The following is a 72,089-nucleotide window of genomic DNA, read 5'->3' as shown; positions in this document are numbered from 1 at the left end:
TTTCTTTAGCATTCTTATTGCTGAGGAAAGTAGGGATATTTTTGGCTTCTCTCTTGGAGGCCGAAGCTTCCGGTTCAAACGTGTACCTCAAGGCTATTGTGAGAGTCCCTCCATTTACAGTCAGGCTTTGAAATCTCAGCTTGATGCATTCATTTTGCCCCCAGGTGCCACTCTTATTCAGTATGTGGATGATTTGTTAGTTGCTGCTGATTCAGAGGATATTTGTAGGGATGTGCCTGTTTAACTGTTGCGTCACTTGTCTGACCTGCATCACAAGGTGTCCCCCTCTATGTTGCAATATTGCCGCCAAGAGGTTACCTATTTAGGTCATCTCTTGTCGAAGGAGGGAAGACGATTGACCCCAGAACGAATTCAAGCAATTGCGTAAATGTCTGTGCCATCCACACAAAGAGAGGTGCATGCCTTTCTGAGCATTACCTCCCATTGTAGACAGTGCATTCCAATTCTTTCTTTGTTGGCTACACCCCTGTTGGCACTCACGTTGAAAGATACACCCCAACCTCTTCCTTGGACTGACGAATTTCAAAAGAGTTTTTATAACTTACGTACTGCTTTGTGTTCCGCCCCTGTGTTAGGTACTCCAGATTACAGTAAGCCTTTCACACTCTACGTTCATGAAAGAGAAGGTTGCGCGTTGTCAGTTTTAACGCAACAATTTGGAGACAAACAACGGCCATGTGCCTATTTTTCGGCTACGTTGGATCCAGTAGCCAAGGCATTGCCTAGTTGTCTCAGAGCTACAGCAGCGGCAGCGATCTCCATTCGCCAATCTGCTAGATTGGTACTAGAAAACACGCTTGTGGTTATGGTACCACATGCAGTAGATACTCTTTTGAATAGAACGAAAACACAACACCTCACGAGTGCTCGCTTGTCTGGATACGAGCTGACGCTCTTGGCTAGCCACATACACATCAAGCGGTGTAATACTTTGAATCCAGAAACATTGTTGCCCATTCCGGACGAGAAAGGCATTCAATAACAGCATGATTGTTTTCTTCGAACAGAGGAGGAAACAAAAGGCAGAATAGATTTAAAAGACACACCACTTGTGGACCCGAATGGGATCCAATGGGTGGATGGGTCTTGTTTCAAACTTCCAAATGGCGAGACAACTGCAGCTTACGCTGTTACCACCTTGTATACGGTAGTGGAGACAGCACGTATTGCACAGAATTCAGCTCAAGCAGCTGAACTAATTGCCCTGACGAGAGCATGTGTGTTGGCTAAGGGAAAGGGAGTGAATGTTTACACTGATAGCCAATACGCCTTTGATGTGGCTCATAGCTTTGGTCGCTTGTGGGAGGAAAGAGAATTCTTTACTTCCCATGGGACTAAGATACAGCATGGTCAGTTGGTGGCTGACCCTCTTGAGTCACTTGCTTTGCCTACACAAATAGCGATAGTCAAGTGTAGTGCTCATAAGAAGATTACTGATGATGTGGGTTGCGGGAATGCTTTTGCAGATGAGGTAGCGAAAGAAACAGCGAGAGATGCTACTAGTCGCATGTGTGTTGCAAGCCCTGCGATATGGGTCAGAGAGGGAGGAATGTGTGAGAACACAATAGAAAATGTGAGAACGATTCAAGAAGATGCGACTGAGAAAGAATTGAGTAAGTGGAGAGAAAGTACGGGAATGTTGGACGCGACAGGGTGTTGGACAGAATTGTCAGAGCATCAGCGTTGGCTGTTACCAGACGCCTACGTACTACCTGTAGTTACTATGGCGCATGGTCCAGCCCACATCAGTGCAAAAGGCATATGTAAACTTCTGGCTCCAGTATGGCAGAATGAAGAAATTCCTAAATGTGCGGAGAATGTGGTGAAGCATTGTATTGTTTGTTTAATGCATAATCCAGGAAAAGGAACCCCAACTCCAGCAGGTCATTTTGCTCCCCCTCCATACCCTTTTGAGGTAATACAAATTGATTACATTCATATGGATCGTTGTAATAACCTTAAGTATGTTCTGGTGGTGGTTTGCGCCTTTTCCAGATGGATAGAGGCCTACCCCCTAAAGGATAATACTGTTTTGTCTACTGCCAAAGTCCTTTTGAAAGAGTTTTTCCCGAGGTTTGGTTTGCCGCGCATTGTCTGGAGTGACAATGGAAGTGAATTTGTGGGCCAAATTATGCAGAAAGTGTGTACGGGTCTTAGTTTTAGGCATAAATTCCATGCGGCAAACCACCCTCAATCAGCAGGTTTGGTAGAGTGCTATAATGGCACTCTCAAGCTTAAATTGGCGACGATTCAGACCAGCATGGGTCTTGCTTGGCCTGACCCCTTGCCTTTGGCACTTTTATCCACGATTACTACTATACATTCTCGTGGGACTTAGTACATACAAGGTCGTTTTTGGGCGCCCAGCCAATGTCTGGGGAGTCCCTCGACCTGAAAAGTATTCTGACATCCCATACCCAATGTTGATTGACTACTTGCATGACCTCACCACTAAATTACGTGTTCTTCATCAACAGGCTCAAAACGCTCTGCCGGAGGCCTTTGCAGATCCAGGTCACTTCATCCAACCCGGTGACTGGGTCTGCCTGAAGAATTTCCAGCGGAAAAAGAATCTGGGACCTCGTTGGGGCCCGCCTCTGCAAGTTTTGTTTGCAACAAGTACAGCAGTAAAGGTCGTGGGGAAGAAGAACTGGGTCCATGGCGTGCATTGTAAGAGGGAACCTTTGCCTTTGCCTTTTGATCAGTGGGTTCGTAAGGGCATGAGCGACAGTGAAGGCGAAAGGGTCCCTCGATTTGTACCTTTTAGTAGTGCACGCCTGGACCACACGAACTCTGAGAAAGAAGACAACGACGTGTTGCAAGAGGCTGTACCATCACATCTGCGACTAAACACAGCGAATCCAGACATTCTGTTTCAAGAACAAACGATTCCAAATAAGACTCGGTACAATTTAAGATCCAGACTAGCAAAACATAATTGAATTTTTCTTTTTCCTTTTCTGGTTACGTTTTTATGAGAGACTTTTTTTTCCACTATCCATCAAGTTGCAGGGTCATGGTAGGAGTCTTAAGCTGTGACCTGAGTAGTGACAGTAGGTCTGCAGGACTTGCAGTGTCATAGGATGGCTAACAAACACAGCTAAGGGATCTAGGAAGATTGCCGTGAGCAACGCTTTAGAGTATGGATACTAAAGTGGAAAGCAATGATCAGAATGTAAAAATTAAAAGTAAATGTAAGAAATTATCGGTTAGTCCATGTGGCATAACTTTATGTATATTAATATGTTTATGTATTTTATTGGCGTGTGTAAGTTGGGTTGTTTATACTATGCAGCAAGCACCTGTTCGGACTTTTCTTTCCTTATCTTTCCCTACCACTGCCTCCCCATATCGGTTTCATACACTCCCAGAACATGAACAAATTAGGAGGACGGAATATTTCAATAATTCATTTATTCAGTTATTACATCAGCATCAATTGATAATGAACACTACTGATTGTTGGGTCTGTGGGCTCATGCCCCATAATACGGAGAGAGGGATGCCATATTTAGTCCTTCCGTTTTCCTATGAAGGTTCCGCTTGGGCCTATTTGGCCATGTTTTCTAACGTATATCAGAACCAACTTCGACATCCTCTTGGTAGTCCATATGGTGGTGGAGCAGATTTTAGTCATAGTTCTTTGATAAAGGGAATAGTGACCATGACTAGAATTGCTTAGATTAGTAAGATTCCCGTGGATGAGAAAAGAGCATATGATGGCTGGAATGTAACCCGGTATGTTACTAGCCTCACAATTAAGGCTAGACGAAGGAGATCCTCACCAATTTGGACTGTACCTCATCGAGGTAATTTCTGTTTACAGATTAATGGCCAGAATGTTAAGAATCAATAGGAGAAGAGTGTCTGTTCCCATACTTATGTCTATTCACCTCAGATTTCCTCACCGTTAGTGCCATCACAAGGCACCTATTTTTTTTGCTATGATAGAGCCTATACGTGGCTTCCTACCTACTTTTCAGGAACTTGCTGTCTTCTTCCTCCAACATATACTGCTCCTTCAGATCATCATAGAAAGAGATATGGCCGAGGGGTTATTGATTCGAGAGACACAGCAGGACAAGAAGGAGGTGATTTTATTAAAGGGTTGCTTCCTTTCTGGGGCCCAATGGCCAATAGCAGAGACATCAGACAGCTAATTTGTGTTGTTGAGGCTAACATAAATGTAACTTCTGGAGCCTTGAGTAATCTAACAGCCGAACTTCAGGCGGATCGCCTTATGACTTTGCAGAACCAAATGGTTCTAGACATTGTCCTTGCAGATCGTGGAGGAGTATGTAAATTGATCGGGTCTAGTTGCTGCATTTACATTCCTGATAATGCCCCTACAGTATACCAAGCCATCTCTAAGTTGCATATCATCACCGAGTCTATACACCAGGACACAGGAGATTGGTCTGTGATGGGATGGTTTTGGGGACTACTGTCCACTTTGGGATGGAAGATACTAACTTTCCTTGGAATGGTTTTGGCCATCATTTACTCTTGTTGTCTCTGTGTACAGTGTGGACCTGCCATCTGTAGTCTTTGTGCTACTGTGTGTGTCCCAAGGCCTGTGTCACAGAAAACAGAGAACATTAGAATGATGTTGCAGCAACAGCTCGATGACCTCATGGCCATAGACATCGACTCAGACTAACTTGAGTCCTTTGTGTTTTGCCTGAGTAATGGCAAAAGGAGGGTCTGAGGTTCTTCGATTTCTGACTTTGTCCCATATTCAGCCGCCATTTTGTGTTGCCCTCACTCAGGCAGCACGGCGAACGGAGTGTTTTTGCTTTTCTCAGCTGCTGCGTGTCCTTTTGGTTAAAGTGTAACCCCCCTGCCCTTGTTTACGAAACCTATGTCAGGGTCTGGCCGAGTTAGTTAATCCATGTCTGGGTTGATTGATCCCTGTCTCGACTGACTATTTGCCTTCTCCTATTCTTTCCCTACATTATCTTATCCGACTGGCCTTCGCTATTCTCTCCTTGTATTCTCTTGTTACACAACTATCCTTTGAGCCACACAAATACGTCCTGCCATCTGCAAATTGAATTGTCCGTACTATAACTGATTAGTTTGTTGGGAGGGGTAACAAACAGGGTCTGAGAGAGGGGCGTATTTGAGATACCTGATAGCTTGTTTTCCAACTTTTCCAATTGGTTCGTTTTGTATGTGTAAGGAGTAAACTTTGTGAATATGTTTGTTATAAAAGATTGTGTGCCACGAATTGAAGTGGCAGTCTCCTCAGAACCCACCTTGCGTGTAACTTCTGGGATAACTGTGCTTGGCTGCAGCCAATAAACCTGACTTTCTCCGCCCAACAGAGTGTCTCGTGTCTCTGTTCAACAAGGCAGGTGAACTCGGGGATTTAAGGCGTGCCCTGCGCCGCCAGGCCCATAAGGCCCAGTTATCCATCATGGCAGTAACGACATTTGATGGACAGAATGCAGAACAATGTCATACATTCACCCCAGTACAGAGATCTGGGCCTAAATCCATCGTCCTTTGTCTTCATCTCTGTATCGAGTCGCTTCTAGATTCCTACTACTTCTTAATAGACCAGCCCCTAACTACAACTTTAAATGCCTCCCATTCCACTGACAGTACATCATGAAAGGGTACTGTCGGATCAATTTGTAAACAAACCTTCTTACTGCTATATGGATGTACAACTGATAGGTCCTCCCTTAGGGTCAAAGTACCAATAAAACATATATGCACATAGGCAAAAAGTTGTATAAATGAATACATTTATCCTGTCTCAAAACAATCCATTACCCATAGACGTCATAGAGAGTGAGAGGACTGGTACTCCATTTGAAGTGAATATATAGTGTGTGTGTAAAGAGTGTTTGTGCTATTTAAAAATAATACTATACAAATGATTTAAACAGCAGCGGTCTGTGCAGGTAACAGCAGTGAGGCGGTGGGGTCACGTGGGGGGGGGGTTTGAGGGACGATGCCCAGGGAAAATTAATGATTTATTACATTTTCTTTCTGCATAGTACCTCGAATGCCCCCACCCCCACCTCCCACGTGGCCCACCGCTGTTACCTGCACCAACCGCGGCTGGATTTAAACATTATTCAGTACACTGTCCATATCATGATTTCAGAAGTGGTTTCGACTGTATGTTTATAAATGCGAAAACCTATAACTGCCAGTCCCAATGGTACAGCATAAATATAGTCATTGACATCTCGACCCCAAACATTCAGAGGTGTGCCTGACCACATTCACTTGAGTATTCATCAGGACAACAATGGAAAATGAGCCATCAGGGGGCATCCTCTACAGACCAGTGAGACACTCCATAAACTGTGGTTCCAAGAGGTAATCACCAGGCAAAATGGCCTTCTACAAAATAAGACTTCAGCCCACAATTTTCTCCCAAAAGTGGTGCAATTCCCCAAGGTAGTTGCTTCATGCATCTGTATCTTGTCTGTATCTAAGCGATACAGACAAGGATTAGCCCTTTCTGATGCGAGTGCGAAGTATTCCTCTGACTTTTATTGGTTTTGGACCCGGAACTGGGTTGGGTGAATGTGACATACAATATTCAAAAGAAAATGCATCCCCTCTGTATTGCCCCATAAGAGAATTCTGTGGCCCAATAGGGTTTGCCCTAGCAACTCTGTGTATTGCATGGCAGGGGCAAGGACCTTTGAACATAGGATACGGTCAGTCTCATACGCTAATCGTGCACTGGCAAGTAGTAAGAGCACTTGCTCTGCAGTAGGTGACCATGCCTCTATGCATCTACGAGTCTCAAGTTTGTTAGTGTTAATGCACTGGCCAGTGATGGATGTGTGCAATCCAGACCCACATTGAGCATGCAGTTTCAATCACCTGCCAATATTGTAGAGAACTGTGGCCAGTATCTTAAATAAGTTGGAGATAAACGTTAGTTGAACCAGATTGGGGCCCAGGTCTAGTACAATGTCCACCCCTCACAGCTTATCTTTGATAGTGTGAAAATGGCCCTTACTGTTTTTGTGGACTTCTTTAGCAGTGAATGTGACCCCAGGTCTTATCCATATAAGTGGGCCTAACGCGATGGGTGAGAACCTTGCTGTGTACACTTGCCCACTTCACCTATCATGTTTTTTCAAATTCATGCACCTCCAGGAGGAAGCCAATTTGGACCCCTCTGCATTTCAAATATGCCTGTATTTTAAATCTCTTATTTTTAGAGCACATTCAAGGTACATGCCAAGTAGGGAATGTGTATTTTTGGAGTCTATCCATTTAATTTAGTTTGCCTCTGCCACCAATGTATGTGCTCTCACCTGTGGCCTCCCGGAGACACACTCCCAGCCATCACCCACCACATAGTCACTCATTCTTTCCTGCATGTCGCTATTCAAGTGCAAAGTCTCATTAATATATAGTTGACTTTTTAAACTCCCATTCCCAGCACAGGTTACCAAGGGACCTCTGTCCACCAAACTTTAGACTTGGTATGTGAAATATAATGTCTTCCGCAGAATTTGAGTGGAAGAGACTGGGAGTGTGACGTGCTACCATTCACTTTGTCTGCTGGCCAGCCTGGCCTCAGAACCCTGTCCCTCTTGTGTGTTGGTCCAGCCAATCGCACACCTCTCATTGCTCTATGGAAAATAGCGTTATACAGTGTAACATGAACTTTATTTTTCCCGGAATATCAGCATGTACCAGACTCCCAGATCTCGCAAATGTCTCTTGAGCTCTACAAAATATGCTATCTTTTGTTGAACTGCTGCCAAATAGTCTGGGAAAAGGGACAGTGGGTGGTTTTCAAACCTGAAGTGTTCAGTGCTCCTGGTCTACTGTAGAATGACATCTTAACAGCTGTAGCAAAGCAGGGGGGCCATCACTGGTCTGGTCTGGAGGGTAAACTCGGGGGGGGGGGGTGGACTCTCGAATGCAAAGTACTTAAAAGGTGCCTAAGGGGTCACCTTAGTGATCAACCATTTCTCAAGATATGCTACCATGTCAGTCAACTACGCTCATGGAAAACACCTGACCCAGATGTTGTTGCAAGTCCTCCGCTCTGATTTTGAAGAATCTTACTCTCTTGATAGGATCAATGACTTGTTTTTGGAAGGCATCAGTGGTGGGGTGATTTTCATCAAATACATCTTCAGTCTCTTCAACCTTATGCGCTAGCTTGCGTTTTCACTCAGCAAGCTCATGTCTACCACCACCTTTTCAATCTTAGCTTCTGGGGTTTCCCTATTAGCAGTGTTAGCTTTCAGGATCTTTTCCATCTCACTAGCAGGAGAAGATATCTGTTCCTTGCCTGTCCATCCCTGTGGTGTTCCACCAATACATTGTTGAATTTCTGCATTTTCGGTATGCTGTCCCATATTGGCTGTCTGCTCCCTATTTGCACTCTCCATGTCTCATCAGCGTTTGGTGATAATCTCTGCTGCACTCCTGGGCGGGCCAGGGAGGGCGGTCATTTGTTGTTTATTGTGTAACTATTTTTCCCTACTTTTGCTGCAGTTGCTAGGGTCACCTCGCTCCAGTGCCCACTGGCCACAGTGCTTTTCACAATATCACTGGTGGTAGTTTTATTACTAATTTGAGGGATGTCTTAGGTCAGTTACACATTCATACGGTCAGGCTTTAGTTGCCTCGTGCCAGGCACTTAATGTAAAGCAATTGGTCTCAGTTGCTACCCATCAAGTGTGTCAGGCATTAGATACTGCTTTTTTTCAACCTCCATTCATCGTGGGAAAGCCGACTACACTTGTGTCGTCAGATGATTTCTAGGTTCCAATCCTGTGAGACTATAGTGCTGGAGAGAGCAATTTTGATATACAGAAGCAGGGGGCTGAGGGTACTAGAGGATAGGGTAAAATGAAACCTGATTTCTCTAACTTCTAAGAGAATACTCTCCCACATTTCAAAGGCAATACTATCCAGGATGCTGAGAGATTCAACGCTTGGGTACATTATGGCAGTAATAATCTGGCCCCGATCAGAAGTTGCCATTTGAAAAGAAGAGCAAAAACAACAGTTGATGGACAGAATGCAGAACAATGTCATACATTCACCCCAGTACAGAAATCTGGGCCTAAATCCATCGTTTTTTTGCAATCCACACCACCCCAGTTCAGACATGGCCATATGCAAATTAGCCTTGACCCTGTGCCTCATGGGAACAGTCCAGCCTGAACTGCCAAGCCATGTCTTCCCTGGACCAAAATCAAGCATTCTAGGACCGTTTTTTGGCTATTAGCCGTCATCAGCCAGGATAGCTTGACTCTAGTGGTGTGGAGAGCACGGGACTCACGTCTGAGCATACCCGTCCCACTCGGGGTTACAAATGCAAAAACGACAGTTGATGGACAGAATGCATAACAATGTCATACATTCACCCCAGTGCAGAGATCTGGGCCTAAATCCATCGGTTTTTTTGCACTCCACACACCACCCCTGTTCAGACATGGCCATATGCAAATCAGCCTTGACCCTGTGCCTCATGGGAACAGTCCAGCCCGAACTACCAAGCCAGGTCTTCCCTGAACTAGAAACGAGCATCCTAGGACAGGTTTCGGGTTTTTCGTGCTCTCCTTTGAAAAGAAGAGGCTTATTACTCAGCAACATGGGGCCTCATTTATGAGAAATGACGCATCGCTGCGTGAAAGCAGCGATGGGTCACTTCTCAGTGCGCACTCCTTGCGACATTCCTGATGCATCATATTTAATGTATGACGCATCATGTCGCAAGGAGTTACAGATACGTCAGTATTTCTGACGTATCTTTAAGCACAAAAGTGACGCATTGCTGGAGTGTGTAACAAAAGTGACGCAACTCCAGCAATGCGATCTTTCACATGGGGCAAGCTCCATGTGAAGGGCCTATGTCAGTCTTACCCCTGCTGTGAGCCAGGCGCAAGATTTTGACACAACACCGTCCTAAAAGTGACGCAGTGAAATCTCATAGATTTCACTGCGTCCCTTCTACGACACTTTCTTGCGTCGATACGCCCCCCTTGCATACATTATACCTGGCGCAGGTATAATGTGGCGCAGGGGTTTACAAAGTGTTGCATCTACCTAGATGCGTCACTTTGTAAACATGGCGCAACAAGGCGCGTTTTTTTACGTCACTGGTGCATCACAAACAGTGATGCACCAGCAGTGTAAAAGTGACACACAGCCTCATAAATGAGGCCCCTGGTTTGTAACACAGCTACCAATATTCAAGAAGCCTGTCAAGCAGTTGGAGTGTGAATAACACTCACGTTATTATCTGACTGAAAAGGAACATTATAGTTTAGCTCTGAAAGATTACCATAGGGAAATTAAGAAGACGTAGTGTACTTTCTATACGGCCAAACTAGTAGGGCTGAGAGATCCCCTAAGGAGATCTTTAAAATCACCAAACATTTAATGAACTCTCAGGCTAGTACTCCAAGCATAACAGCCTTGGAGGACATTTTTCAAACATTAGTCACTTTTTTCAAAGATAAAATTATTAAGATCCGCACTGGGCTGCTGCAGGATTCAAAGTAAAGCCTGCTGCCCTATAAGTTAGAGTCAGTTTGGACACATTTTGTCCATTCTCCACCATACAAATCGAACGAGTTCTTAGACAGTGCAAATCAGGCTCTCCTAGTGCCCCTCTTCTTCCCTGACCTCCTCAGCTGAAGCTATTCTGCCTTTTCCCACTAAGCTTTTTAATAAATAGTTCTGTTGACCGCATGGTGGTGCCTTCTAGATGGAAAGGAGCAACAGTACTTCCCATTAGTAAAAAAAACATTGCTCTGTTCCCTTAATCTTACCAAATTTTCTCTGCAAAATGTCTGTAATGCACTCTCACCCATCACCGACATCAAAAATAAATGAAAGGAAAACAGCATTAAAACAATCTGTTTAAGAATTATTCAAGGTAATCAGGGCAAGACAATCTGCTGCAGATCAGTGTTGGTTTTATCAAGGGGTTCCCTGAAAGGCTGGGTCACTGGGCCACAGCCCACTTTGCCCATGAGTTGAAACATCTCTGTGCATCGGGCTGCGCTTCGGGACTGTTAGACCTGACATCATTGGCTTGAGTCTCTCCTCCATTTTTTCTGTTTGCCTCCACTGTTTTACGATGTTTTGCTGGTATATGCTTTGGGCGCTGTGCCACTGCTGATCAGTGCCACAGCGCAAGTGCTCCCTATGTTAAATTGATGTATCGATTGTATCCATGTTTGGCTTATTTGGTTTACTATCAGTCCCTAGTCTAGTGCACCAGGAGTGCCGAGGCTTGTAAATACAAATGCCGCTCGTGGGCTTGCAGCACGTGTTGTGCCACCCACAAGAGCGGCCTCGTAAAAGAATGTCTCCGGGTCGGTCATTGAGAGACCCACGTGCAGCCTAGTGCTGTCACGCGGGCTGCGCAGGTATACCTACTTGCCAGCCCCTCAAACCTTCCCTTCACGTTATGTTTTTCACCCCTATGGTAGGCCCACAGGCAGGGTGCATTGTAAGTATAAGGTAGGACACGCCTGACCAAGTTGGCATGGCCTAATAGTGAATTACAGCCATCTTCGTTCTTCACTATTGCGAGGTAGCCTGCTCTCCATTAGTTAGAATGGGCCACCGGGATTATTAATGCTATGATCCTAGCTGGCTCGGGGAGCATGGTGCAATGTCGAGTTTGGTATCCCTGAACTCGGGGTTTAATTACGCATCCGTTGGTGTGGATGGTTTTTGGACTCTGGGTTTGAAAATAGCACTTTTAGAAAGTGTCTATTTTCTTGTCTAACCATATCTGGTTTCTGCTGGTCTTGCGTGTGTGTGACAGGAGCTGGGTGGCTCCACAGGTCTGGATGAGTCAGTGTGGGATGAGTGGGACATTTACGTTGAGAGTAGGGGGAGAGTAGTTGCTGATAGCCTGCCCTGCCTGATACAATGCTGGCTCCACCTCCTGCTGGGCGTCTGAGGACCCAGCCCTGCGCAATGAATAGGCCAGGTGCTTCTGCCTGGCTCCACCCACAACAGACCCAGGATGTTGGGAAATTCCCCTGCATGGACAAAGGGATCAAAGCCGAAAAGGGGTATAAGAGAAGGACCCCTGAACCCTGAAATCAGATCACTTCAGACAAGGAACCCTGTAACCAAGGACAAGAGGCCTGCTGATCTAAGGACTTGCCTACCCCTTCTGCCAGTGTGCTGTTTGCTGGGGGGAATCCTGCAGTGCTTCTTTATTTTTGCCGAGGAACCAGGAGAGAGGAACTGTGTGTGTACTCTCACGCTTGCTAAGAAAATCTCCAAGGACTGAAAGAGTGCCAGTCTCCTGCTGAAGTCACAGGGCTAAAGGACTTCATCTGCTTAAAGTGCTATTTGCTGGAACCTGTGAATCCAGCACCTCTGAAAGAGCCAGCAATCTCGACGCCGACGGACGTCGCCGAATCCAGCTCGACACCGTGAGTGACGGCTCAAGTGTCCCGCTTCCTCGACGCCGGCTGCCGGGCCTGATCGACGCCAGCAGCAACGCCAGTGAGTAGTGAGTTCGGCTCCAGCTCCAAGGGACCTCGTGTCTGCACCGCTGCTGATCGCATCGCCCTCGTGCCCTCTCGACGCCGTGGGCGCTGCTCACTCTTTGCAACAGCATCATCGACGACGACGCCTGCTGAGGCCTGATCGACACCGAAGACGCGACGCCGGATTGCTCGACGCCGCTGATCATCGTGTGCTTCATTTTCCAAGGTACTGTGTTGTTGGGGGTCCGTGTGACTCCGGGCTCGACGTAGCGCTCCTCGCGGTCGACGCCGAACCTTTGGATTAACTTTGCCCCGACGTCGTGTAGCTCCTGTGTGGGTTACCTTGTTGCTAAGAACTGTGTTTCCAAGAAGAAGATTTGCTTTGATACGAAAGACTTTGTGCTAAAGAGGAAACTACCTTTGAACTATTTTTTCCCTTCCCAGAATATTTATCAAGAATGTGTATATTTTTGTCGTTATTTGGTCTTGTGCTAAGCCTTATATAAAAATACTTATTTTTATAATACTACTGTGTCGTGTCCATTTGTAGTGTATTCACTTTATTACTGTATGTGGTCATAAATGCTTAACGCACAGCCTCCGAGTTAAGCCTATCTGCTCGGCCAAGATACCGAGGGGGTGAGCAGGGGTTATCAAAGGGTGTGATCCCCTTGCCCTGACTAGAAAAGGTGTGTCCCTATTTGTCAGAAGTGTATACCTCTGCCAACTAGAGACAGCCGGTTCTAACAGGGACCAATAACCATACTCTGGGCACGAGGCCTGGCAAGTTTGAGGCACTCGGTGCTCTGCTCAGAACCCAGTCTAAAGCTTTGGGTCTGACAGAGCACTCACAATGCATCAGCCCGGTCAAAGAATGCAGACTGCAGCTGGAACTGCTAGCCAGATTGTAGTATTGAAGCAGACTGCACAATAGGTTAGCTTGTAGTTAGGTTTATTCAGCTTAGGAGAAGCACAGCGACAGGAACCAGGGAAAGGCTTTCAACTGCCAGAAGGCAACATTCTACTACAGAGCCATAGAACATAGGAACACAAGGGTTCTAACTACAGGTGCCAAGAAGGCACAGAACAGTGAATACTACATTATCCTCTTTTCAGTAAAACAAAAGAAGAAGCGTTCGTACTGGGAGAAGAAGAAGAAGAGAAAAGGAAAGAGAGAAGAAGAAGAAAAGGAGAGAAAGGAAACCAGAAAGCTAGAACAAGAATAGTGGAGGAAGAAAAGCACAACTGGAAAAAAAGAAGAAAGCAGTGGCAACAGATTATCTGAACCTGGCAGGAATCCTACACACTCTATGACTCCTGCGAAGTCCAGGAACAGAAGCATCAACAGCATTACCACCATTACCATTAATAACAACAGTACCAGAATGTTTGTCACTTGAAACAGAGCAGGGATTGGGCTGAGAAACACCAGCGTGAGGATCATCACTACTGACTTTAACAATTTTGCAGATGTTCCACCAATCCTTATTATTGACCCGTACAGCATTTCCACAGACCTTGTCAACCACAACAGGTTGAGAAAATTTGCTCCTACCTTTGGTGACATGGACAGGATTTTTAATTCGAACCACATCACCAGCACAGATGTCATGGGCAACAGATCTCTTCCTTTCATCAAAATAGGTCTTTTGCTTCTTCTGAGCTTCGGACACATTGTCTCTGACAACAACATCAATTCCATCCATAACATTCATTTTTACCCACTTGGACATCCAACCCGGACAAATTTTGGTGGAGGGTTTTCTGCCCCTCAGAAGCTCAAAAGGGGAAACCCCAGTAGAAGAATGGGCTGTAGTACGATAAAACCACAACATGGAACGCACAGCATTCTCAACTACACACTTGCTGGCAATGGCCCACTGGATGCAGTTGTTGAGAACACGGTTCATCCTCTCAACAAGGCCATTGGCCTGGGGGTGGTAAAGGGAACTTTTCTTATGTGTCACACCACCTTGTTTGAGGAAAGATTCAAACTCACAACTGACAAATTGGACACCATTGTCTGTCATGACAACAGAAGGAAACCCCTCCCTCAAAAAGATGTCTTTCAAGAAAGAAATTACACTAGCAGAGGAGGCTTCACTAACAAAGCGAATTTCCGGCCATTTGGAGTAGTAATCAATGGCAACAATGGCAAAACGGGAACATGAAGGTAAAAGGTAAAAAGGACCGACCAAATCAACCCAAATCTTTTCCCACGCCCTTTCCGGAAGTTGAACGGGCTCCATGGGGGGAGACCTAACCTTATGACTTTTATCCGAGGATTTGCAAATTACACAGTTGTCAATCAAGGAATCAACGCACACGTCCATCTGCGGCCACCAGAACACATCTCTCAACCTACGTTTGGTGAAAGTCTTCCCTAAATGCCCTTCATGTGCACCATCCACCAGACGCTTCCGCAGGCTCTCAGGAGGGATAAGCCTCCCACACCGCATGAGAATGCCATCCTCAACAGTGAGCTCGTCAGCAACCTTGACAAAAGTTTGAAAGAGCCCAGTAACATTCTTCTCCTTGGGCCAACCAGACTTCAGATAGTCGACAACTTGTAGAAGAACTGCATCTTTCAATAACTCTCTTTTCCACTCACCCTCACTGATTGCACACATGCCCTCAAGATCCAGACCCGCGACAAAACAATCCTCAAGGTCTTCATCTTTTTCAACCTCTGAGTCATTATCAGTTAATGGAAAGCGAGAAAAATAGTCGGCTCTGACATTCTTTGAGCCTGGCAGATAAACAACCTTAAAATCATACTGAAGAAGCTTGGTGGACAGCCTCGCAATTCTAGGGGTGTGTTCCTTAATTTTTTCCCCGGACAAAATAGAAACTAGTGGGCTGTGGTCGGTACGAATAGTGAAATGACTACCCCAGAGATAGGGATTGAACTTCCTGACCGCCCACCAACAGGCCAAAAGCTCCTTCTCAATAACAGAGAAGTTAACTTCTGCTCCACGCAGTACCCTGGAGGCATAAGCGATGGTGTTGTCGACTTGTCCATTCCTCTGAGTAAGGACGGCCCCAAGTCCAAATCCACTTGCATCAACAGTCACCACACACTCCTTGTTGGGATCAAAGGGTTTGAGAATGCTCTCCCCAACAAGCTGAGATTTGATCCACTTGAAAATCTCTTGGCAATTTTCATCCCAAACGAAAGGCACACTTTTCTTCAGCATGTTAGTCAAAGGCTGAACCTTTGACGCGTAGTCTTTGATGAATCTGGAGTAAAATTCACTGAGACCAATGAAAGATTTTAGTCCAGACTTATCGGCAGGTGGAGGAGCATCAACAATGGCTTTCACCAGACCAGGACGTGGTTCAACACCTGCATGAGAAACAACATGGCCTAGAAATTCCATCTTTTCTTTTAAGAAGACACATTTCTCTTTCTTTAAAACAATACCCTTGTCTTGCATGATTTCCAGGACCTGATTTAGGGAAAAGTCATGATCCGCCTTGTTCTCGCCAAAAATCAAAACGTCATCCTGGAAGACAATAACTCCAGGAGTATCCCTAAACATCTGACTCATCAACCTTTGGAAAACCGCGGCCGCTGACGCAAGACCAAACGGCATCCTGCAGTACTGAAAACTCCCAAAAGGGGAGACAAAAGCAGTCAGATGTCTAGAAGATTGACTCAACACCACCTGGTGATAAGCGGAGGCCAAGTCCAGCTTAGTATACCATCTTGCCCCCCTGGTAAGGGACAACAAATCAGTTATTTTGGGTAAGGGGTGTGAGTCAATCCAAATGTTCTTATTGAGGCTGCGTAAGTCCACACAGACGCGCAAATCCCCGTTCCTTTTCCTGGCGACAACAAGGGGAGACAACCACAAGGACGACTCAATGGGTTCTATGACTCCTTTTCTGCAAAGGCCCATTAACTCTTTTTCTAAATCATCCCTCACGCTGAAAGGAACACTCCTCACCTTATGTTTTACAGGGATGGCCCCATCCTTCACTCTAATTTCGTGGTTAAAACCCTTGATGATGCCAAGGCCATTCCCGAAAACTCTTGGGAATCTGGAAATCAAACTCTCAACATTGTCACCTGAAACGATAACAGCTAAACTCTCTACGTTATCACAGGACTCATCAATACTAATCTGTTCTTTGGACCCTGGTCTAAGGACCATCTTGAACAAACCCTGGTGGAACCAACCCAAAATGTTTAGGCCCTTCAAGGAAACATACACTTTACCAAAGATCCTCCTTCCCCTGAACTGAATGATGTCTTCAAAGAACCCTAGAAGAGCAATTCTACGCCCTTCATAAGAAATGGGGGTCCTATCAGGAGGTAGGAGGTTCCTTTCAGGCCAAGTTACATCGAACAACTTTTGCGTGATCATAGTTACTCTAGCTCCAGAGTCCACTAATAGGGTAATTATCTTGTCACCCACACCAAAATCTTCAATTGGATCAACACAGTCAGATGGATCACCTATAATGACCCCATCGTCTCGTACTACAACAACCATGTCTCTGAGATCGTCCTGAATGCCATTCATGGAGTCAGAGTCATCATCGGTATTACCATAGGACTCTGAGACATTCCCAACAGTGTTGACGGTACTCAGACTCTGAGACTTGTTGTTGAAAGAGGAATTTCCCTGTTTAGAGATCTGGCAAATTTTCGCAAAGTGCCCAAACTTCCCACAGTTGCGACAGGTAGAGTTCCTGGCAGGACAAAACTTGTTACTTTTGTTATGGGAGGGATTTCCACATCTGTAACAAATGTCATTTCTTGAAAAGGCATTCCTCTCAAAGCGTTGAGAACCAGGAGTATTATTTCTGTCAAAACGTTGACTGCCAACCACTTTACTGTCTTTGTTCTCCTTGGTTCTAACTATTGAAACTCCCTCATCACATTTCTTTTCAAGTTCCTTTACTTCTTTTTTTGACAGCTCTATACTCTTGGCCACATGAATAGTCTCTTCAAGTGTGGGATTACCCAAAGTAAGAAGCTTCTGCTGAATGGATTTATCGGAGCACTTGCAGACGTATTGATCCCTTATTAACTGCTCTCGAAAACCTTCGAATTCACATTCAGCACTTAGTTGTCTGAGACAGGAAACATACGTTTCAACATCCTCCCCAGATAGTTGCTCTCTCTTGAAGAACTTGTGTCTTATGACAACAAGACTTGGCTTGATATCAAAACGTAACTCAAGCCTTAATCTTGTTTCTGTGTACTCATCTACGTCCTCTTCAGCATTGTTCCTTACCAAGGGAGGTAAATGTTTGAAGATTTCTCTTCCTTCGAAACCCAAAGAGTGCAGTAGAAGACACTTCTTCCTTTCTGCGCGATATCTGGACGCGCCTATAGCCCCCAAGTAAGTCTCAAAGGCATCAAACCATTTTTTCCAGACTATAGGAGGATTGCCTGGAGTCTCGAGAAAAGGAGGAGGAGGAGAAACAGATTGCATACTGGAAAAGATTGGAAATGTTCCTCTTTATAGACTCTGCCGCTGTGTAAAAGGAATTCAGTATGCAAAAATGTATTTTCCTTGAAAAAAGAACATGAGATAATTTTTTCCACCACTAGATGGCACCAGCGTGTTAACAAACACCTTTCCTGAAAAGGAAGTGAAGTCTGTGACTGAGGATGAAAACGCTTTGCTTTATGTTTATTTGTCTTTATTTCTGATAGGAATGGTGCCAAAGCGTGGACGATGTAGGCCGCTTCTGAAGAGTTAGCGCTGGAAGAAGACACGAACAGGCTTTGAGACGCATTGCCAGGGAGACGCGTCTTTGTAGAGAGGAGCGCACGTCAGGCGATTGTTGTGGGTCGCTATGGAGACGCGTCAGGAGAACGCGTTAGCAACAGAGTCTCGCGCTGAAATGGATGACGTGGCGCGCTCGCGCTTGAGATGAGCCTCGCGCTGAAATAAATGACGTAGCGCAGATTAATGCCCTAAAATAGCTTAAGACGCGCAAAACCAAAGCGGGCCACTTATCTCCACTGAAGATCTTCACTTGAGAGTCGAACAGCTGGGCTTCAAGTACACTCGATTCACAGTGTAATCCCGGCAGGAATACGAGGAGAAACGAGGTAAAGGCAGGTTCTTTTACCTTCTCCTAAGCAGCATCGTCGCCAACAATTTTGTAGTATTGAAGCAGACTGCACAATAGGTTAGCTTGTAGTTAGGTTTATTCAGCTTAGGAGAAGCACAGCGACAGGAACCAGGGAAAGGCTTTCAACTGCCAGAAGGCAACATTCTACTACAGAGCCATAGAACATAGGAACACAAGGGTTCTAACTACAGGTGCCAAGAAGGCACAGAACAGTGAATACTACACAGATGGACTTCTCAACACTTAAACCAGGTAATTTATGTGAAATATGTAGTTCTGTTTACATTTCAAGTTTTACTTTGTCATGCGTGCCCTAAATGTATATGATTTTATTACATGAGTGTGTCTTTAGTTTATTTCTTAACAACTTGTGAATGCATAAACTGTGAACTGAGTCTCCTCTATGAGTCTGGGTAAATTCAGGTTTTAGATGGGTGTGCATGACGTAGCTGTGGAGTTGAGGATTAGGGATACTCACAGGGCTTATTGGTGGCCCTTAAAGGTATTCAGACAACACGTTCATCTAATTATATGCCTCTTTACAGAGTGCACAGCATGATGACAAGTTCTTCCCTCAAGATAATCCATGTCAGTGATACAGTCCCTTTTTCATTTCACGTTTTACTTCATGCATTTTCTAGATGATGTAGTTCTATGTTTTTTCATGCACCGTGGGATTCTTGTATAGTAAATACTGTGAATGGAGTTGCTTCTAGGTGTCAGGGTATGTTCCTGTCATGCGTGGGTGTGCATAGTGGGGGACCATTGAGGATTCTGGAGTTGACACAGAAGTCAGTGAAAGTTTCTCACAGTGCCTGACGGTGGGCCAAATTTGTTTGGACTACTCATTCATCCACTCTGTAGCCTCTCTACAGAGTACACATAGTCACACACTTGGCAATTGTAAATACCATTTCATGTGAAGGAGTGCGAAGGTGGTTCACAGCTATTGAAGAAGTTACAGCCCCAAACAAAGCCGTATTGTTAGTATGTGTAAGCATGATGAAAAGAGTGATAGAAGTACATGCAAAAAGACGATGTCATTTTGAGTGCAGCCAGGCCTTGCTTCAGGCCAAAGAAGCTCCACATTTTCTTGCCACAAGGGTCACCGGGTCGGCACAGGCTAGTGAACTCCCTCTGTCGACATCTATGATGTCTCAACCAAGGCTGCAGCTCTTATGCCACCGTAGGATAACGGGGGATAGTGCCTGCTGGGAGCTCTACATGTCTAACACCATGTACTGCTGTCCATGCCCCCACTTATCCATCCATTCTACCAACCGCTGTCTCATTCTTGCATTCATACACTCACCCATAAACACAACCATACACATAAACCTGTGGGTCCAAAGACAGAATCTCAAGAAAAAATACAAGAAGGCAATGTGGGAATACAAAAGAACTCTGAAGGATGATTCTTGGGCAAAATTACTCTGCACTGCAAAGAATACCAACTCAAGTGCATTTTGGAGAATAATCAATGGGCTAAACCATCCCGCAAACCCAATAACATCAAATGTCCAAGAAGCGGACTGGGTCGCACTTATAATAAAGAGATTTACAGACGTAACACTTCCAAAATATCTAGAATGGGGGCAGAGAACGCAAGACTGGTCCAAGGCATGCTTTGAACAACAAATTAACAACAAGAAGGCCACACAAAGAACAAACAGCTCCCTAACATGTGGTCAACATATAACGCTCTGCACAGATGAAGCATACCCGAGTGAAGAAAGCAGTGTAGTTCAATGCCCAGATATGGGTTGTTAGAACGGGCTATTTCTGGTAGGCTAAGGCTGACGCCAAAGCCAGGCAAAAACCACCATTCTAGTCAGAGCAAGGAAGTCACACGCCAAGATAACCTCTGCTCACCCCCTTGGTAGCTTGGCACAAGCAGTAAGGCTAAACTCGGAGGCAATGTGCAAAGCATTTGCGTCAGCGCACAACAGCAACAACATCCTAGGCACACCACAAAAGAGACTCCACACAAGGTTATTATAAAAATAACTTTTGTATTGTAAAAACATATCAGATAAAATCACACCTATACATTGTGCCAACTGGCACAGGCAATATTCACAGGGATTATGTACACCAGACTGGGCCACATGGGCGCCTGTCAGAATCAGATATAGTACTTTTCGATAAAATGTAGAATATAAAATCACTTCTAGAATAAAGAATAAATGTAACATAAAATAATAATCACAGATAACAACCAGTAACCACTGGTGACAGGAACCAGGACCTTACTAGGACCACCTGTACTAAGAAAGAAGAACCACCTAAGTATCACACAGCATTTAGGGGTCTAAGAAAGAATACATTACTCATGATGCAATAAACCTACATTCAGAGGAGTAGAAAAGACAACCACCTAAGTATCACTCAGCGTTTAGGGATCTAGGAAAAGAACACATTACCCATGATGCAATAACCTACATTCAGAGGAGTAATAAAGAGAAACACATGATGCCTAAAGTATTCAGAGGTGTTAAGAATAAAGCACATGATGCAATAAAATACATTCAGGGGTGCAGCGCAAGAAGACACATGATGACTAAACATTCAGAGGTGCAGCGCATGGAAAGAAAGACACATAATGTATAAACCTACACATTCAGAGATGCATAATAAATCAATAGCGCAAAAACTCACATTAGCAATAACTATTAAAAAGCATAGAAATCACATTGCGCCAACACTTACATAAGCCACCACCTGTGGCAGTCCCTAGGCCAACTGGCCTTGTGGGGCAAAGATGCCCTGAGTCCAAAGTCAGGGTGCGCTGCCATGCAGCGCCAGTTTCAAAAGTACAAAAACCTAAACGTGGCAGCCGCCCACAAAGTGCTGGGCAGCTGGGATCAAAAAGCTGTGGCGGGGCTCTCAGTAGCCCCTAGAACAAATCAGCGCCACCTGAGCCACACAGGCTCTAAAACAAACACTGCGCACGTTGGAGCCACACAGGCTCTGGCCAACACTGGTCAAACGTTGGAGTCACACTGGCTCTAAAGCAACATGCCCCCTGGAGCCTCCCTGGACTCTCCAAGCGTTGGGGCGACCCACTGCCAACCGGGGCCGCCCTTGAAGCCCTCGTGGCTTTAGACACAACTGGGCCCTTTGGGGACACGCAACGACAATCTGCCCTGATATGCCCCGAGCCCTCTTGCTCTCCAAAAACAATGCGGCCGACTCAGGAGCCTCTCAATCAATAATGGCCCCCGGGCCTCTCAGGCTCTAAATCACGTTGGGGCGGCCCACTGCCATCCGGGGCCGCCCAATCTCCAGGCCCACAGCTGGTGCCTCGCATCGGCACCACAACAGCCTCGCGGAGCCCCCCCCAGCCGCTTGCACTCACCGGCTGTCATCGGCGGGGGCTCCTCTCTGCAGGCGGCGGCGCAAGACTTCTCGGGGGCTCCCTCCCGGACATGGGAGCCCCTTAGCACCACTCCTGCTTCCTTTTCTCTCGCCGGTCTTCTCTCCGCGGCGGGGGCAGGCACCGACAATGTGCCTCGAGCCCCCTCCGCTACCGCTCCGCTCCTCCAGGGCTCCCTCAGCAATGGGAGCCCTGCACCGGCGCGCCTCCTCCTCCTTCTCCGGGGCTCCCTCAGGTCAGAGGAGCCCCGTAACGGCCGCCATGCTACTCTCCTTCCTCCCGCCTCAGCCTCAGGAGGCGGGACTTCCGGCCGGCCGCGCTGAGATTGGCCGGCCAGCCAGTCACTTCCGGGTTGCCGCGGGCAGCGCGGCGGCCCCCTCTAGACAGGCAGGCGGGCAGGCAAAGTTTCCCGAGGAGTGGGCTCCCTCGTGGAAAATAAATTATCACGGCCAGGTCCCTGGCAGGGTAGGCACCTGCCAGAGGGAAAATACAATCAAAATAAGCGAGGTGGGCACTCGCAGGATATAGTCCAAATACGGGCAACATCGCAGGGTAGGCACCTGCCAAGTCTCACGCATCGGGCGTGAGACGCTAAAAAAAAAATGCTCGTAATTCAGATAAAGCGCCCACGAGGCACTGGGGGGGCCTAGTAATCACCCAAAAAGGCCCCCAGCAAGGATCCCCACAGCAAGGAGGGTCCCAGCAGCTCAGGAAGTCCAGCAAAAGTCCTCAAAGATGCAGCCAGGCAGGGGGACAGCCAGGAAGAGTCCCCCAGCAGTCCATCAGATGTCCAGGAGCTGGGCAGGGCCCAGGGATTCCCCTGGGCCCCAGCAGCAGCATGCCCCTGGCAGATTCAAGTTGAAAACAAGAACATTTTGGAAGGGGACACAGCCCCTTCTTATACACAGAAAAGTCTTTGAAGCCTTTGAAGTCTCAGTGTGAGAACCAGCTGGACTAGTTTAGAGGGAAGTCCCCTTCAGTATCAGGGACAGAGGTGACAGTCGCCCAGCGGGAGGTGGAGCCAGCTTTGTAGTTAGGCAGGCACAGCCCTTCACTATCAGGTGCCATCTCCTCCCACTTCCCTGGCAACAGATGCTGCCTTTCATCCATGGGCTGACTCAGACAACCTCCTGGGCTCTCTAGCCCCTGTCATCCTCAAACCAGACAGTCAATCCACAAGCAGGCCCAGGCACTCTGGGCCAGGCTCACCAGCCAATCACACTCTAGCACCAACTTACACAAATATGCCAACTTCCAAAAGTAGTACTTCTAGACTAGACACAGTCATGCCGCATACATCATTTTGCAGCATTCACTCTCACGAGTTCATACATACCAAACTCGCCCCTGCACTCCCCACACATCAGGAACTACCATGGGCATGCATATTCTCCATTCATTCCTATGGGAGGGCAGGTCACTCACCACTCATTCACAGAGAGCTCAAGCACTTTACACTGTACCACAGTGAAAAAGTGCGCAGAGGCCTAAAATCACCAACACCAGGTTCCATGAACAGGCTAGGAAAAAGCAAAAAGTCTAGGGGTGAACCTGCCCAAAGGGCCGGGTCCAACATGGGTCAACTGTCGACACAGCACTACCTAGAAGAGGCACACTCAATGAAGAGCTATGCGATAGCAGACACGCTCGGACACCCAGTGCTTCAGTGAGGAAGAGATAAGAAGAATACTTAGAAAGAGCCGTGGCAGTGGAGCCCCAGGTCCAAACGGCATCCCCCAATAGTTTTTAAATCTGACCTGGATTTCCGGAGGGGACGATTAAAAAAACTATTTGATGAGGTAGAGAGAGAAAATAAAATTCCATCAAGCTGGCAAGGCTCAATAATCTCACCGCTCTTCAAAGGAGGAGACAGAACATCTCCAGTAAGCTACAGACTGATAGCTCTGTTGGACGTAGACGCGAAGTATTATGCATCACTACTCCTTGAAGATCTGATAGATTGTCCGATAGTACAAAATGAATCCCGCCTAATCAAACAGGCTTCAGGAGAGGGTGTGGGACAATGACAAACATCTTATCACTCTCACTATTAGCCAACAAATATATACGAGGGAAACAGCAGTTGCATCTCTGTTTCATCGACCTAAAGGTGACCTTCGACAGCGTAGACCGAAATATCCTATGGGGGAAATTGCGCAGCTGGAATATCCCGGACAAAATACTCAGAGGAATACTGCTTCTATACTCCAATACATGGATGGAAGTAAAACTGGGGGGCAGAGCACGGCTATCAAGAAAGATCAAAACTAGCAAAGGGCTCAAGCAAGGCTGTGTCCTGGCCCCTCATCTCTTCAATCTTTTCATGGCAGACCTCGCACCAAGGCTCAACAAGATTACATCCCATCCACCCAAATTAGGCACTTTACCTCTAACCCATGTATCCTATGCAGTTGACGTCATACTGATGAGTCTAACCAATATCAGCCTTCAAAAGCCACTTGTGGGATTTGCAGAATTGATAACCAATAACAACTTGGAGACAAACTCCACAAAAAGCAAAACAATGCTCATCACCAGACGACGGATGGTCAATCAACATACCCAATTGGAGGGAAAACAGATAGAAGCAGTGCCTAATTACAAGTACTTAGGATTTTATTTTGATAATCGGCGCAATCACCACCAGCAAAAAGCCTACATCTCCCAGAGAGCAAATGTTTTATCGCTCGCCTTCAGGTCCCAAACAAAAAAGCTCAAGGGGCCATCATACAAACCCCTACTGGCAACAATAAAATCCAAAATGCTTCCTACGCTATCATATGGCAGCACAGCCCTCTATGGGAAAGACGCGGACCTGCTCAACAAAGTACAGATGGCAAACTATAAACCAGTCTTCAAAATCGATCAGGGAGCTTCACCAGTGCAGACGAGATTAGAATTTGGAGTACTAAATGAAATGTTGGGAAGAAAGTATGCAACCATCAAGCATTGGTACAGTTTGAAACAAAACACAGCAGCCTTGGAACTAAATAAGGCCTTGTGGGATGGAATAGAAAATGACGTAAAGTCCCCATACAACCAATTCCTAAATAAAGCCTTAAAAGACACCTGCACAAGAGACCTCTGGGAAACCAATCTGCCTTACCCGGCCTTTAAGCAAGCCATAAGCAAATCAGTAAAATTCCATTCACTTCTAGCTGACAAAACCACTTTTAGCACGAGACAACATGCTTGAATGGTAATATCCAACTATAAATCACTCACTCCAGCTCCATACTTAACAATTACATTTCCTGTCCACAGAAAATTACAGCTAATGACCCTATGTTTGGGTAAATTTCCATTACCATGGACCAGTCAACCTGGGTCCACGAAGGGTCCAAAGACTGCAGACTATGTGGGAGTAGCAAGGAGGACTTTATCCATCTTGTCTGCATTTGTCCGAATCTATCCCATGCATGAGGCATCTTTTTTAAGAAAGCCATGAACTCCAGAGGTATAAGAAAGTGCAGATCGGCGATCATGGCGACCTTAAATCCAACTGACACGCCATTGAATTACCAACTAATACATTTCCTTCTGGCTCATACACATGCACTGAAATGTAACCCTGTGCCCTGCCCAGAAAAGGGAAACAGGTTGGTTGACTCTGCAGTAGAGGGCTCTCCCGATCACAACACAGAACAACACTAGAACATCGGGAGGAACACTTCACATGGCCCAACAAATGCTTCTGATCCGCTTTAAAATTGTACATTATGTATGTTAAAATGACTACATTTTAAAAATACTTGCACTTGAAATGGAAAGTTTTATGATTGAGAGAAACAAAATGTAGGTAAAAACTAAGAGTTTTATTTGTAGTGCCTGATTTTACAAAATGTATTCTTATGGTTTTAATTAACTGAAACAATAAACTTTTCTATTATCTGTGGGTCCATGGTGAAGTTCGTGAAAACAAAAAAACACAACCTACTGACGTTGTCAATGTTGTTTTCAGAGGCGTGCCATTCGAAGGGGTACGGCTATCCTAAGAAGACTCATATATTGGGCACAAAAGGCAGTATTGCGGTCTTCAGATCGTCACTGGCATCCATTTAGTAGTGTGTGGTGTATTCTTTGCACAGTTTGTGAAATGTGCAGGGCTTTAAGTGGGCCGGGTCTCACCGCTGCTGAGCACCGGCAGTTGTTTAAAGGGGGCCTCGAAACGGGTCCCTATTGGTCTCTGTTTTGTGCCCTGGCAGAGGTGGTCCGTTTTTTTTCGGACTGCAGTGACAGAAGGCACATGATGTGCGCTTGCTCACACTGCTCACTTACCACTAGTAGAGAATTTACGCCATGCTGTTGATAGAGCACGCAGGTCACCCGACTATAAATTTTACCAATACTCACCTGGGCCCATAATTCAATTATACTTTTATTCAATCAGGTAACCTTTGCTCTACTATCAGTTTATTTTTATTCCACTAGGTCCTATACCATTGACTTACCAATCCTTGTCACTGGTACCTGTAAACCTCTTGGATCAGGGAGTTAGATTAAATTAGGTAGCCAATAACATTTGCACTCATATAATAACCACAGGCTCTGGAAAGTTTTAAACTCTTTATCTAATCATCATCAAAGGTCATGATCCACAGCTTGAAAGCAATAAGACTATCAATAATCAAAATCAGAAATAGTGTATAACTATGCAAAAGACATATTATGCCAATCATTTAGCCAAGAATAACGGGAAGGTAAGAACAAGGAACAAGCTATTAATTTAAAACCAACTTGCACAAATTTCTAAGGGTGGGTAAGAATAAGGAACATACTAAAATCAACAAAGCTTTCGCAATTATCAACGGTTGGGAAAAGGAACACAATATGCAATGACGAAACCAAATTTTAGCATATAACTATTGGAAAGGTAAGAAATGGAACACGCTATTAAATCAAATAACCACGCTTAATTACTTTAAAGGGAGGGTGAAGAAAAAGGAAACATTTATGCAATCATGAATAACGGTTTGGCATTTAACTACAAGGAGGGTAAGAAGAATGGAACATGCTATTAATTCAGTAAACACAACTTTATCATTCATCCAAGGAAGGGTAAGAAAAAGAAACATATGCAATTTAAACTTTAGCAATTTTAGGGAGGGTAAAGAAAAAGACGCACATTATACTGACAATTACCCACACAGATTTATATTTACCTAGAATGGTGTGAAGACCAACCCTGGCCACGGGTCAGTTGTCAGAAGAACCCCAAAGGTTGCAGTGCCAGTAGGTAGGCCAGCAGGTGCAGTTTCAGAAATCAGAACAGGAAACCCCAGATTTGGATCAGGACCGGACCCCCAAAGGTTAAGGCCAGCACCCGCAGTTCAATTACAACGCCTGCGCTGCTCCCTCTCTGCTAGGAATCAGCCAAAACCCTGATTGGATTACAGCATTCACCAGCAAAGTGCTTCGCCAGCACTTCAGCTTAGCAGAACCACAAATGGGTCAGCGAATCTTCTGACAGAGTGCTCCGTAGCCCTCTGCTCTTAATCACCTATTGAGTGCGTTGCGTCAGTGACAGGTCAGCTATTCGGACAAGTCGGACAAATTAACTAGCTAAGCCTACTAGAAGTTATACTAATTTTCAGGGCATTGTACCACCCCCCAATGTTGCAAGTGTAAGGATCCCCAATTTTGATTGGACAAAGGAGGAGGACAGGTCATCACACCACCTAAATTTTAGACCTTTACCGTCTCCTATTCAAATTTCGTTCCCGCCCATCAAATTTTTAGGTTCTCATGATGTTTTAATCCACCCAACAATGGATGTTCTATTGACCAATACATTGTTTAATATTGTATAAACTTGGGTTCAGTAGGGCGCATTCCCAGGAGCATCTTCTAGCCAGTCAGCTTCTTGACTATAGTCCAAAGGTCACTGTTCCTGAGACTTGAGAATTTCGCGCAGCCTCAGTTTCAAGAAAGATGGAGTATAGAGGTACAAGCCAGGCCAGTTTTCAAAGCATAACATGGAATGGAAAAGAAACAGTTTTAAAACACAGAAATAAATGAATACACTGTATGCCATGTATTTCTACACTATACCCATTACTTTATAATAGACTATAGCATTAGGATTAAGCAGAACGAACAGCTTAGCAAAAGCAGCAGTGCAAGCTTCTCGCATGTGAGAATACAGAGCAGCCATATTAGCACTAGTGCGCAGAAGCGACAGTTTCCCTCCTAAGCTGCGAGTACGTCATGTGAAGTGAGTATGAGAGACACATGCACAGTAGAAAATCCAGCGTAACAGCAGCCATTTTAAATGCAAGCGTATTATGGTTAGTAAAACACTTAAGCAAGCTTCACTCGGACACCCGATATCAATGTAACATGTTGGTTACATAGTTAACGTTATTCGAGGTTCATGAGTACGAGCAAGTCGCTTCTTGTGCGAATCCTTGCTCCATCACCGTCATTCCAGGTGAGCGTGTAGGGGAAGGGAAATCCTTTGAAGAGAGTCATTTTCTCTCTGGATTTCCCTTCTCTTTTTGAAACTCAGGAGCAGCAACTATGTTGTGTTGTCACCAGGGCTTTAAGTGGAAGCGTTTTCAATTCTATATACAAGCCATAGTATCTGCTTATTTATCCTATGCAGCTAACAACCATTTACAAAGCCAATAGTCCTGACTTCTTGTATGTATGGTGTTACTTTCTGTATCATATATCTGGATGCAATGACCGAAACAGAAGTACAAGTCGGAAGGCACGCTATTTTAAGCACTGATTTTTAGCTTACCTGTTTTTAAGCAACTGCCCTTTGAGAGACCGCCCCAGTTTTTTCATCCCACTTAAAGCCCTGGTACTATGCTAATGTACTAGAAGGCAGTGTCTAAAAAGGATCGATCTTTATTAAGGAATGTGTTGTCAGCTTAACGTGCGATATTACTTTTTTCCTCAGATGTAAAATAGTCAGAATTACTTTTAAAACCACCCACTTCAACAAATATACAGAAAAATGAATGCACCTCAAAAGCATTATATATTTGCACATCTATGTATATATTTAATTGAAGAAAACAATAATCACTATCATTTTTCAAAGCAATCTTCGTTTTGATACACATTGTTCAGGAGAATCGTTATAGCTCAGTGTAGTGCAAAGGAGAACAGTTCACAGTCCTAATTGATAACTTAGAAAGCCATGCTGCTCAATCCACTTGGAAAGCTTATATTTTCAAAAAGAAAATCAGCCGCAACTCAATGCCCTCACCACTTAAAATGTAAAGTTAAGCTGAGGTACCAAAGCTTGATTAAAGTCTAAAAAACGAAAAATATCATAATGCATTCGCACCTTCGAAATTGCAAACCGAGTTTTCAGAGCAAGACCGAGTCAATAAGTTTTCGAGGAAGTTCAAAAGGCGCCTTGACAGTTAAACATTAACAGTACGATCTGCCCTTCAGAGCTGAGTCAAGATCTCATTACTGTGGGTGCCTTAAGATACATGCACATTTTGCTTAAAATATATATATATAATATGCTACCAACAGTCACTCACAGATGAAGAAGTGAAGTCATTGACATAAACAGGTTTTCGGCATTAACATGTTGGTGCATAAACTACATGAACTGATTAGATATCCTTTGAGCTTTATCGCGAACTGGGAAAACAAGAGACAGGGGTTAAAGGCTGAATGAGGTAAGTGATAATTGTTAAGACTCCACCAAAAAGGTTAAGGTAGATTATTTGCAGTAGTAAAATACATAGTACAGATGATGTTTCTCAGTCTTCATTCAAGAAGTAAACGCCAACTCCTAAAAAGATCCCCCAAGGTTCTGCCCCTTCCAAATTCCACCTACTGTTTATCACCATAACTGGGAACTTTGAGGCAGATTTACAATAACTGGCGCATCCCGAGGGATGCGCCAGTTATTGTGCGGCATGCCGCCGCCACCATGGATGCGCCGCATTTACAATGCGGCGCACCATGGGGCAAAAACGGCACAGATGCGTGACACATCTATGCCTTAAAGGCAGCGCTTTGCTGGAGTTGCGTCGCAAGCACGATGCAGCTCCAGCAATGCGCTGGGGGAGCCTATTCTTCCAATGCTGTGTCAATCCTTATGCCTGCTTCAAGCAGGCACAGGGTTTTGACGCAGCATTGGCCCGAAAGTGACTGAGTGTAATCTTGTAGATTTCACTCAGCCACTTTTAAGAGGCGATCCTGCGACGGAACGCCCCCCCTGCGCAGGATCGCCTATTCCTGGTGCAGGGCTTTACATCTCCCAGATGCGTCACGTTGTAAATACCCCGCACCATGGTGCATCTTTTGCGCTGCTGCTGCGTCACAAAAGTGACGCAACGGCCGCATAAAAGCGGCGCAAGGGGCTTGTAAATCTGCCCCCTAGTATACTTAAACATAACGCAAATCAGAGGGCCAGCTGAAAAGAACTGCTATATTTTTACGGATTCTATGACAATCCTTTGCCATGAATGAGACTGAGGCTTTTATGTCAAAACAGTGGAACTCAATACTTGTATTCCACTGCTGTAACTTCACACAGGAAAGTATACGCATTATCAGCCTTCCTGCATCTTCCTGTGCCTCGAAGCAAGTAGGAGGGAAGGGAATAGTAGGGTTTTTTTACCAGTACGTCGACATTTGAATATCAACCACAGAGCGGTATCTCGAAGACATATATCTTCAAGGTACATAGATGTGGATTTAGGAATAATAAATCAATCTCTCGCTCTCTTATTCTCTCTTTCCCTATTAACCAGTATTTATAATTAGGACAGTTTTTTCATAGGGAATGCATTTTTTGTTACTAATACCTTTAGAACAGTTTGATGAATCTCAACAAAACTTCCCAAAAGAGTGCTACTTGTTGACTAGTCTGCACATGAAAGGTTTTGGAGTGATCCCTTAAGCAGGAGCCAAGAAAAAAGCGGGGCTCCCAAAATTTTGTTTTCCTCTTTAATTTTTCTATAGGAACTTTAGACATGGCTAAGGCCTAAACCACTGAACGGATTTACACCAAATTTGTCAGAAAGCTAGTACTTAGTCCATCAAAAGTGCTTTTTGTGTTTTGGTGTAAATTCGTTCAGTAGGTTTTGAGCAATTAATGCTCAAAAACTTTGTATATATAGGGGCGCGAAGCCTGCACAGATTCCGACAGATCTCAAGCTGAGATCTGATTAGCGGCAACCACTTCAAGCTGGAAGTGGTGACAGCCATCTTAGGACTGGGGACATAGCCCGAGTCCCTAAACAATTTTTTTTAAAAAACATATAAGGACAGGGTAGGAATACCTTGACCCCTTAGGCCTGGTTGTAGGGTTCCTGAGGAACCTCGCCTGGGGCCAAAAACTTTTCGTTAAAAAAACAAAATGGCACAAACTTGCAGAGGATCCGCAAATGCGCAGCAAAATATATTTTTTAAAAGTGCGAGCTCCCGCGCTTGTTTTTTAAAACCCTGCAGTGGACCAAGGCTGAGGAATTTATTTTTGGGTTTAGGGGCGCATGGCCCTGCTCACCAGGGTGATTTCGGCCCCAGGAACCCCATTCACCAGGGTCCAACATCTTATTTAGGGAAAGGGAGGCATGCAGCCCCCTTCCCCCGGCCAATTTTGGACCTGGGGACTCCATCCCCAGGCCCCATGTATTTTTCAGGGGGACGGGCACACAGCTACCCCTCCCTGGGCCATTTTCAGCCCTGGGTGCCCCACCCATCGGGGTCTGATGTATTTTTGAGGGGGAGGAGGGCATATGGCCCCCTCCAAGGTCCACTTTTGGCCCAAGGTCCCCATTCTTTGGGCTCAGCATATTTTTCAGGGGGTGGGGGGTAAGCATCACCCCTTCCCTTATCATTTCAGCCTGGGGACCACATATCCAAGCGACTGATATATTTTAAAGGGGAGTGGGCCAAACCTGCCAACCGAGCCTCTAACGGCCCGAGGACTCCATTTCCTTGGGCTGCTGTACTTTTGAAAATGAAGGGGGGTGCATGGCCTCCCTCACCCATTAATGGCCCCATCCACATCCAGGCTCACTAGCTATGTCCCAGGGAACCAAACCCTAAAACATAGTGGTTTTCTTGCCCAGAAACCAGTGTTTGCTCCCGCTTGGCAAAAAAACAAAAAAACTCCCACCACACACATAAAGTCTGCACAAAGCCAATGGGAGTTTTAAAAATGCTTCAAGAAGCTGGGGGTAGACTGTCCCACACTGATGCAGGCAGGGGATCAGATCAAAATATTCAGGAGCATTGAGCATTAGTAGCTGCATGCTCCAGGCAGGAGCAGTGTTGGCTCCCGCTGCACACGGCTGGGGCTCCAGGGGCTTTGGGGTTCACCCTGTCGCCCCCAACCACTATGTGGTGGATGTCCTGGATGGGCACCCAAGCACCACCCTTTAGGTAATGAGGGTCTTGAGGGATGAGCAATCCGGGGCTGATAAAACACACAAGATGATGGACGGAATGTTGCACAATGGCAAAACATTCACCCCCAGTCACAGATCTGGGTTTAATCCATCGTTATTTTGCTCACAAAGCCACCCCAGTTCAAACATGGCCATATGCAAATCAGTCTTGACCCTGTGCCTCATGGGAACAGTCCAGCCCGAACTCCCAAGCCATGTCTTCCCTGGACCGGAATCAAGCATCCTAGGACTGGTTTCTGGCTATCAGCCGGCTTCAGCCAGGATAGATTGACTCCAGTGGCTTAGTGAGCACGGGACCCACATCTGGGCACACCCTTCCCACATAGGGTGAACAGCAAAACATACAAGATGATTGACGGAATGTTGCACAATGGCAAAACATTCACCCCCAGTGTGTTTTGCAATCCGGGGCTGATAACAGATTGGAGAGGGGAGCCATGAACCTCCTTCCCCTTTATTTAAAAAAAAAAACAGCTCTGGGGATGGGGTCCTCAGAGCCTAAAGAGACTCAAGGAGAGGTGCCTCGCGTCACCCCCCTGTTTATTTTAAGTGGTTGCCCTGGGGCATGGAGTCCCCAGGGCATAATGAGGCTCAGGGAGGGGGCACGTGTCCCCACTTCGCTTCAATAACCCTGGAGATGGCCCTCCCCTTTAATAAAACATTCAACAGGTAAAGTTATCTCAAGTAACTATAACTTGTGCCCTAAGGTAAATATAACTCACACCGTTGCTACTCACTGCTAATTACCCCACATATTACATCACTCATGACATATTCTATGACACAATTGATAACATCACTGTAACATTTGCAATGGAATTATTGATGAGAAAACTGTGCATGGTGGGGGCGCAAGTTAAAGTTACCTTAGGTCACTAGTTCTAGTTACATGAGACAACTATAACTATAAGTGGTAAATGCCTGTGGTTTTTAGAGTTTAAAATGTTACGTTATTTCTGAGAATTTCACCTAATTATAATGTTACTTTGCCTGTGTTTGTGTTTATTTCAAATAAGCAATTAAATAATTTATGAAAATTGGGCCCAGAGTGCGCAGCTTTTTCTGAACTGTGTTCTCCATATATATGATATGAGTGATGTCACTGACCATGTCATGAGTGATGTAATATGTGACGTCATCAGCAGTGCATTGCGGGCACGCGAGTTATAGTTAGCTGCACTAACTATAACGGGGGAAATTCAATGGGTTTTGAATGAGTGAAATGTCCAGCTAACTATAACATGTGTGAAACCTATGGTTTTTTCAGTGAATTTCTAAGGTTTTTTAAATGCTAATTCCTAACTACAACGTGGCTGTAACCTATGGTTTTTTCAGTGAATTTTTAAGGTTTTTTAAATGCTAATTCCTAACTGTTGGACCCGGCCCTTTGGGCAGGTTCACCCCTAGACTTTTTGCTTTTTCCTAGCCTGTTTCTGGAACCTGGTGTTGGTGATTCTAGGCCTCTGCGCACTTTTTCACTGTGGTACAGTGTAAAGTGCTGGAGCTCTCTGTATGAAGGGTGAGTGACCTCCCCTCCCATAGGAATGAATGGGGAATATGTATGCCCATGGTAGTTCCTGTTGTGTGGGGGGTGCAGGGTCGAGGTTGGTATGTATAAACTCGTGAGAATGAATGCTGCAAAATGATGTATGCGGCATGACTGTGTCTAGTCTAGAAGTACTACTTTTGGAAGTTGGTATATTTGTGTAAGTTGGTTCTGGCGTGTGATTGGCTGGTGAGTCTGCCCAGGAGTACCTGGACCTGCTGGTGGATGGACTGTCCGGTTTGAGTAGGACAGGGTCTGCAGGGTCTGCAAGGCCCCGGAGGAGGGGGTCTGAGTCAGCCGTAGATGCAAGGCCCCTCTGCTGTCAGGGATGGGAGGAAAGAGCGTCTGGTGGTGCTGGGCCGTGCCTGCCGCCCACCCTGCTGGCTCTCCATCCTGACGGCCCACTGTCACCTCTGGCCCTGAAGCTGTCAGGAAGACGAAAACCAGAAACATTCCAGTACTCAGGGCCCCTTGCACGAAGTACTTCAAAGGCATTTCTGTGTATAAGAAGGCGCTGTGTCTCCTTCCAAAACGTTCTTGTCTTCAACTTGAATCTGCCAGGGGCTGCTGCTGCTTGAGCCAGGGGAATCCCTGGCTCTGCCCAGCCCCTGGGCACCTGATGGACCCTCCTGGACTCCTGGGGGACCCTCTGCCTTGCCTGGGCTGATGGGGGGGACTTTGCTTTGACCCCTGGGACTCTCTGGGACCTTTGTGCAGCATGGTGGAGCTGCATTTCTAGAAGGACCTTTGTACTTTTTATTCTAGCGCTTTGGGAGCGCTTTATTGCCCCATAGCGCTCTCGAGCGCTTTATTTTTGATTATTAACCCAAAATGGTGGCTTGGCCCAATGGGAGGGAGGGTAGGCAGGGCCTGGACTAGAGAAAACCAAAAGTGTGCCTATGCCTCCAAGAAATGCAATAATGCAAACACTGAATGATTAGAGATAAACCATAAATTTATTAGTTTATCTTGACAAAACTTTTGTCATTGAATCAATACATAAGTTACAAAATTCACTTATTTTAGGAGCAGACAAAGAGAGAACCATCAACTTCTTTTCTAGCCATATGGAGATCAATCAAACAGTGTGTGTGTATTTACAGTGAATCAATTATAAAGCAAAACCATTGCACAAAATCGTACAAACATGGACATTAATGAATCAAAAAGAAACTTGTCAAAAAACAGGTAAACGATCACGATTTGAAAATCATAAGTAAAGCAACATATGAGAGCATGGGTGAATCTTTCAAATACAACAACCCATAGCTCGTAAAATGAATTCGTTTGTGTACATAATCACAGTAAGCCCATTTTGAATATATGACTATCAAAAGCCATTGGTATGAAGACACATGTATGAATTCAAATGTCAAAATGCCTAAAGTCAAATGCCGACGCGTTTCCAATCCTGCCAATGGTTTACAGGATTTTCATCAGGGCGGGGAACGAGTCCATGGGAACTTGAAGGTAGTGGCCTATGTGGCTTCTATTTTGGGAAGAGCGCTTTGGCTTTTTGAGTCAGACGGGTCTGGGCTTGAGTCTTTGCAACATTAAGTCAAGGCAACCGGTAGCAGTATTATTTTTCAATTATTTGTCCATGTTTGTACGATTTTGTGCAATGGTTTTGCTTTATAATTGATTCACTGTAAATACACACACACTGTTTGATTGATCTCCATATGGCTAGAAAAGAAGTTGATGGTTCTCTCTTTGTCTGCTCCTAAAATAAGTGAATTTTGTAACTTATGTATTGATTCAATGACAAAAGTTTTGTCAAGATAAACTAATAAATTTATGGTTTATCTCTAATCATTCAGTGTTTGCATTATTGCATTTCTTGGAGGCATAGGCACACTTTTGGTTTTATTTTTGATTATAGCGCTGAGGAGCGCTTTGCCCGCCTGGCGAGTGCCCACCTCGCTTATCCTTAATTTTATCTAACTTCGGCTGCCCACGCCGTGATTGCCGCTGCCCGGGGGCCTGAAGACGCCCAGAAGTTGCCGTTGTCCGCGGTGAAGATCGAGCCCGCCGCGCTCGGATTGGGTGAGAGAGCCGAGCCCCCTCACCAGAGCCGCGACGGGATTGGCCCGTGGAACGTCGCATCATCGGCGAGGCCGCGCTGCCATTGGTTGGCGGCCTCGCGTCATGAGGGGCTCGTCGCAGGAGCCGCGACGCGATTGGCTGGGCCGCCCCTGAGGCCGGGGCATGAAGGAAGAGGAAGAAGGCGCCCAGGAGATGGCGGCTGGTGGTGCCGGTGCAGGGTTCCCATGCTGAGGGAGCCCTGGAGGAGCGGAGCGGTAGCGGAGGGGGCGGGAGGAACAGTGTCGGTGCCTGCCCCCACCGCGAGCGAGGAAGAGCCGCCGCCCGGAGGAGCCCCGCCCCGGAGACAGCCCGGTGAGTTGGAAGGGCTGGGGGGGCTCGACGCGGCTGTTGTTGGTGCCGGAGAGTGGCACCGGGAGCGAGAGCACTAGGGCGGCCCCAGCTGGCAGTGGGCCGCCCCAACGTTTCGGCGGAGCCTGATGCTCCAAAGGCCCCATCTGTGGACACGAGTCCTGAGAGGGCTCCGGGGGCATTTCCATGTTCATGAGTCCGAGGGACTCCAACGAGGGGGGCAGAAGAGAGGAGGGGCGCCGGGACACGTTGTCGGTGTCCGCCCCCCCCCCAGTGGCGCGAGAGCGCGCCTGTTGCCAGTGTGAAGCCACGAGGGCTTCAAGGGCGGCCCCAGTTGACAGTGGGTCGCCCCAACGTGTCAGAGTCTGGTGAGGCTTCAGTGGGGCATGTTGCTTTAGAGCCAGTGTGGCTCCAACGTTTGGGCTAGTTGCAGTAGCAGAGCCTCTGTGGCTCCAACGTCTGGGGCATGTGCTTTATGCCCAGAGCCTGTGTGGCTCCAGCAGTGGCGCAGTTGGCGCCTAAGGGCCAGTGAGGGCCCTGGCGCAGTTCTGTTGTTCTCCAGGTGCCCAGCACTTAGTGGGCATCTGCCACGTTTAGGCTTTTTGTACTTTGAGACTGGCACCCTGACATTGAGACTCAGGGCGTCTGAGCCCCAACAAGGCCGTTGGCCTAGGGACTGCCAGAGGTAGTGGCTTATGTGAGTTCGCGCAATGGTATGGTTATTGCACATCTGAATGTGATCTCTTGCATCATGTGTTATTCCTGCACCTCTGAAGGTTTTTAGGCCTCATGTGATATTTGCGCTATGGTATTACTCTTGACACCTCTGGATGTTTTATGCATTATGTGTCTTTCTTTTCATGCGCTGCACCTCTGAATGTTTAGTCATCATGTGTCTTCTTGCGCTGCACCCCTGAATGGATTTTGATTGCATCATGTGCTCTGTCCTTAACACCGCTGAATGTGTAGGTCTATACATCATGTGTTTTCTTTCTTTACCACTCCTCTGAATGTATATTCATGCATCATGGGTAATGTGGTCTGATGTATACCCCTAAGTGGATTTTATCCTTAGGTGGTTGTTCTTTCTAGTACAGGTGGTCCTAGTGAGGTCCTGGTTACCTGCGTGACATGCTCCTAAGGTGTTTAGGGTTGCGTAGTGTGTACTTACCTGTTCCCAGTAGTTACTGGATGTGATTCATAACTGTTACTTTGTGCTACAGAGATTTTATATACTTATTCTACTTTCTAAGTGCTATTTCTAAAGGTGCTGATTATGACAGTGGCCTATGTGGCCCTGTCTTGGGAATAATCCCTTATGAATGTTGCCGTGCCAATGGGCACAATGTACATGTGTGATGTTTATCTGATATGTGTTTTTACAATACAAAAGTTATTTTTATAATAACCTTGTGTGGGGTCTCTTTTGTGGTGTACCTAGTATGTTGTTGCTATTGTGCTCTGACGCAAATGCTTTACACATTGCCTCCAAGTTTAGCCTAGACTGCTCGTGCCAAGCTACCAAGGGGGTGAGCAGGGGTTATCTTGGCGTGTGACTTCCTTGCCCTGACTAGATTGGTGGTTTCTGCCTGGCTTTGGCGTCAGCCTTAGCCTACCAGAAATAGCCAGTTCTAACACTAACTATAACGTGGCTGAAACCTATGGTTTTTTCAGTGAATTTCAAAGGTTTTGTAAATGATCATTTTTAAATGTATTAATTGTTATATTTTTTATACTAATTTACTACATTGTTTTAAAGTATTTATTTGTAGATATTTTATTTTTTAAATTACATTACATATTTTTAATACAAATTGAAAAAAAAATGTTTTTAAAAATATTGAAATTGCAATATTATTTTTTAAATTTATATATATATTATATAGGAGCCAATGATATCCTATGGAAGGAAATTCAAGTTACTAGTAAGTACAGTTGAATTTACTTTTCAGGAACAGTAGTGAGCTGAAAGATGCAGCACTGAGGTCTCTCCAGATAACAGGTGAGTTAATCGGAATTCGTAGTTCAGCTGATTTTTGAGGAATTTTTTTAACTTCCAAAACTGTACACAGAGAAACATTTCCAAGTAAAATCAGTCAATGTTAGCCTATGGAAGGAAATTCAAGTTAGTTTAACTACGATTAGAATTACTTTTCAGGATCAGTAGAGGGCTGAAAGATTCAGCACTGAGGTCTCTCTTGGTAACAGGTGAGTTAATCGGAATTCGTAGTTCAGCTGATTTTTGAGGAATTTTTTTAACTTCCAAAACTCCACACTTCGAAATATTTCCAAGTGAAACGAGTCAATGTTAGCCTATGGAAGGAAATTCAAGTTACTGTAAGTATGGTTACATTTACTGTTCAGGGTCCGTATTGGGCTCAAAGATGCAGCACTGACGTCTCTCGGGATAACAGGTGAGTAAATCGGAATTCATAGTTCGGCTGATTTTAGAGGAATATTTTGCTCGATAGGGAAGGAAGGGGGCGGGGCCTGAGGTGACATGTGCGCAAACACGCCCTGTGGCACGTTTTAGGTTGGGGAATTCATTCCTCTTCAATCCTGAGGTCCCCTCTGAGCCAACTAGCCCACCAGGTACCTCCAGTATGCGCCAGGGAGCTGAGATGCAGAGAGGTGTTCAGAGGGCACGCCCCCTTTTTACAACACCCTGCAACACAGCTCCGTGGTGCTTACTAGAGGTACCTGTTGGACTAGTTGTCCCCTAGGGGACCTCTGGATTGAAGAGGAATTAATCCCCCAACTTAAAACGTGCCACAGGGCATGTTTGCACACATCACCTCAAATTCACTACTGTGCAAACACACCCCGTAACGCCTTCTAAGTTGGGAGATTGAGTCCCCTTGCATACTAGGGGCCTATGGGGGCTAACTGGCCCACCAGGAAAATCCTGTATGCGCCAGGGTTCTGCGTTGCAGAGAGGTGTAAAAAGGGGGCGTGGCCTCATTACACCTCTCTGCAACACAGCCCCAGGGCGAGTTTGCAGAGGGGGAACTAATTCCCCTTGCATACTGGGGGTTCCTGGGGGCCAACTAGCCCACCAGGAACCTCCAGTATGGGCCAGGGGGCTGCGTTGCAGAGAGACGTAATGAGGCTATGCCCCTTTTTACACCTCTCTGCAACGCAGCCCCCTGGCCCATACTGGAGGCTCCTGGTGAGCTAGTTGGCCCCCAGGGACCCCCAGTATGCAAAGGGAGTTAGCCCCCCTTCTTTGCCCCTTTAAGAGCCCGGGGAACCCATCCCCGTGGCATGCCAATATTTTATTTGCCCTCCTGGGCAACTTATGGCCCCGGGGACCCCATCCCCCAGGGCCTGCCCTCTCTGTTGGGACCGTGGGGGTTCACCACGCCATTCACGGTCCCTGCCCGTTCCCCGCATCCTGTGGGAGCCAGCATTGCTTTTCTGCATGGGGAGCAGCTAACATGCTGCTTCCCATGCAGAAAAGCAATCTGCTTTTTGAAAGAGAGAGCAGTGCCCCGGGGAGGTGGCGGTCCCTGTGGCGTGTGGCACCGTTTTTTTTTTTACATTTATTAAAAATGAAGCCCCGGGGGTGGCGGTCCCCGGGTCTTGGGGGGCCTTAGAGGCCCCCACCATACTTATCTAAGTCCCGGGGGTTGGTGGCCCCAGGGCTGCGGCGGGCCGAGTGTCCCACCACTATCATACTTAATTTGCCCCTTTGGTGGCAGTCCCCGGGGCATTGTGGGGGGATTGCGGCCCCCCACACTTTTTTTCATGAAGCCCCCGGGATTTGGTCCCCCCTGGGGCTAATTACAAAAAAAATCAGACAGGGTTTTTTTTTGCAAGGGGTACGCGTACCTACGCGTATCCCGCGGTCCTTGTGAGACCCCCTGAGCAGGCCTAGGGGATCAGGGTGTTTCTACCCTGCCCCCTTTGTGTGTTTTTCATGTTTCTTTTGCTGCTTTCTTGTGCCTCGGTTCTACCGAGGCACAAGATGACTGCCAACACTTCCTGGTTTGGAGTGTTGACAGCCAATTAGCATAAAGCTCGTGCTCGGGAAGGTACAGAGTACAGTACAGAGTACGGTACTTCATTTGTAGATATATCTATGATTTTACTTTTGATTTTCTCAGGAACTACTGAACGGATTTACACCATTTAACAAAAAGCATAATCTGCAAACCGAATTCTACCTTTTTGCCAAATTTGGTGTAATTCCGTTTAGCAGTTCGGGCTGTAGCCCGTCCTAAAGGTCCTATGGCAAATTGCATGGGGAAAACATGTTTTGGGACCCCCCTTTTTTCTTGGCCCCCGCTTGACGAATCACCCCCAAACTTCCAGGAAAGGAGCGGAGCAGAGCAGGCCATTTTCTTTGAGAATTCCGCGAAGATTCGTCGTTCGGCGCCAAAGTTATTCCAAATAGAATGCTGCGGATTTCCTATGGAAACTAGGTCCTAACTATAACTACCTACTGGCGACTATATATATATATATGTTCCAAAAAAGTGCTCCGTGGGTATGCTAGAGGCCCCTAGGGAGGTGGCGTGTACTCCGGTCGAGCATGCCGGAAATATAAATCACTCCAAACAGCTGCATAAACACGCTCTCAGTAGCAGCCACAAAAACGCCAAGCAGGGAACAATCCAAGGGTGTTTAATCACTTGCTACATGTTTCGGCTTCTCACAAGCCTTGATCACGCAAATGACAGGAAATGTGCAAAACGTTTAAATCGAGTGAAACACAACGAAATGAAAATGGGACTGCGGGAAATTAATGGCAGACATCTTGTGTGAGTCAGACATATAACATAACATCGAGACCTGAAACATAAGCAAAGTTGCGAATATAACGGCATTAAATGCACCATCGGCGCAATCCTGCTTCGCTATCCGACTATTTGGTCGGAATTCCACTCCACCTTTTCCTGTATGCAAGGCTTTGCATGCTGGTACCTGCAGTTCTGGACTACACCCGGATTGTTGAACAGGTGGGGAGAATTACATCGTGGGCGGAGCCTGAGCCAATGGGCTACAGAAAGCCTCAGAACAGCTTTTCAGCGCAAGATGGAGGGTTTCTAATCGCTTGTGGCGCTGAGGAAGGCAAAAGAATTGCCGAAATGCATTCGCCTGTGATCTGTGGATAATAAATGCCTCCAACAATGTCCCCAGGTGTGGCTTTCGCTCTTTCTTTGGAGGAGGTGGTACGGATACTTTATGCGCGTGTCAGAGGCGCATTATGAAGGCCCCCCGCTTCACCAAAGTGGCCCGGACATTCTTTGACAACGCTTCGGCATGGTGAAACCTCCAAGGTATTGGAATTCGTCTGGGCCCGCCTCGGTGCACAAAGAGAGAAAGAGCGGTTGTGAGGACATTGTCCTGGCATTGGGCTACGTGCACGGTCATGATTGCCCCCGCGAAGTATTGGACTTGGGCACTGTGGCTGAAGCGGTTCTGGGGCATAAGGAGACTTTTAATTTTCCACTACAAGGCAGATTGGACACCATTGGCGCAATCCTGCTTCGCTATCCGACTATTTGGTCGGAATTCCACTCCACCTTTTCCTGTATGCAAGGCTTCGCATGCTGGTAACTGCAGTTCTGGACTACACCCGGATTGTTGAACAGGTGGGGAGAATTACATCGTGGGCGGAGCCTGAGCCAATGGGCTACAGAAAGCCGCAGAACAGCTTTTCAGCGCAAGATGGAGGGTTTCCAATTGCTTGTGGCGCTGAGGAAGGCAAAAGAATTGCCGAAATGCATTCGCCTGTGATCTGTGGATAATAAATGCCTCCAACAATGTCCCCAGGTGTGGCCTTCGCTCTTTCTATGGAGGAGGTGGTACGGATACTTTATGCGCGTGTCAGAGGAGCATTATGAAGGCCCCCGCTTCACCAAAGTGGCCCGGACATTCTTTGACAACGCTTCGGCATGGTGAAACCTCCAAGGTATTGGAATTCGTCTGGGCCCGCCTCGGTGCACAAAGAGAGGAAGAGCAGTTGTGAGGACATTGTCCTGGCATTGGGCTACGTGCACGGTCATGATTGCCCCCGCGAAGTATTGGACTTGGGCACTGTGGCTGAAGCGGTTCTGGGGCATAAGGAGAGTTTTAATTTTCCACTACAAGGCAGATTGGACACCATCGGCGCAATCCTGCTTTGCTATCCGACTATTTGGTCGGAATTCCACTCCACCTTTTCCTGTATGCAAGGCTTTGCATGCTGGTACCTGCAGTTCTGGACTACACCCAGATGGTTGAACAGGTGGGGAGAATTACATCGTGGGCAAAGCCTGAGCCAATGGCTACAGAAAGCCGCAGAACAGCTTTTCAGCGCAAGATGGAGGGTTTCCAATCGCTTGTGGCGCTGAGGAAGGCAAAAGAATTGCCGAAATGCATTCGCCTGTGATCTGTGGATAATATATGCCTCCAACAATGTCCCCAGGTGTGGCCTTCGCTCTTTCTTTGGAGGAGGTGGTACGGATACTTTATGCGCGTGTCAGAGGCGCATTATGAAGGCCGCCGCTTCACCAAAGTGGCCCGGACATTTTTTGACAACGCTTCAACATGGTGAAACCTCCAAGGTATTGGAATTCGTCTGGGCCCGCCTCGGTGCACAAAGAGAGAAAGAGCGGTTGTGAGGACATTGTCCAGGCATTGGGCTACGTGCATGGTCATGATTGCCCCCGCGAAGTATTGGACTTGGGCACTGTGGCTGAAGCGGTTCTGGGGCATAAGGAGACTTTTAATTTTCCACTACAAGGCAGATTGGACACCATTGGCGCAATCCTGCTTCGCTATCCGACTATTTGGTAGAATTCCACTCCACCTTTTCCTGTATGCAAGGCTTTGCATGCTGGTACCTGCAGTTCTGGACTACACCCGGATTGTTGAACAGGTGGGGAGAATCACATCGTGGGCGGAGCCTGAGCCAATGGGCTACAGAAAGCAGCAGAACAGCTTTTCAGTGCAAGATGGTCCAATCGCTTGTGGCGCTGAGGAAGGCAAAAGATATGCCGAAATGCATTCGCCTGTCCAACAATGTCCCCAGGTGCAGGTGTGGCCTTCGCTCTTTCTTCGGAGGAGGTGGTACGTATATATATATATATATATATATATATATATATATATATATATATATATATATATATATATATATATATATATATATATATATATATATATATATATATATATATATATATATATATATATATCCTACTGGCGGTCGCCAGTAGGTAGTTATAGTTCGGATTTTTTTCAATGTTAAATCTCAAAATTCTATTTGGAATAATTTTGGCGCCGGTTGACGAATCTGACAGAAAATTTCCTCAAAATGGCCTCGCCGCGTTCCGGTCCTTACCTGAAAGTTTGGGGGGATTCGTCAAGCGGGGGTCGAGATAAAAGGGGGGTCCTAAAACGCGTTTTCCCCATGTTAATTTCCATAGGGCGGTCGATTTCACTTTTAGCCCGAACGGCTGAATGGATTTCAACCAAATTTGGCAAAATTGTAGGGACTGGTAGCCTGATGTGCCTTTGCTATGTCTCAAGATATGTGCTCCAGTGGATTTTGAGTAATTTAGGTTTAAAAAAATATATATATCTGTAGGCGCGCCCCGGTACGCGCTCCAGGGAGCGCCCCGGGCGCGACACGCGAGGTGCGCACGGAAATCTGATTGGCTCTTGGGTGTCTGTAAACATTCGAAACATTCCGGAGCGGCCGCCATCTTGTGTCTCGGTAGTATCGAGACACAAGAGGTGGCCAAAACAAAGGGGGAAATGACCATAAGGGGGCAGGGTAGATCCCCCCTGACCCCCTAGGTTTGATGTGAGGGCTTAAAAAGGGCCCCGCGGGGCAAAAAATTATTTCTTTTTTGTTTGGCACCGGGGAGCGTACCATGAGGAAAAATTAATGATAGAGTTCTTTTTAAAATGTTGCCTTTTTTTAGAAGTTGGAGGTAGTTCTAAAAAGAACTGTTTTTTTTCTTCTTTTTGTTGTTTTATATTTTTTATATTGTTTTTTGAACATTTTGTACTTTTTTTGGATTTTCTGAACAGTTTTAGATTTTTTTGTATTTTTCATGGGGAAAAACGAAAAAAAAAGGAAATTGAAAATGGCTCAACTGGAGCAAAAAACTAAAAGAAAAGAAAAAATGAGGGTTGATTGGGGCATTTATGGTTGTCCCCAGCAAGGACGGTGAGCTTTACGCTCTGTTCTCCGTAGGAGATGGTCTTCCCACAAAATTTATAGATAATTCTGAAATCTGCAAATCGGGGCTGAATGCACAGCATCGTCTCACTTTCCTCTGGTGCAGACGCAGTGGGTTGTTTCCTTTTTGAGCTGGTTCTTGTTGATCGGGGAGGGTTACTGGCCAGTTCCCTCATTTCTGCAGCAGAATAGTTTATAGGATGTTTGCGCTGCATGTGGCGTATCATTGTGTAGTTCCCAAATGAATATTTTTTATTTGGGTTTCCCCTGGAAAGTTCCATGCCACAAATTTTGCAACTGACCTTGGGTGCATTTACTTTTTTTCCCCTCTGGGAGAGTAAAAAACTCCCAAATAATGTGTGGTCTTGGCTGGTATGGGGTATTGTGTTCTTCCAGCCATCTTGAAGTCCCCTCCTCCTCCTCCTCCTCTTCCTCTTCTTGAAGACCACCAATGATATCTTGAGGAGGTCCTTTTGGTGGTTGTGGTGGTGGTGGTGGTGCAGATGCACCAGCTGCTGCTACTACTGAAGCCATTATTTTGAGCAAAAAAGTAGAGAGAGCTACAAACAGGTCTTCCTAAGTCAAAGGACAAAGTCAGAATAAGGAAAAAAGGTGGGGTCTTTCATCCTTTTGAAAAAAAAAATGAATTGAACCAATGAAAAGTGTTATTTTCAGGTCACATGACCAGGGGCTTCATCATTATGAAACCAAAACTGTTATGAACCAATGAAAAAATTGTTATTTTCAGGTCACATGACCCGACGCGCTTACGCTACGCGCCCCGGGCCGCGCCCCGGGTCGCGTCGCGTAAGAGCGTCGGATGTTTACGTTGCATGATCGTATTTGCTCGAGTACTTCCGGGTGCGCTTACGCCGTGCGTATCATGCGGACGCGGCTACGCGATACGTCACGATCATGTTTTCGTTCGCGATATTGGCGCTTACGGGACGCTCCCCGGAGCGCTTTATAAAAGTACGCTTTTCGGGGCGCTCCCCGGGGCGCGCACCGGGAGCGCTCCAAAGCAAAAAATAAAAAAAAAATTGGGAAAAATTGTAGGGACTGGTAGCCCTATTCTTAAGTGGTTTTTACGAAAATTAACTTTGAAAAAATATATATTGTGCTACATTGGGCTATATATATGTTAGAGCCAAAATGTAGCCCAAATGTAGCCCAATGTAGCCCAATGTAGCCCAAAGATGGCCACCAGAGACAAAAAAAAAATACATAGCCCAAATATAGCCCAATGACAGAATGCACCAGAGTGTTCTAAACAACTAGAGCGCTATTCAGTCTTACTTATAAAGTGAGACTTATAGTTAGGAATTAGCATTAAAAAAGCCTAGGAAATTCATTGAAAAAACCATAGGTTTCAGACCAGTTATAGTTAGGAATTCGCATTTAAAAAACCTAGGAAATTCACTGAAAAAACCATAGGTTTCACACCAGTTATAGTTCGGAATTAGCATTTAAAAAACCTATTAAATTCACTAAAAAAACCATAGGTTTCACATCAGTTATAGTTAGCTGGAAATTTTACTGACATAAAACCATTGAAATTCCACGTTATAGTTAGTTGGACTCACTATAACTTGCGCGTGTAATGCACTGCTGATGACGTCACATATTACATCACTCATGACATGGTCAGTGACATCACTCATGACATCACTGATGACATCATCCTTGGGACAGAGTGACAGACCTCCTTTCACTGTAATGTAACCCATGAAACACATATTGAAAAATATAAATTAAAAAAATTTAAAAAATGGAGATACCCATACCAGTTACAACAACCAATTCAATAATTCCACCATCTATATACACATTCACTCATTCACCAACAGTTCTATATAGTCACTCATACATATACTCACTCATCATATGTAGTGATACACCTATACATCCTGTTACACACCGACAGTCATCCAAAAGTTACTCACACACATACTCACACATGCAAATAAACTATTGAACATCCATTTATTTGCATATACTGTGGGTGTTCAGAGTAAGGTTGGGCACCACCATTAGCGTAGGTAGTTGGACCAATCATTTTAAACATATATATTCCTTTCAGCATGATCAGTATAAGCCTCAGGAAGATGACCCCCCTACGTTCCCCATCAAAATAAGTTTTACTGTTGAACAGGTGGCCATAGCTATCTCTGCAGCCCCTCTACAAAGACACGCGTTTCTGATGGGATCCCAATGGACCACTATAAAGAAAACACCACTTTCTGGGCCCCCATCATTACCAATATTCTGAACGGTGTAGCTCCTCAGAGGATTTCGATTTCCTGGAAGCTCGAAGTTATAGTTCCCATATTTAACAAAGGTAATAGGCAGGATCCCCGTTGCTACTGGCCAATATCTCTGTTGGATGCAGAAGTTGAAGTATTTGGCTGAATTATGGACGGCTTAGACCTCAAAACCAATATATCTACAAATCACTATATCGTGTGTGGGAAGCAAAGCATCAAGGTCAGACCCATATCTATTGAGGGAAATCACATTACAAAGGTGATGGAATTTCCCTATCTTGAAGTGACCTTTGACTATAGAAGTAGTTTCCTACCTTGCATCTCAAATTGCTTCCTTTGTTTTAACCTCTCACAGAGGCTTTGTGTGATGTGTCTTGAAAACATTGAGTGGCAAACCCATTTTACTCCTCCTAGAGATATATAAATTCAAATGTATACATGTTCTGACTTATGGGGCTGGAATATGAGGCTTTCTGGAATGCACCAGGCACCAACAGGAGGAGAATTGCTTTTGAAGGCACCTACTGGGAGTGGGGCCAGGGAGGCCACATTTTTCCTACATGATGAAACGGGCCTGCCCTAAATGGTAGACCTGGAGAGGCTTGTCCCACTTTGAACCTCCATTTGGAGCAATGGGAAGCATCGCTCAACTGGGAAGTTATTATTGATTGTCTTCCTTGTGTTTTAGAGATTATAATCCTGTGGCTGAGTTGTGTCAAGTAAACTGTAGAAGCCCTAGGCCGGCCTGATCAGTTTGCAACACAACACACTATTACGCACACTATTACGCGAGGAGAGCAAACCAAAGCGAGGGAGTTGAACTTGAGCTTTGTGGCAGGGAAAGGAGAGAATTTAAAGAGCTGCCCAAACCTACTGTGAGAGATTTAGTCACAATTCCGCACTGAACCATACCTTTCTATTGTGAAAAATGCTTGGGAATGGCTCTTTTGACCAAATTTCACCTAGGCTGCATCAGATGCACTCAAAGGGGCCGATTATGATGGCAGAGTGACCACCACCGCCAGACCGGTGGTGGCGGTTTTTCCACCATCACACAGCGATATTCCTACCGCCGAATTAGGATGACGGTGAGAATCACAATCTGTCCCGGTGGATGGAAAGTCCACCCGCCACCGGTCCGCCAGAAGCAATCAGATTGCTTGGCGGACGGACAAAGGGGCATGAAATGGAGGCAGTGTCTAGCAGGCACCACCCGCCATATTACAATGCTGGTGTCAGCCAGCTTTTCCATGGCGGTGGAACCGCCATGGAAAGGCTGGCGGAGGCTGGATTCAGGTGTCTGTTGCGGGCCCCTTCTGTGTTGGGGGGTGCACTGGGGCATTTCCATGCACTAAGTGGCAGGTACTGTGTGGTGCCTGCCACGTAGTGCAGGGAAATGAGGTGCATGCCATTATAACATTGCGTATGGTGCTGCAGCCAGCAGCACCGTCCGCAATGTTAACTGCCCTGGATGCGCGTGCCAGTATGGCGGATGCATCCTAATTGCAGTGTTCGGACCGTTGTATGTCTGGCAGGCGGCCCCGAACACAGCAAAGATGGCGGGCGGACTCAGGCGTTTTAAGACTTTTAAATAGTTTAATGTTTTAATTTATGATATAATGTTTTATTAGAATTTCTGTTATTGGTGTATTTATATATATATATTATATATATATTTATACATTTGTATAAATACAATTATGAAATATATTAAAATAAATTGTTAGGAATTGTTTTAAAGTAAATATATATTACATTTTATATACGTATGTTCAATTTTTGAAATTACATTTATTTGTTATGTTTCATAAAATGTATATTAAATCTAATTTATTTTTTTAAGTTACGTTTTTTTAAAGTATATTTAAGGGTCTATTAGGATGGCAATCGGAAAACCACCCCAACCCCCGTGATAGCGGAAATCAACCGTCCGCTAGTATCGCGGCAAAACCGGCGGTCCGATTAGGATCAACCGCCAAAAAATCCCAACCGCTGCTGAATGACGCCACGAAAGGCTGCGGGTGGAGCCGGTGAAAATCCATCCGCGGCAGTCGGATTTATGGTGGAAACACACTAAACCCCCGCCAGGCCAGCGGAGTGACCGCACAGAAAATTAGGATTCCCCCAATGTGACAGTGGTACCTTCCGCCGCGATCGCCAACAGTGATAAATGTGAGAGCCAGTGGAAGGGCTGTTGCATACCCACTGCCGCGGAGGCTCTGTGACATATATGATGGTCGACAAAAAAAACACACCACAAGGCCATCAAGTGCACACATCAAACTAGCTCTGCCCCCAAAACCACCTAACACACCCAAATGACACACCCCCATAGCAACTTCAAAAATACAAATCCCAGGACAACCCACACAACACCCCTGACAGCAATACCCCATTTTGACACACCCACATAGCTGAGTATAAACCTGCCGCTTCCCTGACCAGAATCCTTTGCACTACTCCAGCCCTGAAGGAACCAAATCCTGCAGCACATTGGATAGGCAAACCAGCACCACAACACACACACACACACACACCACCCCAACAACCCTTACAACTGCACCTCAAAACATTTGCACATCACACACCATGACATAAAATAAAATGCCCAAATTCACAGAGAGTGAGTTGTCAGTCAAGGTAGATGAGATAATCAGAGTAGAACCACAATCGTTTGGTCACCTGGTCCAACAGACACCATTAGCCACAAGAGCACAAATGTGGGAAAGGATAGCCGACAAGGTCAATGCAGTAGGTACCACCCTGCGCTCCAAGCAGGAAATCATTAAGTGGTGGCATGACCTGAAGAGGGTTGTGAAACAGAAGAAGAACAAGACCCGTCAGCTGGCTCAGATCACTGGCGGTGGCCCTCCCATTCCACCAAAAACATTCACTGCATGGGAGGAGAAGGTGCTTGCCATACTGTATCCATAGAGTCTTACAGGAATAGCCAGAGGTCAGGCTGGTAAGGACAAACAAATGTATACAATTACACTGATATGTACTATCTGGCACAACCACAAAGCTACATCTTCTAGGCCATATGCACCACAATACCCAACACAGGTATCACATATGTAACATCCACTCCATCTAAACCACCCCAAAGGTAGCCTGCAACATTCCCAGGGTTGCATGTGTACAGGCAGTAGGGGTGGGTGGAATTTGCGTAGTTGCCCTACGCAAATTATCACAAAATTGCTCTAAATCTCACGAGCACGCAGAACTTTTGCGAAGATGCAGAGATTGCTTTTCCCCCCATTCGCGATGTGTTTTTGCGTGCTCGCAGGAAAATATATCTCTAACTTGCCCATTTGGTTGCTAATGGGCGCGGCCATCTTGCTCGCGATCCTTATTTCCTGTTCCAGGTCGAATGACGTGTTCGCGATCGCAAACTCTAGCGGGATTGTGCAACATCTTGTGGCGCACGCGAACGGATGATAAAACTCGTCGGTGAACGGAGGGATCCGGTAAGTCGATACTGCACGTGCAAGAACGCTTTTTTAGAGCGAGAACAAGAAATAACTTCCGCTACGCAGCGGATTGCAGAAGTTTCGACATCTCCGCGTTCTCCACGGAACGCGAAAATGCCCAAACTTCGCAACTTCTGGAGCGGAACGGAATTTGCCACAAAGGCCTAACAGGCAGCCAGTACCACATCTCGCACCAGGCTCCCTTGTCCCATCCCTGAGCAGGATGTAGCACTCCCCCCCAGAAGCATGTCAGCCATTGGATTCCATCAAACAAACTTACAGGTGGGTAGCCATCTTCACAGGGAGGGCTGTTTGGGGGTGGAAGGCCTGCACCACAACTCCCAACAGGCACCCTTTTCCCACTCCTGAGCAGGATGGAGCACTCCCTCCCCACCCAAAAGCATGTGGCAGCCATTGTATTACAACAAACAAACTTACAGGTAGGTAGCCAACTTCACAGGGAGGGCAGTTTGGGGGTGGGAGGCATGTACTTCAACTCCCAACAGACCCCCTATCCCACCCCTGAGATGGATGGAGCAATCAAACACACACCCAGAAGCATGTGTCAGCCATTGCATAGTTCACCTTCATCTAACAGGTAGGTAGCCATCTTGCCGTGGAGGGCTGTTTGGGGGTGGGAGGCCTGCCCCACAACTCCCACGAGGCCCACTTGTTCCACAGCACTGCAAGATGGAACACTCTCCCCCAGAAGCATGTGTCAGCCATTGGATTCCAACAAACAAACTTACAGGTAAGTAGCCATCTTCACAGGGAGGGCTGTTTGGGGGTGGGAGGCCTGCACTACAACTCCCAACAGACCCCCTAACCCAACCCTGAGCAGGATGGAGCACTCAAACACACACCAGAAGCATGTGGCAGCCATTGCATTGTTCACATTCACCTAACAGGTAGGTAGCCATCTTTACAGAGAGGGCAGTTTGGGGTGGGAGGCCTGCACTACAACACCCAAAATACCCCATGTCCCACCCCTGAGCAGGATGGAGCACTCAAACACACACCCAGAAGCATGTGGCAGCCATTAAATTGTTTACATGCACCTAACAGGTAGGTAGCCATTTTCACAGGGAGGGCAGTTTGGGGGTGGGAGGCCTGCACTACAACTCCCAACAGGCCCCCTATCCCACCCCTGAGCAGGTTAGAGCACTCAAATACACACCCAGAGAGATGAGTCCGAAAGTCCACCCCAATGTGACAACAGAACAGGTAAGTAGACAGTGCATGCACCCAGCCATTCCTCTCAAAAGGCATGGAGCCGTATGACAACACCAGCCCTCAAATCTCACCACAACGGACACAGATACAATAACAAATTACAGTGTGCAGACAGCTAAGTGTATGTAACTGTCACAGAAAAAAAAGTGTGGCTAACTAAATCCCATGTTGGAGAAAATCAGGGCCGAAAAATGTGCAGCACTGAATCCTATCTATAATTTCCATGAGGGCTGAGCTTGAAAGACCATATGAAAACAAATCAAGCATGGTCTGTAGAACAAATATATCAAAGCACAGGACATGGCAAGGGTATGCATGAGATGACAATGGCTAGTTCATGCGCAGATGTAACACTTGCCAGGCAGAGTAATCAGCAAAGATGCTTCACATCAAGTCGTATTACCGCTAGTTGTCAGATGACAACATGTACTCATAATTACAAAATCTGCACTTGGGGCATGGTATCCATTGACATGTCACAACATAGAAAATTAATGTATGTACCTACACATCATGTCATGTAGCACATTACTGTGAAGACATACAATGTGAGAACTAGTAAACTGTGTGTTGCATAACCTGGAAATAAGATACATTGAACACCAAGCTTGAAGGGTGCATCTCAATGACCATTTCTCCTCTGTCCCAAACGTGACCAAGAACTAACTGCAGAGGTTGACAACACGAACCTGCAGAGCCAGTCTCCTCCCCGGAACATGGACTCTCTGATGATGACTCCCTGGATTTCGAGGATGCAGAGCAAGAAGCAGGCCCATCTGGCATGCCAGGGCGTAAAAGGTCCCAGGACCCCACTGTCCCTCCTACCACCTCAGCGACAACAACAGTGATGCTGACCCCTGCTACAACAACCTGTACGGTCTTCACCACCATCACCACCACTACAACGACCACCACCAGTGCTGCCTGTAACACTCTCCCTGCCCCAGAGGATGACCACCCCACCCCACCCTGTGGAACAGGAGCCCAGATTACTACCGATGCCCAGGCCGCTGGCGCAAACCGCCTCTTAGTTCCCATGTTGAATAGTTACCAAATAAAGAGACGGGCGCTGGAAGCAGGAATCAAGAACAGAGTTTATTTCTCATGAGGAGAGCCAGTCATTTCGGACACGAAACACGGTGTCTTTCAGGAGGTGCTCTAACAAGTGAGCTGAGACTCCGTCTTTTATACTTTACAGAACACTTGGCATTACAATCATGATATTGTGTAACAAGGAAAATACATCCCCATAATCCTCGTGTCAATCCTACCCCACATGTGTCCACAATAGGGACCCTTGACCTGCTGATAAGAGGGGAGGGCAATCACGCAGCTGAGTGTTCCGTCAACAGTTTAGGATGTGTGCGCCTGATCATAGCCCAGGGGGTGGGGTGGCCAGGATCAATAGTGGGTCCTTTGAAGAGGAGTGACTTCATACAATAAGGGCAGTAAATGGTACCTCCTGGCTCAGGCGATGGCCTCGGACATGTGTGGTCAGCCGGACTCGAGGGGAAGGGGTCATCAAAGGAGTGGTATTCATGCTGCGTGGACAATCGAGCGCGGAGGGAAGGCTTGTCAACAGAGGGGCATTCATGGAAGGAAAGGAGGGGTTGGTCAGGCGCGGCCGTGGCTCCCAAGGACAGGGTCTTGCAGAAGAAGAAGGTTTATGACTTGCCCATGGGAGGAGAAGGGAGGGGGGGGGGAAGCCAGGGTGGACACAGGAACAGAGTCACATAGAGAGAGAGAGAGGTCTTATGACCCGTACATGAGAGAGCGGGGGCAGTCAGGTGCAGCTGGGGAGGGCTATGCCAGCTAAGGCGAAGGATATCTCTTCAAGAGGGAATGGGGGGTTTGTGCGGGTCAAGCAGGAGGGTTGCCTTTCACAACAGGGTCACGCAGAGGGAGAGGGTTTCATGGTCTATGCATGAGAGAGGGGGTTTAAGATACGCGCAGGAGGGAAGCCGGGGATTCCAATGGGTAAAAGGCCATGGTGCCTAGAATGGCTGTACATATGCATATGGGTATGGGCTCTTACTGGCAGAGTGATACGGTCAATAATTTACAGTATTCATGGTGCTCACAGGGAGAGGAGTGGGAGAAGAAGGGAAATGAATGCTGTTTATGTACATCAATTTCTTCAATTTCCACAGTCGCCCCTTTTTACATTACAGCGTTCATTTTTGCAATTGATGGGGTTACAGATAGACAGGCATCGTTGAAGAATTAGCATTCGTTGATACTAGCATTTGGCGTACAATCATAGACAGTTGAGGTGATGGGCAGAATGCAGCACATAGGAAATTGCATTTCGTTGAGTTCCTAACAATTAAGCACACTACATAGCATAAGTCTTTCTGACTTAAAAAATGTGACCAATGAACAGTTTTGACCAGGTAGTCGAGAGCGGAATTCAGTTCAATACACAAGATTTCTTCGTCACAGTGTCTTTTTATCAGTGAGCCATCACTGGTAGGCTCTAGTCCGTGTACTTTCGTTGGCGCTGTTGAGCACCGGCGGTGGAGCTATAGGTCCAGCTCGGTTCTATCCTTACGCGTTGCAGGGTGTGGTCAGTCCTCTGCTGTTAGACCACAGTCCTGTTCCCTAAACAATCCGTTTGGCGGCGCCTTATGCTCGGCACCTATATTTCCGTGGCAACACCCTACTCCACTTGAGTGCAGTTCTTCCCCTTTGGCAAAAAGTCACGTGGAAAAGAGGGTGAGTGTGGTTTAAATAGTCGATAGGAGGGAGGGCGGAGTTGGGTCAGAGTTCCGGGGACACACAAAAGGGACCAAGGGAGCAAAGGATAACAAGCAGGCAGGCCCATCAATCGGGCCCAAAGAAGGGGAACGGAGACTCCAGGCACACGTGGGTTAGCAGACGGAGGGCTTCAAGGTGGCCCGTCATTTTTCATTTTCCACGTTGAAATGGCGGTCTCGTCCTGTATCTAGTTGCTCTGCAGCTCCATCTTTGGTCGAGGTCACACGTGCCCCAAGATCTGCAGCCGGGCTGTACGTTCACATCTGACCCTTCTCCTTCGGTGATCGTGAATCTTTAAATAGGTACAAAACAAGCTTTAGAGAACTGGTCAGGGGAAGACATTTATGCATGCGAATTCCTCTCTCAATCCAACGCACTTGGGAGATACGCTCATTGGTCACAGTCAGAAGTTCATTTACCAAGCAGTGCATATGTCGGCATTCCTACTGAGTTTATGCCAAGTTTTATTCATTGTCTACACAGGTCACATATGGAGGAAAGTCAGACTCTTATCAACTGTGTATTTCATCAAACTCAACATTTCGGAGCCTCCAGGGAGACTCGTCTTTCTAACCTGCGCCTTAACAGTCTAACATTTCCCTTCAAGGCTGGCTAACCTTTTCAAACAGGGCGGGGTGCTATCATCGAGAGTCAGGGTAAAACATGTTTTTCTCGAGGGACGACAGTTACTCATGGTCATCATGTTTATATCCAGGACAGCAGCTGGGGTCAATCAAGTGGGGCAGGGATTCTTCGGGTATTCGTGCTTGGGTGCAAAGGGGGTGGGGCAATCTGGATGTTGGGGGTCAATCTAGGCGCTGGCGTTCGTCTCTGATGAACAGAAATAAGGTGCCATTGACATACAGTTCCCCTATAAATGGCCAAATTTGGGGGACCTTAGTCGTCTTACCTGTCCTTTCCTTCTCAGCCAATTCAAGTTCATTCATTTTGCAGAAAGGAGAGGTAGTAATATGGCGAGATACAATCATTTTAGTTTCGGTCAATTTCGTTGAACACCTTCGCGTTCAATAAATATCCAATCAGACTGGTGCCGGTGGGGCACAATTTTACCACAAAGAGGGAGAGAAAATAGGGAGACTCTCATAGAGAGTGAGAGTCGTCCGCAATCCAAACGAGCCATTCGGTACACGTATGACATGTAGAGAGAGGGAGAGAGAGAGAGAGAGAGAGATAAGGGGGTGGTGAGAGAGAGAGAGAGAGAGAGACGTGTACGAAAATAGGTCTTTTAGTGCGCTCGCAACACAGAACAGCAAAGGTCAGGCAACACGCAAATACAGACAGAGGGAAGACATAAATCCGTACATTACATACACACAAACTCAGGCAAGGAAGACAGCACATGTATTACATATATAAGACATTCACGACAAAACAGAAAACGACAGGTGGCCATCAAAATCCATATTATATCCTACGTATCTTTACTATCCTATTTATCTATGTGCTTAGCTCTTTCTACCCTTCCCTCCTTTTCCTTCTCGCTTGTTATCTCTGCGAGCGTTCTCAATTGCCAATACTTACACCTCGGTTAGTTGATCAGAAATTAACCTGGTCGTGCTATTTACCCATGGTTGGATCTTAAACCATTTTTCAGTTCCTTCCTTTGGTGGGAAGTTCCCCAGGCTGAGGCAACGGCAAGTATTGATCGGGAGAACAGTCGGACAGCTTGGCTATATCTATAAGAGTGTGAGAAAGGGGGCAGTGCATTTTGAACATCAGCAACATTTCTAACTTTCCAGACGGGTGGTGCCGTGGTAACCCTTACCCACACACTTTTCCTTGTCCTTACCCTACCTAGTCAAATGTCTAGTTCCATTGTCTAACGTGTTATTTCTTAGTCAATTGTCGTCATACAGTACCCGTCAAGTTTCTATGTCAGTCCATCCTCCCAGTCGCTATGTTCTAAGGAGGAACAGTCATGTTTAAGTCTACGTCTTTTTTTTAAAAAACTTATCGTCATAAGGACTATGCACATATTCCCTCCTTCCCTTTTCATCGGTGGTTCGACCATCGCTCTCCCACACATCAGCCGACGTTCTGACGTGACCTGCAGAAGGGAGGAGAAAGAAGGGGTGGGGGGGCAGCATTCAAAGCACATCGGCATGCAGTAGTCCGGAAATGTTTTTACTTACCACATACTCGACCTATCTCCACGTACTGCATTTCTTTACCATCTCGGCGTTTAAGCCCAGAGGGACCAGTAATGTCAGACAGATAATCATTGACGATCTGCGTATCTACATGAGTTACTTGGTCGCAACCCCTTTTGTTGGGTGCAAGGGTGGCGGCCAGGTGGCATTTCTGTGGTGTTGTTTCAAGGGCGTCTAAAACACTTTTTCCGGCTGCCTGTGACACAAAATGTAGCTGCTAAATATCTGGTCCTTTTTAATCTACATCCTTCATCATACTTATTCTTCGCTCACAGTAGCAAAACATCCAAAACTCATTAATGCAACTGCTACAACCATGCTTTCTTTTTCAAAATACTTTTAATAAAGAGGGTTGGTGTATAAATACAGGCCTATAACCCAGTGGACCGGCCACGGAGCAGATCGGAACTGTACGTAAGAAGAACGAAGTTGGTGGCAGTTCATTGCATAAAGTGCAGCAGTGCAAACAAATCATATCAAACTTCCCTACAGAGCAAGCATGATGCATGTCAAGAATTCAGTTTTAATTAATTCATAAATTCATTATCCAATACTCATTCTTTATCTAAATTACACCAATTCATTTTCCAAATCATAATCAGTACCCACCCTAAGTCAGTTCCTTGTCCGGGCACATACTCAATATCCTTCATATCTACTTTCATTATCCAAAAAACTACATACATATCTCGGGGCAAAAAGCTGCGTGGTCAGGGTGCAACAAAGTTTATTCAAAAAGTCTCATTTTGTGTCGGCGCCATTTTGGGTGGGGTCAGGCGAGTTCCAGCACAGTCAGAATGTCTCCAATGACTCGTGGTTGGACCAGAACCTTCCGTTGGAAGTTCAAAAAGTTTTGCACAATGTGGTAACAGTCTAACAACAGTCAAAGAGTGGAGAGGGCGGCAACAATTTTCCTACCGGGTCATTCTGGTGTTCCTCCGGAACTGAACAAGTCTGTGCCGTGGCTGCATTTTAGCCATTTCCAAACTGAGGCTGGTGCCGGCAGGAGTGCACCGATGTCGCGGTTCCCAGTGAGGGGGGCGGGGGCGCCCATGCGGAGGGATCGGGGTGCCCCCCGGCTCTCATAGAATCTTCAAGGTTGAGGAGAGAAGGCATGGGGTGCGTGCCCGTCCTGGGCAAAAGACCGCTTTTCGATGTGGACCCTCTTTAAGCAAAGAGCGTTGGGGTGTCGCTGGAAGCCTCCACCTGGAGGGAGGTGGGGGAGGCTCGTTTGCGTCACCTCCCCCTTTCAGCGACCCCGCGCCGTTCCTCGGCTCCGCCGCTTCGATATTGGCCGTGCTGGCTATTGAAGATTGGGGGGGGGGTGGTCGGCGGCTGAGGCAAGACAGCCCCCCCCTTCCTTTTTGACATGTGGCGGGACTACCTCCAACTCTCCAGGAGTGGACGCGTGGCGGGGCTACTTGCTCTTGTCCAGACGTCGGCATGTGGCGGGACTACCTGTAACTATCCAGGCGATGGCATGTGGCGGGACTACCTGCAACTGTCAGGCGTTGGGTGTAGTTGCGGCCATTATAGCACAAAGAAATGCCGCCATCCTCGCTTTGGCTTCGACCTTCGACGAAAGCCGGATCGGGTGAGAGAGAGGGGTGGTCGGTGGCCGAGGCAAGACAGCCCCCTCTCTCCCCGCGGCCTGCAGGGCGGCAGAAGAGGGAAAGGTGGAGAGGTCCTTATTATTCTTTGGGCCGCCTGCCCACCAGCATCTCCTACTGACCGCGGCCAGGCGAGCCCCGCATACCTCGAGGCCTCGCCCTCCGGATGGGCGTAACCGCGGACCTGTTGCACTTCGGGAGCTTCCGGAATGGGGGTAGGTACCTATTGAATTGTTTCTATTTCGTGTGACCGTTATTTGGGCGTGGTGGGCAATGAGGCAGACATGTTGGGAGCAGGAATAGGCAGTGAAGCCTAGCTACCTCGTGGCTATTTTTGCTGTCAAACTTTTCGCCATTTTATATTTCTTATTACGAACTATTTCTAATGTTTCTTATTTTTAGCGAAGTCAAAAGCTCATCAGGGGGTTACTGACTTAGCCTGATTTCTTTTTAGTTTACCTTCTTTTCCTTAGCGTGTTTCGAGCTAAAGTTTTCTGTTAGTAGGGAACGGTGATCACTTCATATTTTTATGTGTCCTTTTCACTAGGGGGTACTTCTGGACGGACCAGACGAGTTCCCTCCAATAAATGGTCCGGGGTGGAACGAGATTGTCGATCAAAAGGGGAACATATATTCCTTCATTAGGGTATCATCCTGGACAGACCAAGCGATGTACTTCCACTTACTAGGGTAGCCTCCTGGACGGACCAGATGGTCTACTTCCACTAAATGGCCCATGAGCGGGGAGCATATGTCCTCCATAAGGGTAGTCTCCTGGGCGGACCATGCGAGCTACCCCCCAAATAACCAAACAGTGGGGAGTGGGTAGGACTGACGAATTCACAAAGGGGCATACCCTACCCTTTACTACTTGCAAAGACTAGACAGAATATTTCTATTCCACGTTGTTTGCAAGTAGAAAATACCTCAAACGAAACAATTCCTGGAACAACAATGTCCAGGCAACCAATCAATCAGTGGGGAGAAAAACAGGAATGACGGATTACAACGGGGACAAATGTCTGCATTACCTGCCCTTCGCTATCCATAAAGGAAACAGAATATTCCTATTCGTCTCTGTTTGTGGACAGGGAAGATCTCAAAGAGCAACAATCGATTATTAATCGATTTCAAACAATCAGTGGGGAGAAAAGTAGGCATGACGGATTACAACGGGGACAAAAGTCTGCATTACCTACCCTTCTCTATCTGCAAAGAGGGACGACGTTCCTATTCGCCGCTGTTTGCAAACAGAGAATGTCTCGTTCTCCAGAAGAGAACCAATATGTCAAGTAGCATTCAAAGCTAAATGAACCGATACCAACAATATCAGTATACAAATACCGATTCCAATACAAACAATCAATCAATCAGGTGGATAGAACCACCCTACCAATCAGGCGTAGAAACACCCTACTTAATCTTACCCGGACCGGACCATACGGACAGTTCTTCGTCTTCCTCCTCCAGCGCCCGATCGTTCTCTTACTCCATGTAGCTTTCCTGTGGGATTCCAGTCAGGACAATAGGTCACCCAAGAGAGGTCCGTTCAGAATTGGTGAAGTTCTTTTCGATCGGCAGCCGGGCGAGGGCCCTCTCAAGGCAGGTATACTCCGATCATTTAGATGTTTACTTCTTCGTCTGGATCTCTCTTACCGGACCTTATGTCACTGATGGACCCCGCGTTGGGACGCCAATTGTGGAACAGGAGCCCAGATTACTACCGATGCCCAGGCCGCTGGCGCAAACCGCCTCTTAGTTCCCATGTTGAATAGTTACCAAATAAAGAGACGGGCGCTGGAAGCAGGAATCAAGAACAGAGTTTATTTCTCATGAGGAGAGCCAGTCATTTCGGACACGAAACACGGTGTCTTTCAGGAGGTGCTCTAACAAGTGAGCTGAGACTCCGTCTTTTATACTTTACAGAACACTTGGCATTACAATCATGATATTGTGTAACAAGGAAAATACATCCCCATAATCCTCGTGTCAATCCTACCCCACATGTGTCCACAATAGGGACCCTTGACCTGCTGATAAGAGGGGAGGGCAATCACGCAGCTGAGTGTTCCGTCAACAGTTTAGGATGTGTGCGCCTGATCATAGCCCAGGGGGTGGGGTGGCCAGGATCAATAGTGGGTCCTTTGAAGAGGAGTGACTTCATACAATAAGGGCAGTAAATGGTACCTCCTGGCTCAGGCGATGGCCTCGGACATGTGTGGTCAGCCGGACTCGAGGGGAAGGGGTCATCAAAGGAGTGGTATTCATGCTGCGTGGACAATCGAGCGCGGAGGGAAGGCTTGTCAACAGAGGGGCATTCATGGAAGGAAAGGAGGGGTTGGTCAGGCGCGGCCGTGGCTCCCAAGGACAGGGTCTTGCAGAAGAAGAAGGTTTATGACTTGCCCATGGGAGGAGAAGGGAGGGGGGGGGAAGCCAGGGTGGACACAGGGACAGAGTCACATAGAGAGAGAGAGAGGTCTTATGACCCGTACATGAGAGAGCGGGGGCAGTCAGGTGCAGCTGGGGAGGGCTATGCCAGCTAAGGCGAAGGATATCTCTTCAAGAGGGAATGGGGGGTTTGTGCGGGTCAAGCAGGAGGGTTGCCTTTCACAACAGGGTCGCGCAGAGGGAGAGGGTTTCATGGTCTATGCATGAGAGAGGGGGTTTAAGATACGCGCAGGAGGGAAGCCGGGGATTCCAATGGGTAAAAGGCCATGGTGCCTAGAATGGCTGTACATATGCATATGGGTATGGGCTCTTACTGGCAGAGTGATACGGCCAATAATTTACAGTATTCATGGTGCTCACAGGGAGAGGAGTGGGAGAAGAAGGGAAATGAATGCTGTTTATGTACATCAATTTCTTCAATTTCCACAACCCCACCAACTGAGGAGGCCAGGGAGAGTAAGCGGGTGCGTACAGTGGTGAGGCAACAGATCCGTGATAGCAGGTCAGGTGGGAGGGCAAGGGGGAGCTCAAGCCACCCGGACACTAGGACCGAATCCCTGGACATCATCACCCGAGTCCTTGGGGCCTATGAACGGGCACAGGGACAAACGGGACAGGCTCAGGAGGATTCCCGTGAGCTCCGCCTGCTGCTGAGGTCCATCGATACCTGCATGGGCCAAATCGTGGACCTCTTGGGCCAGCTAGTGGCGGTTCTGAGGGACAGACCTGCAGCACAAACAACACCTCCACCTCCCTCCGGTGGCCCACAGGATGACAGTTCCACATCCTCCCCCACTGAGAGGAGGGACTCCTCAGACCTCACAGGCCGCAGCAGAGGCCCCCTTGCCAAACGACCATGGGGCCGTCCAAAGAAATCCAAAAGAGGAACCCATGGCAAAGCACCTGCCAAACGCCAGTCAAGGAGCCAGCCATGATGTCACCTGTCTTCACCTTGCCATTGACTTTGTTGACTGTACTTCCCCACACTGCCATGTTAAAGGCATGCGTCTGTTGGACTGGGCCACCACATCAATGTGGCGACTACTCGGTTGTCTCACCTTCCATCACTTTCAACTCATTGCTCCACTAATCACCATTCTGCAAATATTTACTCCCCTGTCACAAGTACCCATTGTAAATAAATACACACCTATGTAATTGTGCCTGCTCCGTGTTTATCTCAGGATGTACAATGTTCACCATGATTACAATGTACCAGGAGCACGGATTGTTTGTAGGCAAGGAGAGGGTGAAGGAACCTAGGGTAACACAACAGAACAACATTCACTAGTCAGGCGATGGCATCACAGCCATCACACAACACTTGTCATCAAGGTACTCCAATCTGCACACATTACAATGAGAAACAGTACCGACATAGACATCCTGTATCTGTGCTAAACTACCCTGTCCCAGAAACATTGTCAGCCAGCACTGAGTCAACAACAGGCTGCAGTCACAAAGTCCACACAGACCTTTTCAACAAGAACGGCATCAGCAGACAAGGGCCCCGTTGTACATTGACACTCTCCTTCAAGTGAAGTTGCGGTTGATGAGCTGTTGACACTGGTCAACACCTTCCTCCTCTCCACTATCCTCATCACAGGACATGGGTTGGTTTGCAGGCGGGAGCTTCGGCTGCTCATCAGCTTCCAAGAGTATGGGGATCTCCTTGCGCAAGGCCAGGTTGTGGAGCATGCAACATGCAACTACAATCTGACACACCTTTTTGGGCGAGTACATCAGTGCGCCATGCTGAACATAGGTTGTGACATCCCCCCTGCGCTGGACACATGTACTGGAATGATCCAGTAGCAAAAAAATGTAGGGCTGCCATCACCTTAAAAGTTGGTGTGAAAGCAGTTGGATATGTTCTGCGAGGCCGCAGGTGGGGCTCCAACATAGCACATAGGTCTTGTAGGGTGGGTCGATCCAGATGGAATTTCCGCATGACCTCCTCATCCTCCATATCTGCCAGCAGTCTGAAGGGACGATGCACATTTGGTCTCCTCCTAGGTGTGATGAAAGGGGACACATGTCAATGCAATCCACCATGAAATGTGTCTAACATCTTACGTTTTGACTGACACAACACCAACAATGACTTGCATCACAGTTCAGCCTACAGCCCAACTTACATGTAGGAACACCTTTAGCTACACTAATAGTACACTTGTCCACTTTTCACACAGCGAGTACCTCCAAAACAATCTCTGAATATGTGAATGCCCAAAGAGATCTGGCCACATCTTGCATAAGCAGCCCTGAGAATAGTTCATACAGTATATGTGTGAAACTGCAACAGTACTGTCTTCTACCTAGCTGCTGTTCCTGCAACACCTTCTTGTGTACGTTGAACAGGGCACACATCAACAACACAGTGATCTCAGTCTGTGTGTAAATAACAAGTGTGTGCATGAGCCATGCAAAGTAGACAGTGACATATGCACAATTTGTAGTCAGACATTCATCACTGTGAGTTGCTCAGCCCGATCACACATTGACATCTGTACCCATTGGATAGTCTATCACAACACTGTTCTGTGTAAATGCCCAGCATTATTACAAGTGACATGTGAGGGAGCGCATACCAATGTTTACAATCATATACACCAACATGGCATGTGTAGTAAGCAGTGGGGTAAATGTTACATTAGCATTGTGTGCAGAATCTTGTGCCATTAATCATGTGTCTACTGTGCACTGTTGAGAACTGGCCATTGGCCATTCACACAGCATGATGTACCTCAACGACCGCATGACCTTCTACACGCCCACGCGCCAGCTACGATCAACCAGCCTCGCACTCGCCACCGTACCACACATCCGTAGAGCCACCGCCGGAGGAAGATCCTTCTCCTACCTGGCAACCAAGACTTGGAACTCCCTCCCCATTCACCTTCGGCAAACCCAAGACCATCTCTCCTTCAGGAAGCAACTCAAGACCTGGCTGTTCGAGCAGTAACATACCCCTCTCCCCCAGCACCTTGAGACCCTCCCGGGTGAGTAGCGCGCTATATAAATGCGGTGATTGATTGATTGATATAGTTGCTGTCAAAGTGCTCCGCCACCCAAATCACAGTCACTGGCATCAATGTACAGCAGCCATATCGCGGTAGCGACCGCCTGGTCCCAGTGATGTGTCACTGCCAAAGCCACACCCGCAGTAGTGACATATATAAACATATGTTACAACGGTGGTTGGCATGCTCCGCCACCCAAAACACATTTACTAGCTCCAATGTGTTGCAGCCATATCACGGTACCGACCGCCTAGCCCCAGCGATGTGTCACTGCCAATGCCAAAGCCACACTTGCAGTAATGACATATATAGACATATGTTACAATGGTGGTTGGCATGCTCTGCCACCCAAATCACAGTCACTGGACGCAATGTATAGCAGTCATCTCGCTGTAGCGACCGCCTGGCCCCTGCGGTGTGTCACTGTCAATGCCCAAGCCCGTACAGCCAATGGAAACCGCAATTGCGGTAGCCTAATGCAATTTTGAAAATCCTGGAAGTTGTGCTCCTCCATGGCGGGCCGGTCATTGGATGCAATTGAAACATGCACAACCGCTGTAGCGACTGCTTGGCCCTGCGCTGTGTCACCGTCATGGCCCATGCCCTTACAGCCAATGGAACCGCAATCGCGGTAGCCTAATGCAATTTTGAAAATCGCGGTAGGCGTGCTCCGCCACCGCGGAGCCGATCATTGGATGCATTTGAAAAAGCTGACCGGGAACACCAATTGTAGCTGCTCAGAAACACTGGAACTACCCCAGGGGGCTATATATGTGCTGGAGAGAGCCTCACATTTCCACTGCTTCCCGACACTGCTGCCTAACACCCCTCACCACCAACTGCTGCTGCTCCTGTCTTTAGACACTGCTGCCTGACACCCCTCACCACCAACTGCTGCTGCTCTTGTCTCCAGACACTGCTGCCTGACACCCCTCACCACCGACTGCTGTTGCTCCAGCCTTCAGACACTGCTGCCTGACACCCCTCACCACCGACTGATGCTTCTCCTGTCTCCAGACACTGCTGTCTGACACCCCTCACCACTAACTGCTGCTGCTCCTGTCTCCTGGACCCAGTGATGTCGAGGACTGAGAAGCTCAGGGCCCGTCCCTTCACCTCCGAGGAGCTGGAGGTCCTGGTAGACGAGGTGCTCACACAGTTTGGGAGGCTATATGGTGCTCCAGATGTCATGGTAAGTGTTTCAGAGTGGAAATGAGAGTGCAGGGAGTGCACACATGCAGTTCATCTGCTGCAGTATGTGCCTTAGAGTGTGGGGTTGTGTCATACACTACCTAGCATGCTGATTCCAGGGGAAAGGGGTGTGTAGCCTATTTTATACATTTTCCTGGCTGCACATCAGAATGGGAGGTACATGTATTGTTTTGTCAGCCACACAGTGATGCAGCAAGTTGGTTATGCAGGAGTCAGGACAGAAACTGCCTGTGTGAATGGATGTGTGGGTCCCTGTTGTTCTTCACATCTGTTTCGTAACCAAGGGTTTTCGTCCAGAGGGTACTGATAGAAGTGTGTCTGAGTCAAAATTGCCATCAAGAAGGGGTCAGCACTATGCTTAGGACTTAAATGCCAGAGGTTGACACTCTTGGTGGTAAGTCACCTATGACACAGCAGATTGTTGTAATTTTGTAAAGAGCCCCTTCCATTTCCACCAGCATGTGTACTGACTCGCATGTGTAGGCACTGTTTGCGCTCTCATATTGTCCCTTCATGTGACATTCCGATGCCCCACGTTGGAACTCAGTGTGAGCCCACCTGGCCTGCACAGTCACTGCCCAACATGACAAGGACACATCACTGAATGTACAGAGTGAAACATATGGGTTGTGTGCTAGACTATCCATCAGAGAGCTATCTTAGACCTGTAGATTGCACACGACAGACCTTGTGAGTGTCAGGTTACCAATTCACTATTACCTGCATGATGTTGTTTCTTACCTGTAGGGTGCTTGGTGGGTTTCCCAGAGACGCTATGAGCCAACCTCTCAGAACCCCTAAAGTATAACCAGAGATTTGTGAAAACACTATGGCTACAAAATAGAAACTAGGGAGGATGGCCGGACTCGGACGCTGATGAATTCCTGTTGTTGAGCTGCGAGGAAACAAGAAATACCTTTTGGGGAATGCTGTCTGATGGGAATTCTATTAGATCTATAGTCCCTAATGTATTAGTAGGGTGAATTGAGAAGTGGAAATGGTGAGGAGCCTGAACGTGATTCTCTTGCTGACTGGAAGCCAGCGCAGGTCTCTCAGGTGGGCAGATATGTGGCTGTGGCGAGGGATGTCGAGGATGAGGCGAGCAGAGGCATTCTGTATGCGCTGGAGTCTTCTCTGAAGTTTTGCTGTGGTTCCTGGGTAGAGGGTGTTCCCTTAGTCCAACTGGCTAGTGACGAGGGCTTGGGTGATGGTTCTTCTTGTTTCGGTGGGGATCCATCTGAATATCTTTTGGAGCATGCTCAGGGTGTTGAAGCATGAGGATGAGATGGCGTTGACTGGTTTGGACAGTGTGAGCGTGGAGTCCAAGATGAATCCCAGGTTGCTTGTATGGTCCGTGGGTGTCTTTGCGGTGCTCAGCGCGGTGGGCCACCAGGAGCCGTTCCAGGCAGATGGGGATGGTACCAGAATGAGGACTTCTGTCTTGTCTGAGTTCAGTTTCAGCCGGCTGAGCTTCATCCAGTTTGCGACGTCCCTCATTCCTTCCTGGAGGTTGGTCTTGGCGGTGGCTGGGTCTTTGGTGAGGGAGAGGATCAGCTGGGTGCCGTCGGCGTAGGAGATGATGATGAGGTTGTGTGCGCGGACGATGGTGGCGAAGGGGCTCATGTAGACATTGAAGAGAGTCAGGCTGAGCGAGGAGCCTTGGGGTACACCGCAGATGATCTTGGTGGACGCGAAGTGGAAGGGAGGGAGGCGGACTCTCGGGGTACTGCCAGAGAGGAATAATGTGATCCAGTCCAGAGCTCTTCCTTGGATCCCTGAGTTGTGGAGGCGAGATCTTAGGATGTGGTGGCAGACGGTGTTGAAGGCGGTTGAGAGGTCAAGGAGGATGAAGGCGGCTGTTTCCCCATTGTCTAGCAGGGTCCTGATGTTGTCGGTGGCAGCGATGAGGGTGGTCTCGGTGCTGTGGTTGGCGTGGAATCCGGACTGGGATGGGTCGAGGGAGCCATTTGCCTCGAGGAAGGCGGTCAGCTGTTCGTTGACGGTCTTCTCGATGACTTTCGCCGGAAAGGAAAGAAGGGAGATGGGCCAGAAGTTCTTGAGGTCCTTAGGGTCCGCTGTGGGTTTCTTCAGTAGAGCGTTGATCTCTGCGTGTTTCCAGCTCTCTGGGAAGGTGGCGGTCAAGAAGGAGTTGTTGATGATGTTCCGGAGGTGGGGTGCAATGACGGCGTCTGCTTTGTTGAAGATGTGGTGGGGGCATGGATCGGACGGTGAGCCGGAGTGGATGGGGTTCATGACATGGGTGGTGTCTTCAATGCTGATGGGGTTCCAGGTGTTGAGGGTGGCGGTGGGGGGTGATGGTTCTGTGGCTGATGGCAGAGTCTGGGCACCAAAGCTGTTGTGTATGTCAGCGATCTTGCGGGGAAAGAAGGTGGCGAGGGCGTCGCAGAGGTCTTGTGATGGTGGGATGTCATTGGAGTTGGCGCTGGGGTTGGAGAGTTCTTTCATGATGCTGAAGAGCTCCTTGCTGTTGTGTAAGTTGTTGTCTAGGCGCTCCTTGAAAGAAGTCCTCTTGGTGGTGCGGATCAGTTGGTGGTGTATGCGGGTGGCGTTCTTGAGAGCTGCATGGTTTTCTGCCATCTGTTCACGGCGCCAGGTCTTCTCGAGGGTTCGGCAGGATTTCTTAGAGCCCTTGAGTTAGTCTGTGAACCAGGTGGCTATTCTGTTGCTGGGCTTGCCAAGAGGATTCTTCAGTGGTGCAAGGGTGTTGGCGCAGTTGCTGATCCACTGTGTGAGGTGGCGTGCGGTGGCGTTGGGGTCAGTGGTGTCGGATGGCGGGTTCTGGCTTAGTGACGTTGTGAGCAGGTCGGTGGGGATATTTCTCCAGCTTCTGCGGGGGATCTGCTGTGGGTGGTGGTCAGATGTAGTCTTCTTGAAGTTGAAGTGGATGCAGCTGTGGTCGGTCCAGTGGAGGTCGGTGGTGTGGCTGTAGGTGACGTGGTTGCTGGCAGAGAAGATGGGGTCGAGTGTGTGTCCTGCGTAGTTGGTTCGGGTGGTCACCAGTTGTTTGAGTCTGAGGTTGGCTAGGTTGTCGAGCAGGGTGGTGGTGTTGTTATCATTGAAGTTCCCACGGTAGAAGTTCAGATTCCCTAGGAGGATGTAGTCTGCGGAGGCGAGGTCGTGCGGGCTGATGAAGTCGGCGATGGCGTCGCTGAATTGTGTATGTGGGCCCGGGGTCTTTAGATGAGGGTTCCTCTGAGGGTGGTCTTTGGGTCGGTGTGGATCTGGAAGTGTAGGTGTTCGGAGTGGTGAGGGTTTCCTCAGTGTTGGTTGAGACGCTGATGGTGTTCCTGTGGATGATGGCAATTCCTCCTCCGGTTTTGTTGGTGCGGTATTTCTGGGTGATCTTGTAGCCGTCCGGGATGGCTATGGCGATGTCAGGGGCTTAGAAGGCGTTCATCCAGGTCTCCGTGAGGAAGGCAATGTCCGGAGCTGTAGTGTCGAGGAGGTCCCAGAGTTCGACGGCGTGCTTGTGGACGGAGCGGGTGTTGAGCAGGATGCACTTGAGGTGGTTGTTGTTGCCTGGTGCTGAGGGTGGGGTGAAGGCCTGGAGGCAGCTGATGTTGCATTCTCGGCAGGAGAATGGTCCATGGGTGCGCTTCGGGGTAGCAGGTCGATGATCGGCTGGTGTTGAGGGTGTGGAGGGTGGCGGTGTCGTATCTCAGTTGGGTTTCTTGGCTCCGGCGGGGGCCAGGGTCCTGGCGCTGGGCGCAGTTCTGGCACGGACGGGCGTAGATGGGTTTGCCTTAGGAGCGCCTTCGGCGCGCCAGCGGCGCGGCCGCCCAGCGGCCTGCAGTATGGTGAGACCAGTGAGGGAGGAGCTTCTGGGAGAGGGGAGCAGGGACGAATCGGGTCTCGGGGAAGCCCGTAGGGGACGCAGCGGCGGGAAACGCGGGTCGGCGGGAGGGGGGAGAGAGGTACAGAACAACAGTGGCGAAAAACAAGAAATGGGGACAGAAGGCAAACAAAAACATATTGGCAACTACTGAGGGGTACAGAAGGCAGACAAAAACAGTGGCAAACACAGGCAGCAGATAACGGAGGCAGGGGGCAAACTAAAGGGCAGAGACTATGAAGAAGGACAAGTACAGACAGTAACTGTAACAGATAAAAATGAACAACAAACAACAGTGAAGACACACAAAATACTTACAGGCCCACCACTGAGCCACCAGGGATGAGGCGCAGGCAGGAGCCTGCGGGTGTAGTAGGGCCTCGAACTCGCAGCAGCAGCAAGGCTCGGGGACACTGAGCCAGCAGGGTGTGCTAACACGGTGGGGGAGCGGCCCGGCCTGAAACCAGGGACTTGGTAATAACAACACTAGGCTTACATCCTTTGAAGTGCTGGATGCACGGGATAGGGGTGGGGTTTTTATGGGATCCCATAAGAGTTTGCATCCAGCAGACTCTACGTCTGTGCTAGCCCTAAGGACCTTACAATGGTACAGGCATGGAATCATGACAGTGAGAAGGGTGTGTGATTGTAAGATCATGTCCCTAAATGTGACCTCCATGATACAGTGAGCCATTCACCGGGCAAGGACATTGAGGGCTGCGCAGTGTTGGACACAGTGAGTCTGCCCCGAAACATAATTTCCAATATAATGTATGTCTTGTTCACCCACAAACTGGATAGCAGATATGGGCCCCCTAGACATAGCTTTCTGTGCTGGCATCCTGCATGTGTATGAGATGGGCAAGTACTGTGTCCACCCTCATACCTGCATGCATTTGTGTATGATTCTCCCATCCTAATGTCCTATGTGAGATGTTGTATTGTCTCTGCTAGACATATCTGTGAAGTTGTGCTAAGTTAGTATCATGCTCCTGTACTTAGAGATAGTGGTACAGAACCCTGTGTCACCGATTTTTCACCCCCTCGTCTCCCATGCCTGCAGCTCAACTTCCACCAGCGTAAGGCCGGGTGGAGGTGCAGGCTCTGGGTACCTCCAACTGACTGCGCACACACTGTCACAAGAGGTGGGATGACATCTGCCGGCTGAGCAAAAATGTGGCAGAGATGACGCTGGGGCTGCTCCCTCAAACTGGAAGGTTGGCGCACAAGATCATGACACCACTAATGGCCCGCACCTTAGCTGTGACACAGCCTGAGCTTGATGCACGTTTGAAGGACCATCAGCAGCAAGCTGGAGGTGAGTATTCTGGGAAGGGTGACTTTGGTTGTGAGTGACTGCATGTGTTCCAAGTCTGGGCCAGTGCTGAGCTCTGTGATGTTGCTAGTGTGATGCAATGGCTTGTAAGTGGCCTCTGTGTTTGTGCAGCTGTCATGCATTTCTCTACCTGTACTTTCTCATGTCATTGGAGTATTGGCTCTCGACATTGCATTCTGAGTTGGGGCCTTCTGGCATATTCTGCATTGGGGAAGTCAGGGACATCCCATGGAAGGGAACGGCAGTGTGCATCATCTCAGTGTGCTTTCATCAATGTGTGCGTTGCCTGACACGTTGCCTGACATCAGAATTGTGAGGACTACACATCTGACACCAATGTGCAACTGTAGTTGAGCCCCAAAGTACAACATGGTGTATGACATGAGCTCATGGCCATCGTGGACTAATGTGTTGGAGTATGCATCTGTGTTGTCCCCTTCTGCTGCCTCCAGATGTGACTGTGGTGACATGTTGGGAGGTACATCTTTTCCCCTCTCTGGGCTCTAAGTATGCTCAGAGGGATTTGTGTGTCCGGTTACACTGAGCCATCGGCAGGCTATTAGGCTGTGTGCTCATCACATGGGTCACTTATGCCAGGTTTGCATGATGACCCGCAAGATTTGAGTTTGGAATTGAGGTTTCAGATTGTTACTACACAGGATGGTGTGCAACATGGGGATATTATCTTCTTTTTTGTTGCTTTGCTTACATATGATGTTTGTGTTCATGCCACTGAACTGACCCTACATCTCTGCCTCTTGCAGCATCTACCGTAGGCACAGAAGGACAAGGGATGGACAACACTGGTGAGGCATCAAGCACGACTGCTACACACGAGCACACTGACACTGATGTGACCAGCGCCTCGGAGGGGTACAGGAGTCTGCTTAAGGAATCACAGCCAGACACACCAACCTCAATGTCATCTGACGCCAGTGGTGACACATCTATGTTGGCGTGAACAGGGAGCGGGAACTCTGCCTCCTCTTCCACCACACATCGTCCAGTGCCCACCCTCCCAACTACTTCCACTAGTACTGCACATGTTTGCACCAGTAGGAAGGGAAGAGTCCTGAGTGCTGCCCCTGCCCCTGTCTCCTCTGCTTCCCTCAGTGTTGAGGCTGGGGACCTTTTGCGCCAGCTGTGTGTGGGTCAGACAATTCTCCTCAATGCCTTCCTGGACTATGACAAAAAGTTGGCACAGGTAGTTGCCTTCATGGAGGGCATTCATTCAGATGTGGGTGGGCTACACCGGACTGTCCAGAATTTGTCCTCCACAGTGACGGCAGCCATTCAGCTATCACAGGCTCAGAGCACAGATCCAGTCCCTTTGGCCACCCCCCTGCCAGTGCCTACATCTGACGAGAGTAACCACACACCACAGACCTCAGGCTCAAGATACAGTACACGCAGCACGCAACAGCAGCAGCCCAAGCAGGCCAGGGCACAGACACCATCCCCCCCAAAAAATCCAAGGCCACCCCAGAGCGAAAAGGCAAAAGCCCTTCAACTGGCATTCATAAAGCCAAGAAGCAGGCCTCATGCGTACATGCCTCAGAGGCATCCCTAGCCAAGGACTCCTGTCCCAAAAGCGTCTCACAAAGAAAATCAGACAGTTGTCATGCCTGCTGAGAAGCTGGTGCCTGCTAAGAGCCCACATAAAAAGAGCTCCAAGGCAGATTCACCCACAACCTCAACTCCCATTCATACCCCTGTGAAGCAGGGAAAGGAGGGCACTGTAGAGGGTACACCTGGTCAACAGGGGATGGAGGAGCAAAGGCAAGGCCAGGCAAAGCATACTGCTGGATCCAGCATATTCCCAGAGGGGGGGCTACCGGCTGCACCTGATGCAGCTTTGGTGGAGGGTGTGCCTGTTGTTGTATTCGCCCCATCTCCCACTCCTACCAAGACAAAAAGGCAATTTTGGCTTCCCAAGAAGTGGAAAGGCACTCCACCACATTCTCCCACCCGCACTGTATCTCACGGCAGCATGTCTCCACCTTCACGTGCCACCACACCACCCGGTCCAAGCAGCCCTCCGGCTCCCAAAGCCACTGATACCTCTACCTCAGCTGGGCCTCTCTCTCCCAGGTCCAGTCCTCCAACTGGCCCGACACTCAACCACCTCCCAGTCAGACTGACAGCCAAGTCCCCCTCACACACCTGTCTTTCACACAGTGGTGCCTGGACTGCCCATTGTTATCCCCTTAACTGTGTTGCTGACCATGGCCGTGTACAGTTTCTC

This window comes from Lissotriton vulgaris, chromosome 8 (assembly GCF_964263255.1).
Source record: "Lissotriton vulgaris chromosome 8, aLisVul1.2, whole genome shotgun sequence".
NCBI classification, from domain to species: Eukaryota; Metazoa; Chordata; class Amphibia; order Caudata; family Salamandridae; genus Lissotriton; species Lissotriton vulgaris.
This window is presented reverse-complemented; position numbering follows the sequence as displayed.